Source organism: Rhinolophus sinicus, linkage group LG03 (genome assembly GCF_036562045.2).
Source record: "Rhinolophus sinicus isolate RSC01 linkage group LG03, ASM3656204v1, whole genome shotgun sequence".
Taxonomy (NCBI): Eukaryota; Metazoa; Chordata; class Mammalia; order Chiroptera; family Rhinolophidae; genus Rhinolophus; species Rhinolophus sinicus.
In genome coordinates, this window is record NC_133753.1 from 109212360 (window position 1) to 109284448 (window position 72089).

General features: G+C 38.0%; 1 protein-coding gene and 1 pseudogene across 7 annotated transcripts; both read right to left on the minus strand.

The window, feature by feature from the left end:
* Positions 1-1224: 1224 nt before the first annotated feature.
* ZNF713 (zinc finger protein 713) lies at positions 1225-53538 on the minus strand. Of its 7 annotated transcripts, XM_074328518.1 has the most exons (6): positions 53018-53513; positions 28078-28172; positions 27254-27342; positions 17568-17694; positions 16429-16521; positions 1225-4453 (listed from the first exon to the last, which is right to left on the minus strand). In XM_074328518.1, the coding sequence occupies exons 2-6, from the start codon at positions 28085-28087 to the stop codon at positions 3423-3425; spliced, it is 1350 nt and encodes a 449-aa protein (XP_074184619.1). In that variant the 5' UTR covers positions 28088-28172; positions 53018-53513; the 3' UTR covers positions 1225-3422. The 7 variants fall into 7 exon arrangements, with proteins under 7 accessions (XP_074184619.1, XP_074184620.1, XP_074184623.1 ...); XM_074328519.1 differs by lacking the exon at positions 28078-28172 and having other exon boundaries at positions 53018-53511; XM_074328522.1 differs by lacking the exons at positions 28078-28172; positions 53018-53513 and adding an exon at positions 19290-21303.
* LOC109438907 (interleukin-13 receptor subunit alpha-1) lies at positions 21311-26747 on the minus strand (annotated as a pseudogene).
* Positions 53539-72089: the final 18551 nt, after the last annotated feature.

Sequence of the window (72089 nt, forward strand, 5' to 3'; positions counted from 1 at the left end):
TCCTTGCAGAGAGAAGAATAGATCAAATAATGATTCCCGCAGGAATGATTTCCTATCTCCAGACTCTTGATATTGCAATAAACAAGCCATTCAAGGACTGTTTGTGCATGGAAATCAATAACTACATTGAAAATAGAATGGAGAGAAATCAGCATGGAAACTTTGTGAAGGCTAGCCTGCAAGAGGTTGTGACTTGGATGAAGAATTTACTGACAGCTGTGTTGCCAATGCACTACGAGCGGGCTACATGGACAAGAAGTGCTCATTTAGGGAGAGCTCTATTGTTGGATATGAGCGATTGGGGCCAATCGCTACAGGAAATGGAATCACAAGAAATTCAAGCCAGAATTTGGGGTTTGGAGAGTTATGACGATGTTCCAGAAGATGACGGCATGACTGTATTTGAATAAATGTATGTACATGAATAAATGAATAAATGTAGATTGTTGTTGTACATGAAAAAATAAGACATCCCCTAAAAATAAGCCCTAATGCATCTTTTGGAGCAAAAATTAATATAAGACCTGGTCGTATTTTCAGGGAAATATGGTAGATGAGGTATTACAGAATTGTACACTTAAACCTATGTAACTTTACTAACCATTGTCACTCCAATAAACTGTAATTAAAAAGAAAAAAGAATGTCAGTTGGTTTCTTAAATTAATAAATTGAACACTAATCAAAATACAAATGAGTATTTTTGTCCAAGCATCGAAGCCTTTTGTACATAAGACTCTATCAACATGATGCTCCTTTAATATTCTGAGGTTCTTAGAAACAGTCACACAGATTTTGGTGTTGAACAGCAATCCTTCATTTTATTAATTTTAATATATTTATCAAATATTTTCAGACTGTTATAAAACACTGTTCTAGGCACTCTTCACATCTACTGGGTTAGGAATAAGATAATCCATATTTGAGTGACATTTCATTCTGAGAAACACTGAATAATAAATCATTTATTATGTATCTCTTAAGTATCTCTTTTCATAAAATAAGGGCAATAACACCTGGTTGGATGGACCAAATGAACTAATATATGTGAAAGGGTCATGTCTTGCCCTCCTAGACAGAAATGTCATAACAAACAGGTTTTGAATGAGTACTACTCCTCTGTCTCCCCTACTCCAAGCACCAGTATTTTGATGTAATTAATATATATTTAGGGTTCACTCCTTAACTTGGAATATTTTGAAGAGAACAAAAGACATGAGAATGAATTCACACCAGAATGACATAGTTTACTGTACAATTAACATAAGCATAATCATTTATGATATACGATATTATATAATCATATATAATAGGGTTCTAATTCACGAAGAATTGGTGAAAATCCTTGGCCAACTGTGGTTTGGTTTAGTCCAGACACTTCTTTTCTGGGTTGTCCAAATTCTGTTGATCCTCTTCTGAAAATTCCATATTGTTCTTGTTTTCAACCTGTCCTGAGATACACTGTTTGCATTAAGCTCTTTTGTCTGGTTGTAAAACTAAACTTTGATCAAAGCCTTTACCAGTTGAAACTAATCATTACTTCTTTAATACATACCTTTGCTGTCAGACTTCACCTTGGCTCACTCTCTTCCTGAAATCTGAGTACCCTACATTCTCTGTCTCCTTATGGTAAATGAATGTTAAACATAGTTCCTTTTGGTGAAGAGATACTTCCAGAACTGATCTGCCCTGAAAATGGACCTCCACTACACAAACATTTGAGCAAAAGATACTGTTAGAAATCCTCCCTGACTAGAGTAACTCAGGATTTTATTAAACATTTCATATCCACTGATGTATGGAATATAAATGTCCTTTGAAAAGTTTAACTTCTGTGATAAACTGAGTTTACTTTATTATTTCTTGGTGATTTGTGTTTTAATTTTTAAAAGTCTTGAAATCATTTCAGTTTTGGCTCAAGGGCTATAAAATCTAGTCCTTCATAAGGAAAAACATTTGGGAAATCTTGAGCTGGGAGAGATGTTAGAAAAAAAGATGAGAAAACAAGGGGACTGCAACCCTACCTTAGTCTTATAGCTTCTTTAGCCATGCCTGAGAAGACCAAGAGAAAAATGAAAAGGCAAGAAACTGAAGCAGCCTCATAGTTACAGCTACTTACGGGTTATGGCGGTTTATATTTATAATGCTTTGTAACATCAAAATGTAATTTTTTGTAAAAAAAAAAAGGCAGTAATTAGAAAAATCAAATTGAATCACCTAAATTCTTTTGAGAAAAAGGTGTTACATAAATATCTCTCAATAAATAAAATGAATTATAAGCTAATTGGTAATACTTCCTTAGTTGTTTATATATAAAGACATTAAGGCTGTTCCCTGATTCTTAGCCTCAACATGGCACCATACCACACCATGGACCCCTACTTCTTGTCTTCCCCAGTGGTGCTAGGAGGCATAGAGATTCTTAGCATCTGGTCATTACTAAAAAAAAAAAAAAAAATAGAAAAAAAAAATTGTGTGTTCAGCAATAAACTTTAATTAAAACAAAACAAAACAAAAAACCTTCTCTCTATTCAAACCTCTCTATTCAAATATAGCAGAAACAACATTTTTAATTCAAGAGTCTATGTTTACTATAGGGAGATTTAAAATAAGAACAATACGATAGAAAAGTACACTTCTATGAATCACTTTTCAAAGTTCATCAACATGATCCTCAGTCTCCTCCAAGACTTTTCTTAAAGAGATCCTAGGACTCATTTGAGGAGAATAATTGAAGGATTGGAAAAAACAAAGAACAACGAAAAAACCCCAGAAGAATGTTGACATATCCTATCACATTGTTTCTCAAATAATGGCACAGAGATTTAGGTGATACATCAATGGATATTTTAAATTTCAGGTATATATTTATTTTGATGGAAATTAGAACAAACATAATTAACATATAACAGTCAATTTCCATAAATAATATTTCCTAGGATAAGGCTAAAAATTAAGTTCCTTTAAAGAAAAATATTAAGTAAACACTGAATATGGTAAAATCTGCAAATGAAACATACAAATGACTAAAGTTTGAGAAATGTTTCTTTTCTGTTCATTTCAAGTTTATGTGACTGTCTACACTACATCATTGTCTTGATTAATCAATGTTTATGTAATTAAACATTTTTATACCATAAAACTTACAGGTGAATAATTACAAGTTATTGCCTACAGAATTTCTGGTCATTAAAAAACATTTTACATCAGATTTGAAACATGACATGAATTATTTTCACTATTTATAACCTCTCCTGGGAAGATAATAAGCTACGAGTTCAAGGTCTAAATTTGTTTTCTATGCATTAAATGTTTATTTAGATGCTTTCTCTCCACTATGAATAATTTGATATTGAATTGGATGAAAAGGTCTGACAAAAAATTTCCTACCTTTATATATTCACATGATTCCCCACCCCATGAGTTAGGTGCTACTAAGTGAAGGACTGTGACTTAAGGCGTTCTCACATTTATTGTATTCACATAATTTCTCCCGAGTATGGATCTTCCTATGTTGATTAAGGTGTGCACTCTGGCTGAAGGCTTTCTCACATTCGTTACATTTATAGGGTTTCTCTCCTGTATGAGTCCTCTCATGCTGATTAAGATGTGTCCTCTGGCTAAAGGCTTTCCCACAAAAACTGCATTCATAAGGTTTCTCTCCAGTATGAAGTCTATGATGTTCAGTAAGGGATGTGATACGGCTAAAAGCTTTACCACATTGATTACATTTATAGGGCTTTTCTCCAGTATGAATTCTTAGATGTTGAGTAAAGGATGAATGTTGGCGAAAGGCTTTCCCACATTCATTGCATATAAAAGGTTTTTCTCCTGTATGAATTCTCTGATGTTGAATAAGATGTATCCTCTGGCTGAATCTTTTCCCACATTCATCACACTTATAGGGCTTCTCTCCTGTAAGGACTATTTGAGGTTGAGTAAAAGATGAGTTGTGGCTGAAGGTTGTCCTACATTCACTGGGTTTCTCTTCCATATGAACATGATTAGTAAGAAGAATATGTTGACTGAAGATTTTTCCACACTCATTATATTCATAAGTATTTTCTCTTATATAGTTTCCCTGATAGTCAATCAATCCTGAATTATGTTTGATGCTATTTCCACATGTGTCTGAATTAAGGGGTATTTTAATTGAAGAAATTCTCTCATTCATAATAATGTTTGAGTTCATTTTATAGTTTTCCCCAAATCTATTACATTCAAGGCTTCTCTCCTGTGTGATCTTCTTTTGGGTGAAAGATACTTGTTCTAAATGTCTCTGCTGGTTTTCTTGGTTAAACTCTAACTGGTAATCAAAATCCCAGAGTCCTCCTAGGATGGAGTACCAGAAACTGTCTCCTGTTAGTCTCTCCATTATCATGTCATGGGTTTGATTGTCATCAGAAATATTCTGTTTTGGAGTTGATTTTTTTATTTCAGGTCTATTTTCCCCATCTAAAAGTAATTCACAACACACAAATACTTTGCAGTATCCTCTATGTTTTGAAAAAGACATTGTTGCATAATAAATTACCAAATGAAATTGACAGTAATGGGAGCAAGGCATTGAAGAGTTTTAAAATAATGTGGCCATGTAACAAGTGGAAAGACTATAAAAAAGATGACAAGAAGCAGTAGACTAGGGGAAATTTTAAAACTTGTGGTAATCATAAAGAGATAATCCAGGAGTATCCATGGTTAAAAAGGAAAAAAAAAAGGAAATGGACAGGAGAATAAAAAATATCAGAGAATGATCTGTGTTCAGAGGTGGGAGATACTAGAGGAAAGCCGGTATTTATCGAAGACAGGTCTCATCTGTAGACTATTCTATAGTAATGACAGCTACTTGTTTATTTAAAAAGTATTTCTTCCTATTTTTAATCTTTTGTTTAAAATAATAAAAATAACACCTGTTTATAGTAACACATTCAAATAATGTGGAAAAAAATAAGAATTCTACCCCTTAAAAGTAATCATTGTTAATAGTTTGGGACCTATCTTGCCAGGCTTTTCCTATGCTCACACAAATATAAATGTAAACCATATTTAGAACAAGCATGACTCATGGACTGTTATAAAAACAAAATTTCATTTCAGTCTCCTACTACTTTAAACTTTATTTAATGGGGCATTCTTCCTCTGCTTCTAGATGAAGATTTGGGCAAGTCACATGACTTTTCCTCTAATTCTTATATAACAGATACTCCTACTGTTACATTAAGTCATAAAGTCTCTATTCAGTAATTAAAATGTTAAGTCATACTATGTAATAGTCAAAACCCTAAAACTCCCCTCCCCTGGGTCCGTTACAGAGTCATATACCTTCTTCTCTGTCCCTGCCTGCGTCTTCCCTCACTCTACTTTCTTCTTGTAGACCCCTCCCCTGACTCTACTCTCTCCATTCTAGTCTTTTCTCCAACTCTATTCTCTTCTCTTTCCACTTAACTATTTCCCTGCTCACCTCTTCCATCACTCACTACTGTTGTTTAGTTCCATTCTAACAAGGGTTAAAGGGGAGGAGCTGTATGGAGGGGGAAAAAATAAGAGATAGGGCAATTTTTGTATGGCTGGTGGTTTCATATTCTCAGCTTAGCAAAGGGTTAAATAGACTCACTTTGGGGAACTTTTATGACTCTTGGCAGGCATTTGCTGGACCCTTCTCTCTTGTAATTTCCACAATCTAGATAAAGCATCTCTATTTTGGGTAGTCCCTTAGGACCAGCCCAGGACATAAATCCTACTGAACAAGATCCAAGATCATGCTGGCTGACTCATGAAAACACTCATGATACCTTCTCCCAAAAAAACTTGTACACTGCTCTTAACTCAACCGCTTCTCCTAGCTCATGACCAAAGTTATTTCATTAGTCAGCTGTTCTTGGGCCTTGGGCTGCTTTAGCTTTTTAGATTCACACACTAGTCTTGGTCTTCTAGCCACAGGGAATGTACTAGCATACCTCATTTTATTGTGCTCCATTTTATTGCACTTTGTTCCACTTTATTGTGCTTTTACAAACTGAAGGTTTGTGGCAACTTTACATCAGCCATGTCTATTGACACTATTTACTCACTTTGCATTTGTGTCATATTTTAGTAATTCTCACAATATTTCAAACTTTTCCATTATGTTTGTTATGGTGATCTGTAATCAGTGATCTTTGATGTTAAGATTGTAATTCTTTTGGGGTGCCATGAACTGCACTCACGTAAGAGTGAAATTAATCTGTTAAATGTGTGTGTTCTGACTGCTCTGACTGGCCCTCCCTTTATCTCTCTCCTTCTCCTTGGGGCGTCCTATTCCCTGAGAAACAATATTGAAATTAAGCCAATTAACAATTTAAGTGTTCAGGTGAAAGGAAGAGTTGTACATCTCCATCTTTGAATCACAAGCTAGAAATTATTAAGCTTAGTGAAGAAGGTATGTTGAAAGCTGAGATAGGCTGAAAGCTAGGCCTCTTGTGCCAAACAGTTAGCTAAGTTGTGAATGCAAAGGAAAAGTTCTTGAAGGAATGAAAAATGCTACTCCAGTGAACACATGAATAATAAGAAATTTTAGTAGTCTGGATAGAAGATCAAACCAGCCACAACATTCTCTTAAGTGGAAGACTAATCCAGAGCAAGGCCCTAACTCTCTTTGATTCTATGAAGGCCGTGAGAAGTGAGGAAGCTGCAGAAGAAAAGTTTGAAGCTAGCAGAGGTTGGTTCATGAGGCTTAAGGAAAGAAGCCATCCCCATAACATACAAGTGCAAGGTGAAGCAGCAAGTGCTGATGGAAGAGCTGCAGCAAGTTATCCACAAGGTCTAGTTAAGACAGTGCATGAAGGTGGCTAGAGTAAACAACAGATTTGCAGTGTAGATGAAACAGCCTTATATTGGAAGAAGATGCCATTTAGGGCTTTCATAGCTAGAGAGAAGTTAATACCCAGCTTCAAAGCTTCAAAGGACAGGCCCTCTTTTTATGGGCTTATGCAACTAGTGACTTTAAGTTGAAGCCAGTGCTCACTTACCATTTCAAAAATCCTAGGGCCCTTAAGAATTATGTGAAATCTACTCTGCCTATGCTATATAAATGGAAAAATGAAGTCTGGATTGCAGCACATCTGTTTACAACATGGTTTACTGAATATTTTAAGCCCACTATTGAGACCTACTGCTCAGAAAAAGATTCTTTTCAAAATATTACTGCTCATTGACAATGCACCTAGTCACCCAAAAACTCTGATGGAGATGTACAGCAAGATTAATGTTTTCATGCCTGCTAACACAACATCCATTCTGCAGCCCATGGACCAAGGACTAATTTCAAATTTCAAGTCTTATTTAAGAAGTACACCTCATAGGGCTATTGCTGCCACAGATGGTGATTCCTCTGATGGATCTGTGTAAAGTAATTTGAAAGCCTTCTGAAAACGATTCACAATTCTAGATGCTATTACAAACACTTGTGACTCATGGGAAGAAGTCAGCATATCAACATTAACAGGAGTTTGGACGAAGTTGATTCCAACCCTCATGGATGACTTTGAGGGGTTCAGGACTTCATTGGGGGGAGGGAGTAACTACAGATGTGGTGAAAATAGCAAGAGAACTAGAATTAGAAGTGGAACCTGAAGATGTGACTGAACTGCTGCAATCTCGAGATAAAACTAACAGATGAGAAGTTGCTTCTTATGGATAACAAATTAACTAGTTTCTTGAGATAGAATCTACTCCTGGTAAAGATGCTGTGAAGATTGTTGAAATGACAACAAAGGATTTTGACTATTACATAAACCTAGTTGATAAAGCAGCAACAGGGTTTGAGAGGGTTGACTCAAATTTTGAAAAAAGCTCTACGGTGGGTAAAATGTTATCAAAGAGCATTGCATGCTACAGAGAAATCATTCATGAAAGGAAGAGTCAATTGATGCAGCAAGCTTCATTTCTTACTTTAAGAAATTGCCACAGCTGCCCCAACCCTCAGTAACCACCACCCTGATCAGTCAGCAGCCATCAGTATGGAGGTAAGACCCTGCACCAGCAAAAAGATTATGACTCACTGGACTCCCAGATGATGGTTAACATTTTTAAGCAATAAAGTATTTTTTAATTTAGTACTTATGTTTTTTAGACATAATGCTATCGCACACTTAATAGACTACAGTATAATGTAAACATAACTTTTATATGCATTGGGACATACAAAATTTATTGTGACTCACTCTGTAGTGGTGGTCTGGAACTGAACCAGCAATATCTCTGAGGTATGCCTCTAAGGTTTATCAAAACTATAGGAGTGGTGCACTTGATTATTGTCCTAAAGAGGACATTTGACCGTAGGAGTACCATTAATAGTTATGCCAGGAACTGTTCTGGGGAAATTATATGGAACTATACCATAATAATGTTTTGTAGTTTGCTTTTTTTACTCACTGCATATTATGAACACATTTCCATTTCAATAATTTCCATATAATTTTAAGGCACTTGAAATTATCTAATTTATGGATGTAGTGTACCAAAGTATTTTTAATCAGTCCACATTTAGGTCACATTGAACTTACTGTTATCACAAACAGCACAGCAGAATAGTTTGTTGGCGGAACATAAATGTAAATTTTAAAAAGAAAAAAGTGTAAGTCATAAAATTGCGAAAAACAGATCAATATGCTCAAAGATGTACAAGAAGATACATAAACAGAACTTACTTTGGTCTAAAATTATACGTGGAAAAAAGAGATTTAGAAGATTTATTTTGAACCAACTTATCATTTCAACTGAATTATCAACTGGACCACTTTATTTTCAGCTCAAAAGCTTTTGTCTGCTCAGGGACTTGACTCTAAAATGTTTGAAATGATTGGCTGGAGCTCTGAAAACTGTCTTCCACATTCTCTTAGCATCCAAATCCATAGCTGCAGGCCTAGCTCCTGGAAGCACAGATAAGTATGGTGCTCTAGGCTCCTACTGCCTAGGAACAGAGTTCAAGGCAATCATTCCCTAAGGCCTAACTTCCAGAACTTTTGTTTCCTTGTAAACATGGCAGCCTGATCAACATGACTACGGCCACTTTTGTTGATTTCCTTCTCTTCATGGCTTGTCTGAATGAGGGAAAAGGGAAAACTTGCTGCTGGTTGACAGACTTGCCACCTACTTGCTACAGTCTGTGACTGTGCACAGACTGTACAGGTACTGCTCCCCCACTGTGGATACCCTCAAGGCACGTCAGATCTTCAATGACAGGGTTGCCTATCTATCTTCCAGTTGGCTGCCAGGGGACAGTATCTAGACTCCAGATTGAGACAATGATTTTTTTGGTCTTCAAAGCAGTTTTGAAGAACTTTAGTCATTTTTGCCCCAGCTTCTCACCTAACCTCAGTCCCCATGTTAGTAAGACATGACTGCAAGTGCCTTTCAGAGGAGGGTAGACACTGATGAGGGTGAGTACCCTAATCATGCCATGTACATGGGTACATGTAAAGATGCTGTGCACTCATTACCCACTATCTACTTCCTTCCTGGTTGGGCCTTACCTGTTGAGAAACCCAATCATTCACTGAAACCCCCAAGCCCCACTTTGTACCTGTGCCTATACCCCTATCAGATTTCACACCAACACCGCACACACCCCATTGTCTGAGATTACAGACAAAATTGATACTTGGGAAGAAAGTGTTTTCAGATATGGAAGCAGAAGAGCTTCTGAATACACTGCAAGAATGACATGCAATCTACCTTGTGCTCAATCATAAGTTAAATGAGTGTAATATCTGTGTCATAGCTACAGACTAAGGCACTGTAGCTTATATAGCTCATATAGCATCAGGATTCTATCATTCGTACAGGGGTCCTAAGGGTTCTTCATAAAGAAAAACGGGTTTTGCACAAAGTACCGTAGTCTCTCATGGTTGGTATTCGTCCCCACTGACTCCATTTTCTTCCCTGGATCAACTCTAGGAGTTATGGGTCTTTAATAAGATTAGATTTCTAGGGCACTTAGGACCTCTTTTGTACCGAAGAAGGGATACCTCATCTAGACAGGCTGTTGGTCAGTGTCAGCATATTGTGATGCCACTGGGCAACTTGGACAACGTCTTGCCGGGCCTTCTGCACTACTTACTGCACACCTCATCAAGTAGATACTTACCTGCTCAGCCCCACCTAATGCCTTCTGAACTGAATTACTCAGGAAGTAGGAAGGAAGAAAACAGAGGAAGTGTGAGACAGAGGAAAGAAGGAGTAAGAGAATGAAAGAATTAAGGAGAAAGGGAAGGAGGCAAACAAATTTTTAAAAATTTATCCTTTCTATTTGCAAGTGTTATGATATTTCTAGTTCTGTTTTGTTAACTTAAAAAATGTTTCATGATTTATAGTGGGTTATGATATTAATTTAGTAGAAATAAATGAATTAAAAAATGTAACAGAATAGACTAAAAGAGAATAGAAAATAGAGTTCATCAGACATAGCAATAAGGACAAATGTTATTTGGCAAAACTGTCTCAATTTTACAGCTTATCTTATGGGTTATAATAAATACACATTTCTTAATGAGAGTGTTAGTCATAAATAATGACTTTAGTAGAGGTTGACAAGCTTTTTCTGTAGAGTCATAATACATATTTCAGGTTTTGTGGGCCATACCTGTTATAGTGTGAAAGCAGCCATAAACAATATGTAAGAGAGTGTGGCCTGTTTCCATAAAACTTTATTTAAAAAACGTGACTCTAGACTACATTTTGTTCATTCAAAGGGTCTACAATACCAAAAACGGTATCTGGTCAGGGAGCCCCTTGATTAGGACATCCTTTTGCTGACTGGTGGTTCATCTTATACCAGCACTGTATGAAAGTGCTTTCTTCCCTATGGACTCATCAACAGTGTGTATTATCAAACTTTTGGACTTTCGCTAATCTGATAGGTGAGAAAATGTAACCTGGTATAGTTTCAGTTTGTGTTTCTCTTATCATGAGTGAGACTAAACATTTTTTATATGGTAAGGTATCTGAATTCATTTATCTAAGAACCATTCATATTTGTGTATTTTTCTATTGGGCTGTTGACCTCTTATTGATTTAGAGGAGCTTTTCATATATTAATGGGAGATTAGCTCTTTTGGTATAAGTTGCAAGTATTTCCCCTATTGCTATTTATCTTTTTATTTTGCTTATTATTCTACACCAGGCAGAATATGGGATTTGTACGTATTTAATGTATGAATTTTTTTTTTATGGCATCTAAATTTTGAATTATAGTCAGAAAAGACTTCTCCATTTTAAGGTTAGAAAAGATTTCCCCTGTGTTTTCTCTCAGGTCTCTTATGGTTTCATGCTTTACATTTAAAGTCTCTGATACCTTTGGAGTCTATCTTGGTTTAAGGGGTAAGTAAGCTCTGGATCCAATTTTCTCTCTTTCCAGGTGGCTACTCATTATTTATTAAAAGGTCTACATGTTTAATACCAGTTGTCTGAACGCCATTTATGAAGATTGCTACCTTTGCCTCCTAATTTGAAATAATTATATTTATCACGTCATGTCATATATGTCATATATGTCATATAACATATCATATCTTTATCATATACTAAACTCCTGTTTACTAATCTGGGTCTATTTCTGGATTTTCTGTTCTGTTCTGACTTGTTTTAATTCGTGAAATTTTACTGTATATTATCTATAGGGATAATCCCCTTATTGTTCTTCCTTTTAGAGTTTTCCTGATTACTTTGTTTTTGTTTTTTTTTCATATGAACTTTAGAATAAGCTTATCTAGAGCCTCCCAAAATCTTGTAGGCACTTTTTATGGGATAATCCTACATGCACAATAGAGAACTGACATCTTGGAATGTCCATTTAGTCAAGTCTATTTTTGTGTCTGTCAGAAGTGTCTTAAAGTTTTCCTCCTGCAGGTGTTGCACATTTCTTGTCAAAAGTTTATTTCTAGATGTTTTATCTTTTTATCTGCTATTGAATGGGACTCTTCTTTTCCATTTCATTTTCTAATGATAGTTGTTTGTGCATTTACCTTCATTGTACTTCAACAATCTACTTACCTGGCTAAACAGGTATACTCTGAACTTTGCTCCATATAAAAAACCTCAAACTCAGTGTCACACTTTCCTGCCCAATGAGTGGACTCATGCCCTTAGTCACATCCTGCTGGCTTTCTGACCTCCTCTAGACCTCCATTTCCTTGACTCTTTTGTTGTCTTGGTTTTCAGTCCTCTTTAGACCTTACTTTACTTCTTGAATTTAACTCTCACAGTTTTCCTCCTTTAGTTCCACTGGTCGAACAGCCCTCAACCTAGGCTCTACAAACTTCTTCCAATGATGAATATAACAGGAGAAATGGCATACCCATGGAAATTAGAAACCACATATGTATAGGGCAAAATCTCTTTTGGCCCTCAAAGCTGCTCAGTAATCCCTTTACTATTCTTTGGTCATCTTCCTTTGACCTATAGCAAGTGCTTCTCAAATTCTCTACTTGGCCTTCCAATTCCTTTACATTCAACGGAGGACCTTGTCTCCTTTTTTTACCAAGGAAACAAAAATCACCATGCATGAACTCCTTCAAATCTTCCATGAACAAATTTACTTATGTACAAAATCACCCTAATCTCTCCAATTCAAATCCTGTTTCTTCTAGAACCTTGATCCATCTTCTGTATCTAGTTTACTTACCCTCTCTACTGAATCCTTCCCTTCAGCCATTATAAGCATGCTAAAATCATTCCTGCTTAGAACAATCTTTTTTTTTTTTTAAAGCTTGTACGAGTTTATTTGAGCCAAACTGACGACAATTGCCAGGAAGCAAAATCTTAACAAATTGAGAAAATGCTCTGCAAAATGGTGGTTTGCAGCTTATTTTATACATGGAATCAAAGGAGGAGGGTTACATGAAATCCATTGGTGGTAGATTAAGGGGGTGGGAGAAAGCAAAGCAAGGAAATCTCCAGGATTGGATAAAAGTAAATTGGAAGGGCAGGTACTTCTTTTACATAGGTGGGTGCAGGACAGTTAATAGTTCACATAGAGATGTTAATCAAGGGACAGAAATAATAACGAGGGATTCTGTACTTTCCTGCTCTGGTCCAGAAAAGGGGATTCTGGCATTCTAAGGATGTCATCTTAGGTGCAAAAAGACAACAGACAGGCCCACTTAAGGTGAAGATTGACTTTAGGAAGGAAGCTTCAGGCTAAAGATGTTGACTTCCTGCCATGGCGCACCTTAGTTATAATTTTTTTTTTATGTTCACGCCATCTTATGTGGTTATTTTCAGTCTCCTGACCTTGTCAGGTTTAACCTGTGGCTCCCTTTCCATCCTCAGTTTCCCCTTTTGGTCATAAATCAATCTGAAGGATGCATTGATGACCAACCTTTTGGTTGGATAGTGTGGTCCCACGGTGATAGGAAGGTTCATTGCTAGGAAGTCTTAGTGTCAGCATTTGTCATGCTGAATGAACCTTATATGGCAGTCAAGGCCAAATTTAGAATAATCCTCTTTTTTAAATCTATTTTTTATTTTTTTATTGGGGAATATTGGGGAATAGTGTGTTTCTCCAGGGTCCATGAGCTCCAAGTCGTTGTCCTTCAATCTAGTTGTGGAAGGCGCAGCTCAGCTCCAAGTCCAGTCACCGTGTCAATGTTTAGTTGCAGAGGGTGCAGCCCACCATCCCATGCAGGAATTGAACCAGCAACCGTGTTGTTGAGAGGTCACACTCTAACCAACTGAGCCATCCGGCCGGCTGCCTCTCTGGAAGCTCAGCGGCAGCTCGTTGTCTTCAATCTAGTTGTAGAACAATCCTCTTAGGTACTACTTTCTTATTCTAGCAATATCCTCTTTACTGTCTCCCCTTCTCATTCCTGCTTCTTGTAAAGGGTACTGTACACTTACTAGTTCTACTTCCTTATCGCTGTTCACTCAATGTACAAATTGATTGTTCTTCTAATTACTGTCCTGTAATTTATCTTGTTAAATATAATTACTAACCTCTTTGCTAGAAATCCATTGGATGCTTTCTAGGTCTCATCTTAGCTAGGAAGAGATTTCTAGATAAACAGACATCTGCAGATGTCAATAATAATGAGGCAAGCAGAACCCCACAGAGCATACCAGAATTAGGTCACAAAAGCCAGATCATTCTATTTCAGTCCTTCCATCAACGGAAATGTTTTACCACATCCTCATAAGCGGAACCACTATGTCTCACAAGATAATGCAAAAATGCAAAAGTCTCGTTGGAGGAGATTGCTAGCCTGCTTGTCTCTGACAAGGAAGATATGGAAAAAAATCACCTGTTCAAGTTGATCTATGAACCAAGAGCCATGGGTATCCACATATAAATGCATAATGATGTCTGGAAATTTTCTTAAGTCAGCAATTACTTTCTCTAGTTGAGGGTCTGTGGGTAGGGACATAATGGGAGACAGTGTGGATCCTACACATGGCAGCATATGAAACCATGGGAAAGAATAACTCTGCCTTCTGCGGTAGATGGCAATTTCCTGGCAATTTACCTGAGAAGGGAGTTTTTCATTTTATTTCTTTGGTTTCAGGGTCCATTTTATTTCTAGGGTCCAGGGTATGGAGATTCACAGAAATAAAGTCACCCACTGTTGTTAGGGAAAGTGCTAGGTTCTTGACAAAATGTTTTAATTACCAGCCTGTACTCACTGAGTGCCAGCACTGGTCAGGCCAAAATTCATATTCAATGAGGCTGAAATAGGAACAAAGTTTCCTGTCCAAGATAACCTAGAGCACTAAAAGCAAGGAGGACACAGCCAAGTCAAAGTCAAAATGAAAAGGCTGAAGTTTGAATGACACAAAACCATGTACAAATGATGAAACAAGGTTCCAGACCAAAGAATCAGAGTAGAAAACTAGATAGAGATGGGGTAGGTTAGCTTAGCTTAATGGACAAGAGTGGAAAATAGTATACATTAGCAGTCAACTATTTGCTCATATAACCCAAGTAGGAGCTATGCCAATGAAGCAAACTAAGGAGGGTTTTTTGTTCATTTGTTTGCTTTTTTTTTTTGGTCAAGAAGGCTCATATTTAGTGAGATGTTTTAAAGAAAGGAGTATAAAGTCAACAAATCCAGATTTTGAAACACAGTACTTAATTAAAATAAAAACATGACATTCAAAAACCAAAATATAATCTAAAATCTGGAAAAAGAATGTAGGCAAAATACTTATAGACTAGAAATGTAGAAATGGGAAAATGACTTAAAAGCATTGTACTATAGAATGAAACACAAAGTCCATAAGAAGACACACCTTTAGAAGAATGTGTCTTCTAAAGGAGGGAGAGAAGGTAGTAAAAGGAGCAGGTAAGTGTAATGCTGAGCGAAATAAGTGAGACAGAAAAAGCAGAGAACCATGTGATTTCACTGATATGTGGTATATAAACCAAAAACAACAAAAGAACAAGACAAACAAATGAGAAACAGAAACTCATAGACACAGACTATTTTAGTGGTTACCAGAGGGTAAGGGGGGTAAGGGGTTGGGGGTGGGAGATGAGGGTAAGGGGGATCAAATATATGGTGATGGAAGGAGAACTGACTCTGGGTGGTGAACACACAATGGGATTTATAGATGATGTAATACAGAATTGTACACCTGAAATCTATGCAATTTTACTAACAATTGTCACCCCAATAAATTTAAAAAATAAATTAAAAAAAGAAAAAGATATAGAAAAGGCTGGAAAAAGCAAGAAGAGAATGCATCACAAGCCAGGGTAGAAGAAAATTTCAAAAGAGTAAAGTCAACACAGTCAAATACAAGATCATAGGAGACACAGCAGTGTTTTTTTTTTTAGCCACTAGATGTGACTGGAAGGAGGTTAGTGCTAATCTCCAAGAAAATTTTAGTAACGTCAGCAGGATAGGTCATATTACAAAAGTGAGTGAGAGACAATCAATCAGCACTGTGGATTTCAGCCAAGTTTAAAGAGTTTGATAATAAAAGGAAAAAGAAAAATGAAAAGTAGGTAAAAATGGCAGAGGATATTTGATATTGAAAAGAAATATTTAAAGAATACTGAGAATGTATGAATAAAAAAAAAAGGAAGGAAAATGCTATGTGGAGATTTGCAACATCAAGGTATTTATGGACATTCAAATTAATACTTCACTATGTAACATTACTAACAATTGTCACCCCAATAAACTTTAATTTAAAAAAAACAAAAAAACAAATTAATACTTCAAAATAACTTGTATTATGTAAATTTTTAAATAAGTATATATAATATGTTTAATCAGAAAAAAATGAGAGCCACTTCCACTTTGGAAAAAAGTCAAATATGAACTAAATTTTTAAAAAGTCCTCAGTATTCTTTAAATCCCAGAGGGAAATATTTGGAGCACAATCAGGTGAGTATTTCAAAAGTGACTATTTCCCTTCACTCAGTAGCAAATGCTAAAAGACTTGCTTCTCACCTGGATGAATATCCAGTGGGCTATCTCTTTCCATCATCCACTGCTCTTCTTGCTCCAATTGAGTGATCACCTCTGGCTTATAAAGTTGATGCCCTATTCATAGGAAAAATGTATTTCAGAAATTTATACTGAGAACGAAAACTTCTTTCAGAACTCATTTCCAACTTTTTGAGTCTTTAAGGGCCTCTGATTTGGAAAGGGGAGGCTTCAGAGGGAGAAGAATAAAGCTACCCGTCTCAAACTCAACAAAGACTTTACCTGAGGAGAAAAAGCAGAAAACAAAGGTCTCTGTCTATGAAACTGATTATCATTCTTTTTTCCTGGCCTGAACTATATTCACAAAGGCATTGGAAGTTTTCACTACTTGAGAAAATAGTCACCCCTTGTCTACGGTTTCACCTACAGTGGTTTTAGTTACCTGTGGTCAACCACGGTCCAAAAATATTAACTGGAAAATTCCAGAAATAAACAATTCATAAGTTTTAAACTGTGAGCTGTTCTGAGTACTGTGATGAAATCTTGTGCCATCCGGCTCTGTCCTGCTGGGGACATGAATCATCCCTGCGTCCAGCATATCAACTGTAAATAATGTGCACCCCTTAGTCACCCAGTAGCCATCCGGTTATTAGATGGTATCTACCGTAACAACGGTACCACAGTGCTTGTGGTTAACTAACCCTTGTTTTACTTAATAATGGCCTCAAAGTGTAAGAGTAGTGATGCTGGCAATTCAGGTATGCCAAATAGAAGCCATAAAGTGCTTCTTTAAGTGAAAAGGTGAAAGTTCTCAACTTGATAAGGAAAGAAAAAAATTATATGCTGAGGTTGCTTAGATCTATGGTTAAGAACACATCAATCATGAAATTGTGAAGGAAAAAAGTTCTTGCTAGTTTTGCTGTTGCACCTCAAACTGCAAGTTACGGCTACACTGTACGATAAATGCCTAGTTAAGAGGGAAAAGGGCATTAAACTTTATAATAGGTGCATAGGAACAGGAAAAAACACAGTACATGTAGGGTTCAGTACTCTCTGTGGTTTTAGGCATCCCCTGGGGTGTTGGCCCATATCCTTGCAGATAAGGGGGGATGACTGTAAGCCCATTAGAATGGTTTCTAGTCTTACAGGGACACCATCCTCACCCAGTGTGACCAGATTTCTGTAGTTTTCCAGCATCACATCTCGGTAGAGGTTCTTTTGAGCAGGGTAGAGCTGGTCCCACTCCTCTCTGGTGAAGTTCACAGCCACATCCTGGAATGTCAGTGATTCCTGAAACATCAAGTACATCCCTGCTCAGCCAGGAACCATTTCTTCCTGGGGCCTTAGGGGACAGGGCAAAAACATAGCAGTAGACAAAGGTTAGGAGGTCTAAGCCATTGTGCTGAGAGTCTTCAGGGCTCTCAGTAATCCAGCTCAAGATTTTTGAAACAATAATTAGTGTCTGTCTTTCTATCATCTTTCAAGATATATATATATAAAACATGAAATAATGCTTTTAAGTTTTTTAGAATTTACGGCACACTTGAAAACACGTCTCTCAACCATAGCTCACACCCAACTGCACCAAAGAAGTTGAAACTTGTCACACACTGTTATGTGTCATGCTGCTTCCCATATTGAAGATCCCTGCCTTTCCATTGGATGGCACTCGGCAGCAGAATTCACCATATATTTTGATCACAACGGAAAGGCTCTGTGTCACACATCGCTTCTGGTATATGGCAATTTCTATCAAATAAAAACATTACGGTGTGTCCTCATCCACCTTATTCACTGGGTCTGGCACAAGTGAAGAGCAACTTTTGTCTCTTCCCCAAAGTCAAAATGATTGAGGACATCGAAGCAGCCATTGTGTTAAAACCGTATTAAAATTGCACTAATGGTAATCACTTTGAGCACCTCTTATAATTGCAGAAGTCAAATGTGACTTGTATTCATCTTTTGTTATTGGTATATATTAAGTATTACAATTTCAATAGTTTTTTCCTTTCTTAAAATGTGTATATATTTTTTTGGCACCCTGTGTGTATGTATGTGTACATACATACACACACATCCCCCTCCCCCTGCTCCTTTATTACCCAACAACCCCTCCCCAATACAACCCATTTCATGGGTACAATAACTCCTCAATTCTTCAGAATGAGTAGAGTGTGGTATTCCAAATAAGTGTTCTTTCCCATAAGTTAAGATTCAATATTTAAGTATAGTACTGGCATTTTCTTTAAATTAATTTGCATGCTTTGGTAACACACCTTTCTAAAATATAATTCAGTGATGAAGGCAATTTAGAGATGAGTCACTGAGGCTAGAAGAAATTAAATAACTTATCCAAGGACATACAGCTAGTAATTAGCAGGAACAGAATTTCATCTTAGATCTTATTCTAAAGCAGGGGTGTCCAAACTGCAGCCCACGGGCCAACTGCATCCTGCAATCCATTTTTAATTGGCCCAAAAATATATTTAGTTTACTTAAATAAACCAGGTGAGGCAATACGTACTACACCTCGAGTGAGTGGCCCGGCTGTTTGTGTATTTTACCGCATATGGCCCTTGGTAAAAAACGTTGAAAAAAGTTTGGACACCCCTGTTCTAAAGCCTATGCTCTTTCCATCATACCACAAAGACGTCTTTTCTGCTTTCGTAATATCTTCCCTTGGGATGATTTTTATTTCTAATTTCCATTCAACTTTTCCCATGCTTCTTAAGTGAAGCACCAGGATGAGGAAAATTATGAATTATAGTTTACATTCTTTAATATCCATATATGTAGTTCTTTTTGACTGCTTTAATCAGTACTGTGCCTACAGTTACTGCTTCCTTCTATACCTTCTACTGATGATCTTGCTTGCACTTGGTTACCTGTTGCTTGTTTTTCCTTTTTTCTTCTTTTTTTCATATCCATATTTGAATTCTGTTTTTAGGCAGATAATATATTAATATGGTTTAGAAACAAAAACATATTAAAAAGATTTAGTAAAAATCTCTACCAGGCTTCTTTCCTCTCTGTCCAGGTTCTATTCCCAATAACTTATTATTGGGATTATTCCTTAGTTTTTAGTGTATTTTCCAAAATTATTCTTTGTGCAAATACGAATATGGATTCTTATTTCCTCCCACTTTTTTTTTTTTTTTACCTCAAAGATAACATATTTTATACACTGCTTTTTAAATTAACAATTAATGCTGGAAATCTTTCCATCTTAGACATATTAGGATATAGAGAGCTACGTCATTATTGTTTTTAAATTAAAAATTTTTTTTACATGATTTCAGATTAAAGAAAAATTGCAAGAATAAAAGAAATTCTTTCCTCTCCTCTCCCTTTTACTCTCTCTCTATAATTTTTCTGGACCACTTAAGAGTAAGTTGCAGACATGATACCCCTTTATGCTTAAAAATTTAGTGTTTATTTCCTAAAAAACAAGGAATTCTCTTACATAATAGCAGTGCAATGATCAAAATTAGGAAATTAATACTGATACAGTACTCTTGTCTAACCTACATAATTATTCAGATTTCACCAAATGTCCTAATAATGTCTTTCATAACAAAAGAAAATTCAAGATCATGCACTCCATTTGGTTTTCTTGTATTTTTTGTCTCCTTTAATCTGCAATGATTCCTGAGCCTTTCTTTGTACACTGACATTTTGAAAAGTACAGGCTAGTTATCTTGAGAATAACCTAAATTTGGTCTTGCCTAGTTTCTCCACCTGAGTAGATTCACACAATGCACATCTGGCAGGAAAAGTACAGAAGAGATGCAGGGTTCTTCTTAGTGAATCAAACAGGAGGCTCACATTGTTGACGAGTTTCATTACTGGCCTGCAATGTTAACTTTGATAACCTGGTTAAGGTGGTTATCTACCAGTAATTTCCACTAGAAAATTACTATCTTACCCTGTAATTAATAAGTGTCTTGTGGGGGAGATACTTTGAGACTATGTAAATATTAATATCTTGTTCCTCCTCAAACTTTCATCTACTGGTTTTAGCACCCACTGGTAATTCTTGCCTGAATCAATGGTAATTATGATGGTTACTAAACAGTGCTTTTCTAATTCCATCATTCTTTGTATATTGTTAGTTGGCTTTCTACTGTCCTGAAAATATTTCCCTTCTCATTCATTCATCAATTTATATCAAATGGATTTATTTATTTTATTTAATAAATTATAATCATCTACTACCACTATTTTAATGCTTAGATTGTCCTAGATTTAGCTATTGGGAGCCCTTTCAGACTTACTTCTGTGACCTTTTGACATGTCCCTATCATTCTTTGAGCATTTCTTTACTTCTGGGGACAGAAAATGTTCTTTAAAGAAAGGTTCATCTTGTGTTTTCCTGCCCCAAGCCTGGAGTCAGCCATTTCTCCAATGATCCCTGGTTCCATTTAATGGTCAAATACTGAGTGTCTCTGCTTCCAACCAGAGTACCACAGGGTTGCAGTGTGTCGTGTTCTGCTCTGCTGATGTAGTACTGAGCGGCTATGTCTCAGTTTTTTTTAAATGTAGAATTTCAGAACCCAGATTTGGGCGCTAGGTGTGTCCAATGCTACTGGAGTATGATTGCTTCCAAGCCCTCTCAGTGGCTGTATCTGGAAGGTATGTATATAATAATATATGTATATAACATAAAGTTAACACACACAAAATTCTATGTATAACTATATGTATTAAAACTATATGGAGGTTAGGAGGTCTAAGCCTTTGTGCTGAGAATCTTCAGGGCTCTGAGTAATCCAGGTCAAAAATTTTAAAACAACAATTAGTACTTTCTATCATCTTTCAAGACAGATATAAAACATGCATTAAAAAGTACTTGCTTCTGAGGTTTTCACAATTTGTTCCAGGGAAAAGCTCTCATATCATCTAAAGAATTAAAAATATATATAGAAAAGATGTCACTGGAGAGGTGACATTTGAGAAAGGATTTGAAAAGTTAACAGTACAAAGGTCCAAGGCAATAGTGTGTGAGGCCTGTTCAAGGGAGGAGAATGAGCCCAGGGTGGCTAGAGTGGCGTGAGCAAGGGGGAGAGATAATGATAAAGTAGGAAAGGTGACAGGCTCAGATGCTAGATTCTGTAAGACTGTTTAGGCATCATAAGGACTTTGGCTGTTACTCTGAGTGAAACGGGAGCCACATATTTTGAGCAGAGGAGTGACATGGTCTTATTTATCATTACCCTGCCCTTTCCTGGGCTACCTTTTTTTGAAATCATCTTTTTTTCTTCCTTTGCCTTTACCCCTCTTGCTAATATCTGCTGTTTCCCAAACCAAAGCTCTCGAACTCACCTATTTTTCTCCATCTTCTAGTTTTAAGCCATCATTTTCTATCATCTAGAATACTCAACAGCTTCCTAAGTGGTTCTCTCCCCTTCCCATTCTTACCTTGCATAAATTCACTTACTACACAGCACGCACTAGGATGGCTTTTTCATCCTGCCTGAATTCTCTCAAAGTCTTTTCACTGCACTTAGAATGAAACTCATACTTTTTATGGCCACAAGGCACTGCATACTCAGTCTGTGTATGCTTCTCCAAGCTTATGAGGACAGAAAAGGGGCCACAGGTTAAACCTGACAAGGTCAGGAGACTGAAAATAACCACATAAGATGGCGTGAACATAAAAAATTCATAACTAAGGTGGGCCATTGCGGGAAGTCACATCTTTAGCCTGACGCTTCCTTCATAAAGTCAATCTTCACCTAAGTGAGACTTTTTATTGTTTTTTTGCACCTAAGATGACATCCTTGGAATACCAGTAGTCCTTTTTTCCAGACAAGAGCAGGAAAATACAGAATCCCTCATTATTATTCTTGTCCCTTGGTTAATATCTCTATGTGAACTATTAACTATCCTGCACCCACCTGTGTGAAAGAAGTACCTGTCTCTCCAATTCACTTTTATGCAATCCCAGAGATTTCTCTGCTTTGCTTTCTCCCATCCCCTTACTCTACCACCAGTGGATTTCATGTAAACCCTCTTCTGTTTCTATGTATAAAATAAGCTTCAAACCACCATTTTGTGGAGCATTTCCTCAGTCCCTTGAGATTTTGCTTCCCAGCAATTGTCGTCAGTTTGGCTCTGATAAACTCTTAGCATTCTCTTAGGCTGGATATTTTTCGTTGACACTTACCTCTAGTCACTCTCTCCCTCTCTCCACTCCTACCACAGTGGTGTTATTTTAATTTTTCAAACATTCATAAAAGAGATCTTAAACATTTTATTTTAATTTAAAATATATAAATGTATATTCATTGGCTCATCTTTTGATGTAAAGCTAAGAATAAGAATGAACAGGAGAAAATGCATATAAACGTTGGAGCCTTGGATGCTGGCTATCAATTTAAGACACAAAACCTACTACTAACTATCTGTGGCAGTAAGGGAAAAGAGGAAAAGATAAAACTATTCTTTTTATCAAGCAAATAGCAAAGTTCTAAGTGAAGGTAATACCTCCTTTCTGTTCAGAAAATATGTAGAGAAACAGTAAATGATGAAAATCTTCAAATAAATGCAGACTCACATAGAAGTTACAAAATATGCAAGCATTCATCAATGTTTCTACTCACCCTTTACCTGAGATGCAAATCACCCTGCTCCTTTAGGTGTTGTGAGCAGATTTATATTCTAATATCTAAGGAATGGTGAAAGACTACAATGAGGGAGAATGCAAAGGGGAAAATCGGTGTGGGAATTGGGAAGTTGAAAGGTCTAAAACATGACTGGTGGGGAAAAGTAAGCTGAGAACTGAGAAGTCCCAACCAGACTGTAGACACTTGGAGAGGCCTGTGCCTAACACCTGGGGGCCTACCACAGTCTGGACACACAGTAAATACCTGATCTGAGTAGCAGATGTGAAGAAAAAACAATGTATCATTAGACACTCTGAGGTTCAAGCTCTAATACCCAGTAAGTCATCTGTCTCTGCTGTCCTTACAACCCTGAAATGGCTTTGAAAGGCCTTGGTAAAAGAAGCTGCCTCTGCTTTTTCTATAGTTCTCTTCATCAGACCAACACTGCTGTGTGGGCCTTTCAAAGCAGTGGGAAATGCTGCTGAAGGGATGAGGATTCAGACTCTTAAGTTTTAATAGCCACAAACATTACTTAATGGGATCTCAAACAACAAAGAACAGATTTTGTCAATTTTGTTTGTTAGGTGTTCTCTGTGATTCAAGTTTGGCATTAGCATTTGCACCCAAAATGAGTTCCCCCACAAATAAAATTTGTTGGTATTGTTTGATACAGAGAATACAAAGCAGACATAGATCTCTCAGGAAGTTGTTACAACTCTTGATAAGATTAATTCTACTGTGATCATCACTTTTTGCTTTGTCCCCTTGTTTGAAGCCTTCACAAAAGGTATCTGCTTTTATAATTCAATGAGAATGACTCCACTCTGTTCTCCAAAGGGCCCATTATTTTTGGTTTTTCAGCACATAGCTCAACATAAGCTACCTGTTTTTAAATGATCCAGTAGTTTCAGTTTCCATTTAACAAGTTCCCAGTTAACAAATGGAGAATGGGATGAGTCTTCACAAAGTCACACTGAAGGTTAAAATAAATTATGCCCATCACCAAGAGGCTCTCTTCAGGTTTTCTGTCAGCACCACAGAGTCATTTTCTTCTTGGGTTTGCTTTTCATAGATGTCGTATTTCTTCTGGTGCAGGGTATTATCATTCTGGTCTCCAAACATTTCTTTGAAAATCTTGCCAGGATCAGGAATTGGAGGGAATATAATGATCTTGAGTCTTTTAAAATAAAGCAGGACTATGATTGTACCTGCAACGATCACTGGAATGATAAGCAACATGGTTACAGAGAACGTGGGATTGAAACAGGGCCTGGTTGGGAGCCCCACAAAAGAGGTTCCGCCTCTCCCTGCCCTAGAGCTTAACATTTGATCAACCCCCACCCTGCAGTTTGAGCTTGGAATGTTCCCTGTCCCAGTTCCTAAGCTTAGGCTGTCCCCTCTCAGTTCCCTGCTTTAGATAATTACTCTGACACTTATGCTTGCTTACCAGTCACAATGACCCCATGCTTGCCGATTACAATCTTCATGGCCTAGCATTCTTTCCAGGTTATTGTCATCACTGCTCCTGGGTTGGTGATCACTTTAGAGAGCCACATCTCCAGAGGGGAGGCTCCATGCAGACCTCTGGAAGCATCATGTAGCCTCTGGAGGAATGCCCAGATTTTCCCTTAAATATCCCAGGTTAGTCTGAGAATGTTAAGGCAATTTTTGGAGGTGTTAATCTGCTGTCTTCTCAGACCACCGGAGCTCTGATAATAAATGCTTATTCTATGAGCCAACTCCTGTGTCGGTCTATTGGCTGAGCGGCGCAGGCAGCATGAGCCCCAGACTGGTTTGGCCTCCGTTTTCAGGATGGGCCTTCTTATCTGCATTTATTGCTGGACTCCATTACTGTAGAGTTTGTCATCCTCATAGCATAAGTTGTGTCTTTTGATTCTTATTCTATGTTCAAAGCATCAGGAAAACCACCAGGGATCCGGAAACAAATTGTAGCCTCTAGGTTTCCCTCAAATTCTAAATTATCACATTTGGGTTCTTAAATGCATAAAATATAATGGGTCTCAGTTGGCTATTCTTGACTTCTACTTGATAAGCTTCTGCTACAAAAATTCTGTGGAATCTTCCCTAGAAAATATAAGTCACCATGTGGAAAGAAGATATTTTTCATATGTAGAGGATGGGGTTGCACATGAGAAATTAAAGGCACTATATTGAAAGATGGTCTAATTTTTCCTGCATTATCCTTGAACATTACTTGGACACTGTGTTGGTGAAAACTGGAATCCTTCGCTTTATTCAGAGCAAAGGAGAAGAAAACAAAGAATGTGTTGACCTTCTCTATAAAAGTTTTCACATTGAAGGATTTCCCCCGGCTCCTGTGCCAGTATATATAGAGAGAGTATAGTTTCAGGACGTGTGTTCCTTCCAGGGAGCCAAGTACACTCACGTAGCTCAGGTTGTTCCGAATTGTAGCTCAGTCACAGCTGACTCAGATCACTTTCAGGGGCGAGACACACTTTTCCACCAAAGTCCTGGGATTGTCACTTTCACTGGTGCTAAACTGAGACCCCACTTGCAAACAAATCCTCTTGTTCAGGGGCACTTCTTTCGAACGTTGAGTTTCTGGAGCAATTTTCTTATCCTGCTTGTTGCCAAAATGACTAAAATACCATAGACTACAATTCATGTTGGCTCCCTCCAGAGGATTCCATGTCACCATGCAGAGGTTTTCAACAGAAACACTCAAATTTGTCCCTGGTGGCTGAGTTTCCATGGGTGTGGAGTTCCCGCTGCCCACGAAGCAGGGCAGCAGCACCCACAGCCCGCGGAGTGGAGCTCCACGCAGCCCCTTGCCCTGGAGTCCAGCAGGCGGCGGCCTCTCCAGTCTCCCTGCCCTCGCTCCCACCCCCACTGGACCCGTGCTTCAGGCCCTGGAGACCCGGGGCCAGCACAGACAGGAGCGGGGGAGATTCTGATTTAGTAGCTCTAGGGTGGAACCTGGACATATACGTATTTATATCCATATATTTTTCATCTGGGCTGAGTGTAATGCAGAGCCCAGACCGAGAACCACTATATGGGTTTCTACATGGTCAGAGAAGTTCAGTCGGCTTTTTGGAAGAGCTTGGGGTAAAAAGGAAAACTGTTAAATGCCCAGAGTCATTTGTCATCTGAATTGATTACAATTCTAGTATTCCTTAGGCAATCATGGGAATTTATTACTTTCCAAGCATCATGGTTAGTTGTTTGAAAAAGACTATGGCAATCCAAACAGGCTTCTCTGGACAGGTCTGCGTGTGTACTGCATGAAGAATTACACACGGTTTGGGGGTGGGGGAGGGAAATGGTTTTCTTTTTTGTTGTTGTTCTTTCCAATACAGCTATAATAAGGGAAATTATGAGAAGACAGAGGATAAGATTAATGACAACGACAAAAAGGTAAAGGTAGAGAACAACTACTAAGAAAGACTTTAGAACAACTACTCAGAAGCTGGGGGTGGGGGGTGATGGCTAAGAGTGATTTTAATGTCTGAGTGCCCATATTCATATGCATCAGTTTCTGTTTCATTTAAGTGCAACAAGCAAATGACACTTGGTAAATAATATAGGTGTAGAATCCTCTAAGATTTTTATGATTTTCCTTCAGTGTTTTACAGTTTTGCTCATACCTAATTTGATAGCATTTAAAAGAAAAATAGCTGCATTTACTGAGTCTTTCCAAAACATTCAACTAGTTTTCATAGAAACAACGTTTTCATACAAACAGTTATACCTCATCGGTTTACATAATACTTAATCAAATTACAGAATTATAACAATAGGCTTAACCAGGTTTGGAAGAAATACAACAGGTCCTTGATGAAAATTAACTTGTGGCATCAAATGTCCTCACGCATATTTAATAATACCATTAGCGCCAAAGAGTCATAGTGACCTGGGCATCATTCATTGTTTACAGAGAGAATGGCAAGTGTTTAAATTCTGGTGAGCTACTTAAGTGAAGGGTGATTTTAAGAAAGTCTACAGCTTCTTTTGTTTCCTTTACAACATCTAGCACAGGTGTGAGTACATGATTTGGTAAAAATGCTGGAGGGGAAAATAGCTATAAAGGGATATATAAGGTGAATGGGAAGCATCCTATAGAGATTATCGTCTGTCACAAGAGTTTCAAGGGCTCTGTCTGTGGAGTTTGGGGCTCAGCACTTTTGAGAATTGAAAAATGAAAAGTGCACACATTCTGAGAACTAGAATAGCATTTCAGAGGAGAGTAAAACTGAACTAACCTGGGACCTGACTATCTGTGATTCATCATTCATTTCCTTTTCCTCCACGTTGCCCTCCTGGGAAAGCACAGCATTCTGAGAAGGCATAACTGGGAAAAAGAGAAAAGAAGCATCTTGTCAATACATAGTATTAAGGCTGAACCTAACCTTTGAGCTGTTGCTTTGTGTTAGGATGGCAGACAGTTCAGAGAGAAATCCTCTAAGACATAAGCTTTAAAGGTTGGATGACTTAACTGTGGCATTCTCATTCCTTTATTACATTGAGGAATTCAGTGGAGGACTTCTGTCTTCTGTGGTACAACTCCACTTACGGTGGCACATGGGAAGCTCAAGAGAGCTCAGTGGTTTTCAGCCCTTGCTTCAAACTCAAACTCCAGAGATCTCCTCTCCTCTGCTCTTTAAAGTGATCCTCCTATTATACAAAGGATATTTCACTCTTCCCATTTTTCAGAATGTTCACCTTCCTGTTTGAATACCTGGATTCAGTCCTCTACCAGGATTACTGCACTCTTTGCAGTTCTTAAGTTGTAATGTCACCAAAATTTTGTTTTCTTCTAGCAGGACAGTCAGGAAATATACCAGTACTAACATCCTCAGCATCCTTGTTAGTCCCTGAAAACTGATTTTCCAGTGTCTTGTGGGGAACAGTCACCCCCAAGTATTAAAGGTGCCTCATTTCTGATGAGAATCTCAGGAGCCAATGAATATTCACAAGAATGATTTCTACTTTGTAGGGGCAGCCAGCCACTCTCAGAATCTTGCCTTGTTCAAGGAGGCTATTATTATTATTATTATTATTATTATTATTATTATTATTATTTTACCTAAAGGCATCAATCCTTCATGTACAGACTTCACTATGATATTGAAATCTGTGTTCTGGCAGGGATCTTCTAAGCTACAATTTCATGTTGAGCACCTGCAATGAGATGTACCAGAGTCAACATAAGAAAATCCAGCAGTCTCAATCACCTATACAACTACAGTCTGTAAAAAGTCATATAAACTACTCATTCATGAAGACAGAGCACAGTCGGGTATAGAATTCTTTAAAAGAATAAGAAAACATTTTTAGAATTTCTCAGATTTATACACTACAAAAAAGTAGAAATGTATAGATGCATCAACTACAACAAACTTTAGCCTCAATCCTTTCCCACCCCTTTTTAGAATAGAAAACATGGTCCTTTCACAGTAAAAAACTTTCAACACCAGTGACAGATTGAAATGTACTGATTTGCTAATAGTCATGAAAGAATACATTCTTTTTCTGTATTCTCAAAAAACTCTCAAAAACTAGTGATGGAATTAAAGAATGAAGCCATTTCTGAGAAGCACTTTTTGGAGAGAAACTGTAGCTCCTGTTGGATGGCCCTGTTAGATAAGGAAGTCACTCACTGCCCAAGACATGGCGCAAATCTAGCATTTTACCACCAGTAAGAGGTAAACTTCTCAGGAGTGATTTAAAACCACTTTAAGAACCACGCCATTATTTCACCAATCAAAAGCTCTAAAAAAGTCCTACTGTCTGAAGAGCCAGACAGAATATGTGAGAATGCCCTGATGTTTCAAACCCAATCACCTCAAAACCATTTATTCCGAACAACAAAAACCACATTTACCAACTTAGGCAGAACAGGGTTTCTCCTTCATATGTGTGAAATCAAGGGGATGAAGCGCATGTCAAATATGTATTGTATGAAAATTTAGTTAATTTGAGCATTTTCTTTATGGCATCTGCTAAGAATAAGGTTCCATAGAACACACCACTGTAAATGCTGATTCAGTTCTCAGTTCCTCCGTCTAATGAAGGACTCTAAAGTTGAAGCTCACAGAGCTAAGTGAAAGGGAGTTGCTTTTGGAACCCAAGTCTCCTGAGTCACAGTCCTGGGTTCCATCGAGTACACTCTAAAGTCCTTAGCATAGTTGTTCTCCACCTTTTCCTTTTTTTGGTTAATCTTATCCCCTTTCTTCTCATAATTTCCCTTATTAATCCTGTACTGGAAAGAATAACAACAAAAAAGAAAACCATTCCCCACCCCCAAACCATGTGTAATTCTTCATGCAACACATAGGCGGACCTTTCCAGAGAAACCTGTGGGATTGCCAGAGTTTTTCAAACAAGTAACCATGATGCTTGGAAAGTAACAAATTCCCTTGACTGCCTAAGGAATACTAGAATTATAATCAATTCAGACAACAAATGACTCTGGGCTTAACAGTTTTCCTTTTTATCCCAAGCTCTTCCAAAAAGCCAACTGAACTTTTCTGACCATGTAGAAAACCCATGTAGTGGTTCTCGGTCTGGATTCTGCACTAGACTCAGCCCAGATGAAAAGTACACAAATGTAAATACATACATATCCAGGTTCCGCCCTAGAGCGACAAAATTAGAATATGTTGGAGTGAAGTCTAGCAACACATATTTTTTAAATGACTGACAAGTTATTTTGATGCAAACAAGAATTCAAACAGCTTTCAGAGCTTTTCATTTCCTTTACTTCCTCAATCCCAATGATTTTCACTATCATTTTACTTTAGTCACCCACTTGTAGACCCATACCACTTCTGATATCTTTCTTACGTTAGAAAATAGTATAATATGAACCAGGAGACCTAGGTTCTAGACTGGATGGGGAAGAAAGTGAAGATTAGAGTGGCTTAATAGATGGGGGAATAGAAAAAAAGACAAGTGTTTATCAAAGTGTGGTCTGCAGATCACTTGAATCATGGTATCTGTTGAAAGCAGATCCCAGACCTAATGAAACAGCATCTCTGGTGGGTATGAGGTTTGCAAATTAAGTTTGCGAACTTGTTGCAACGATGTTGCTAACCTTTTTTTGATTTCAGAGGGATTTTCATTATGAATTTGTACCAATTGGACAAACAGTTAACCAAGTTTACTATCTGGAAGTGCTAAAAAGGCTGTGTGAAAAAGTTAAGACAACCTGAACTTTTCACCAACAATTTATGGCTCTTGCATCACGACAATGCACGAGCTCACACAGCACTGTCTGTGAGGGAATTTTTAGCCAGTAAACAAAGAACTGTACTGGAAGACCCTCCCTACTCACCTGACCTGGCCCCCAACGACTTCTTTCTTTACCAAAGACAGAGGAAATATTGAAAGGAAGACATTTTGATGACATTCAGGACATCAAGGCTAATACAACACCAGCTCTGATGGCCATTCCAGAGAGTTCCAAAATTTCTTTGAAGGGTGAATTAGGCACTGGCATTGGTGCATAGCTTCCCAAGATAAGTACTTTGAAGGTGACTGTAGTGATATTCATCAATGAGGTATATCGCACTTTTTCTAGGATGAGTTCGCAAACTTAATTATTAGACCTCGTATTATTAACCCAGGAATTTGCACTAAAATGTATTTCTTCCCTGGAATTACTCAATTTTCTACAGTTTCCCTACAGGCTTGAATCTAGCACATATCTTCTCATTTCTATATCATCAACTTTATTTTTCAACTTTATTGACTCCTTCCTATCATCATTAAAAGTAATTTAGTGTCTATCCCAACATTAAAAACTTTCACTGGCTATACACTCCTTTCCAACTACCATACTTACTTTTTCTTTTCTTTTTTTGTTTTAAGTTAAAGTTTATTGGGTGACAATTGTTACTAAAGTTAAACAGGTTTCAGGTGTACAATTCTGCAAAACATCTTTTATATATCACATTGTGTGTTCACCACCCAGAGTCAGTTCTCCTTCCATCACCATATATTTGATCCCTTTTACCCTCATCTACCACCCCTCTACGCTCTGGTAACCACTAAACTATTGTATCTGTCTATGAGTTTTTGTTTCTTAATTTGTCTTGTTCCTTTGTTGTTTTCAGTTTTATATACCACATACCAATGAAATCATATGAGTCTCGACTTTTTCAGTCTTATTTATTTCGCTTAACATAATAATCTCAAAATCCATCCAATTTGTGACAAATGGCACTATTTCATCGTTTCTTATGGCAGAATAGTATTCCGTTGTGTATATATACCACAACTTCTTCATTCAATCATCTATCAAAGAAACCTTCAGTACAATTTTGTTTAGGATTTATGCATCTGTATTCATTAGAGATATTGGTCTGTAATTTTCTTTTTTTGTGTTATCCTTACCAGTTTTTGGTATCAGGGTAATGTTGGCCTCACAAAATGAGTTAGGGAGTATTGTCTCTTCCTCAAATTTTTGGAAGAGTTTGAGTAGGACAGGTATTAGATCCTCTTTGAATGTTTGGTAGAATTCACTAGTGAAGCCATCTGGTCCTAGACTTGCTTTTGGTAAGGTTTCGGATGACTGATTCAATGTCCTTACTGTTCATTGGTCTATTTAGATTTTCCAATTCTTCGCGATTCAGCCAAGGAAGGCTGTATGTTTCGAAGAACATGTCCATTCTTCAAGTTTATTTAATTTGGTGGCACACAGTCATTCATAGTATTCTTGGATGACCCATTGTATTTCGTGCCATCCATGATAACTTCCCCTCTTTCATTTCTGATTTTATTTGTGTCTTTTCTCTTTTAACCTTAGTGAGTCTAGCCGAGGGTTTGTCATTTTATCAGTCTTTTCAAGAACCAGCTTTTTGTTGCATTCTTTTTTTCTATTGTCTTTTTGTTCTCTGTTTCATTTAGTTCTGCTCTGATTTTTATTATTTTCTATATTGTGCTGACTTTGGGCTTCATTTGTTCTTCTTTTTCTAGGTCTTCGAGGTGTAACGTGAGGTTATTTATCTGGGATTGTTCTTTTTTTTAATTAAAGTTTATAGGGTTGACAATTGTTAGTAAAGATACATAGATTTCGGGTGTACAATTCTGTATTACATAATCTATAAATCCCATTGTGTGTTAACCACCCAGAGTCAGTTCTCCTTCCATCACCATATATTTGATCCCCCTTACCCTCACTTCCCACCCCCCATCTCCCTTACCCTCTGGTAACCACTAAACTATTGTCTGTGTCTATGAGTTTCTGTTTCTCATTTGTTTGTCTTGTTCTTTTGTTTATTTTATTTTATTTTATTTTTTTAAATTAAATTTATTGGGGTGACAATTGTTAGTAAAATTACATAGATTTCAGGTGTACAATTCTGTATTACATCCTCTATAAATCCCATTGTATGTTCATCACCCAGAGTCAGTTCTTCCATCACCATATATTCGATCCCCCTTACCCTCACCTCCCCCCCCACCCCCCTTACCCTCTGGCAACCACTAAACTATTGTCCGTGTCTATGAGTTTCTGTTTCTCATTTGTTTGTCTTGTTCTTTTGTTGTTTTTGGTTTATATATCACATATCAGTGAAATCACATGGTTCTCTGCTTTTTCTGTCTGACTTGTTTCGCTCAGCATTACTGTCTCAAGATCCATCCATGTTGTCACAAATGTTCCTATATCATCTTTTCTCACTGCCGAATAGTATTCCATTGTGTATATGTACCACAACTTCTTTATCCATTCATCTATCGAAGGACATTTTGGTTGTTTCCATGTCTTGGCCACCGTAAACAAAGCTGCAATGAACATTGGAGCACACGTGTCTTTATCTCTAAATGTTTTCAGATTTTTTGGGTAGATACCCAGGAGAGGGATTGCTGGGTCATATGGCAATTCTATTCGTAATTCTTTGAGGAACCTCCACACTGCCTTCCATAATGGCTGCACCAGTCTGCATTCCCACCAACAGTGTATGAGGGTTCCTTTTTCTCCACAACCTCTCCAACATTTGTTACTATTTGTCTTGTTGATGATAGCCATTCTGACTGGGGTGAGGTGATATCTCATTGTGGTTTTGATTTGCATTTCTCTGATGATTAGTGATGTTGAGCAGTTTTTCATATGTCTATTTGCCATTTGTATGTCCTCTTTGGAGAAATGTCTCTTCAAGTCCTCTGCCCATTTTCAATTGGGTTGTTTGTTTTTTGTTGTTGAGTTGCATGAGTTCCTTGTATATTCTGGATATTAGCCCCTTATCGGAGGCACTGTTTGCAAAAATCTTCTCCCATTCAGTTGGTGGCCTCTTTATTTTGTCAATGGTTTCTTTTGCTGTGCAGAAGCTTTTAAGTTTCATATAGTCCCATTCGTTTATTTTAGCTTTTACTTCCATTGCCTTTGGAGTCAAGTTCATAAAATGCTCTTTGAACCCAAGGTCCATAAGTTTAGTACCTATGTTTTCTTCTATGCAGTTTATTGTGTCAGGTCTTATGCTTAAGTCTTTGATCCATTTTGAATTAACTTTGGTACATGGTGACAAATAGCAGTCCAGTTTCATTCTTTTGCACGTGGCTATCCAATTCTCCCAGCACCATTTATTGAAGAGGCTGTCTTTGCTCCATTGTATGTTTTTAGCTTCTTTGTCAAAAATTATCTGTCCATATTTATGTGGTTTTATTTCTGGGTTCTCAATTCTATTCCATTGGTCTATGTGTCTGTTTTTCTGCCAATACCATGCTGTTTTGATTATTGTGGCCCTGTAGTACAAGCCAAAGTCAGGAAGTGTGATACCTCCATTATAGTTCTTTTTTCTTAAGATTGCTTTGGCTATTCAGGGTCTTTTGTGGTTCCAAACAAATCTGATGATTTTTTGTTCTATTTCTTTAAAATATGCCATTGGGATTTTGATGGGGATTGCATTGAATCTGTATATTGCTTTGGGTAATATGGCCATTTTAACTATGTTGATTCTTCCAATCCATGAGCATGGAATGTCTTTCCATTTCTTTGTGTCTTCTTCAATTTCTTTCAAAAATGTCTTATAGTTTTCAGCATATAGGTCTTTCACATCCTTGGTTAAGTTTATTCCTAGGTATTTTATTCTTTTTGCTGCAATTGCAAAAGGAATTGTTTTTTGTATTTCTTTTCTGAGATTTCATTGTTAGTATATAGGAAGGCAATGGACTTTTGTGCGTTGATTTTGTAGCCTGCAACTTTACTGTATTAGTTGATTGTTTCTAATAGCTTTTTGGTGGAGTCTTTAGGGTTTTCTATATATAGCATCATGTCATCTGCAAAGAGTGATAATTTAACTTCTTCATTCCCAATTTGGATGCCTTTTATTTCTTTCTCTTGCCTGATTGCTCTGGCAAGGACTTTAACACTATGTTGAAAAGCAGAGGTGATAGGGGACATCCCTGTCGTGTTCCTGAACGTAGAGCAAAGGGCTTCAGTTTTCTCCATTAATTATGAGATTAGCAGAGGGCTTGTCATATATGGCCTTTATTATGTTAAGGTATTTTCCTTCTATACCCATTTTATTAAGTGTTTTAATCATAAATGGATGTTGTATCTTGTCAAATGCTTTTTCTGCATCAATTGATATAATCATATGATTTTTGTCCTTTATTTTGTTTATGTGATGTATCACATTGATGGATTTATGGATGTTGAACCATCCTTGTGCCCCGGGATGAACCCCACTTGGTCGTGATGAATAATCTTTTTAATGCATTGTTGTATTCGATTTGCTAGAATTTTATTTAGGATTTTTGCATCTGTATTCATTAGAGATATTGGTCTGTAGTTTTCTTTTTTTGTGTTGTCCTTACCAGGTTTTGGTATCAGGGTAATGTTGGCCTCATAAAATGAGTTAGGGAGTACTGTCTCTTCTTCAATTTTTTGGCAGTGTTTGAGCAGCATCCTCTTTGAAGGTTTGATAGAATTCACTAGTGAAGCCATCTGGTCCCGGACTTTTGCTTTTGGGAATGTTTTGGATGACCTTCATGGTTCAGGCTTGGAAGGCTACATGTTTCTAAGAACTTGTCCATTTCTTCTAGGTTGTTAAATTTGGTGGCATATAGTCATTCATAGTATTCTTGGATGATCCTTTGTATTTCTGTGGTGTGTGATAACTTCCCTTTTCGTTTCTGATTTTGTTAATCAGTGTCTTCTCTCTTTTATCTTAGTAAGTCTAGCCAAGGGTTTGTCAATTTTGTTAATCTTTTCAAAGAACCAGCTCTTTGTCACATTAATTTTTTCTATTGTCTTTTGTTCTCTATTTCATTTAGTTCTGCTCTAATTTTTATTATTTCCTTTCTTCTGCTGACCTTGGGTTTTACTTGTTCTTCTTTTAGGTGTAACATGAGGTTATTTATTTGGGAGTTTTCTTGTTTCTTGAGATAGGCCTGTAATGAGATAAATTTCCCTCTTAAAACTGCTTTCGCTGCATCCCAAAAATTTTGGTAGGATGTATTTTCATTGTCATTTGTTTCTATGTATCTTTTGATCTCTCCTCTAATTTCTTCTTTGACCCAGTCCTTCTTTAAAAGTATGTTGTTTAATCTCCATGTATTTGTGTTTTTCCGCTTTCTTTTTACAGTTGATATCCAATTTCAAAGCCTTGTGATCAGAGAATATGCATGGTATGATTTCAATCTTCTTAAATTTGTTGAGACTGATTTTATGTCCCAATATATGGTCTATCCTTGAGAATGTTCCATGTACACTAGAAAAGAATGTATAGTCTGATGTTTTAGGATGAAGTGCTCTATAAATGTCAATTATGTCCATTTCATCTAATGTGTCATTTAGGGCTACTATTTCGTTATTTATTTTCTGTTTGGATGATCTATCCATAGCTGTCAATGATGTATTTAAGTCCCCTAGTATAATTGTGTTTTGGTCAATTTCTCCCTTTAGTTCTGTTAGTAGTTGCTTGGTGTATTTCGGTGCTCCCTGATTGGGGGCATAAATATTGATGACTGTTATGTCTTCTTGTTGTACAGTCCCCTTCACCATTATGAAATGTCCATCTTTGTCTCTCGTTATCTTTTTCACCTTGAAGTCTGTTTCATCTGATATCATTATGGCTACACCTGATTTTCTCTGGGTACCATTTGCTTGGAGTGTCAATTCCCACCCTTTCACTTCGAGTCTATCCTTGTCCTTGTAGCTGAGATGTGTCTCTTGGAGACAGCATATGGTTGGGTTTAGTTTTTTGATCCAATCTGCTACTCTGTGCCTTTTTATTGGTGAGTTCAGTCCATTTACATTTAGGGTGATTATTGATATGTGAGGATTTCCTATCATTCTATCTTTAGTTTTCTGGTAAGGCTGTGTCTCCATTGTTTCTTTGCCTTATTGTTGTTGTCTATTATTTCTGTGTGGTGGTATTCTATGATGTTTCCCTCTGTTTCTTCTTTTATTTCAGTATATATTTCAATTCTGGATTTATTTTGAGTGGTTACCCTTAAGTTTATGTAAAAGAAAGTTTGATATTTAGAGTATTCCATTTTCTTCAGCACGCTTACTTTCTCCATTCCCATATTCGGTTCAGGCCTTTACTCTCCCCTTTTTGAGTTTTGGTTGCCACAAATTGTCCCTGTTGATGGTGGTCGAATAGCCTCCTTTAGTATTTCTTGTAGTGCAGGTCGTGTATTAGAAAATTCCCTCAGCTTCTGTATGTCTGGAAAGGTCTTTATTCCTCCTTCATATCTAAAGGATATCTTTGCTGGATATATTATTCTTGGCTCATGGTTTCTCTCTTTCAATAGTTTGAATATTTGGTTCCACTCCTCCTGGCTTGTAGAGTTTCTGCTGAAAAATCTGATGATAATCTAATGGGCTTTCCTTTGTAAGTTACCGTCTTCTTTTCCTGGCTGCCTTGAGGATTCTTTCTTTGTCGTTGATTTTAGACAGCTTCAATACAATGTGCCTTGGAGAAGGCCTGTTGGGATTGAGGTAACTAGGTGTTCTATTTGCTTCTTGGATTCGAGGGTCCAGTTCTGTCCACAAATTTGGGAAGTTCTCATCGACAATTTGTTTGAATATATTCTCTGTTCCTTCTCTCTTTCTTCTCCTTCTGGTATGCCCATTATTCTTATATTGCTCTTTCTGATGGAGTCAGAAAGTTCTTGTAGAGTTCTTTCATTTCTTTTAAGTCTCAAGTCTCTTTCTTCTTCAATTTGTGTCATTTCCAGGTTTCTATCTTCGATGTCACTGATTCTTTCCTCCATCTGGTCAACTCTACTACCTAAGCTGGTTATTTCATTCTTAATTTCTTCTATTGAGTTCTTAATCTCCAGAAATTCTATTTGGTTCTTTTTTAAGATTTCAATCTCTTTTGTAAAATGCTCATGCTGTTCTTTGATTGAGTTTCTGTGTTCATTTAACTGCCTATCTGTGTTTTCTTGTATCTCGAGTATTTTCAGAACTGCAATCTTGAATTCTCTGTCATTTAAGTCACATATTTCTGTATCTTTAAGTGCCTTCTCTGGAGATTTTTCACTTTCTTTCTGAGCTATCTTGTTGCCTTGGTTATTCATGGTGATTACTGGTTTACTATTTCTCTTCCTAGACATCTACAGGAGTGACTTCTGCAACAGGTTGATAGAAAGCGGTCTTTCTTTTGTTTGCCAGTAATTGTTGGTAGAATGTTTTATTATTTCTCCAACTGCAACTTATTTTTCTTCTCCCACACGGTAGTGCTATGTTTTCTCTGCACTATTCCAACTTCTCACACAATGCGGGGATTCCCTGGGAGACGGGCTTCTCCTCTGTTAATAGTTCATCTTGGTCACAGGGCGCAGTGTCCTGGTGGTATGCAGAGAGCTTTTGATGTTCCAAAGCTCTTCCAGCTCCTGATTCAGAGCCCGTATATTTCAGCAGTTCTGTTTACTCCTGCAGGGATCCGCCCAGATAGGTGGGGTCAGGGGCGGGGTGAGTTGTGAGAGGTGGCCCAGAGCAATGGCTGCGACCACCTCCACAGCCGGTCCTGCTTCCACAGCTCCCTCCCCTTTGCCGGAACTAGTTGGGCTGTGAATTTCTGTTTGCGGTCCACAGTTGCCAAAACAGGAAATTTTCTGTTGTTTTGATCTGACACTGCTACTGTTTCACTTCTAGCACCGGGTAGGTGGGGGCGGGGCGAGCTCTGGGAGGGGAGGGAGGGGGCAGCTAGTCTCAGTGCCTAAGGCTCCATTCTCTGCTCGGCAGTGCGGGCTTATACCACCGTTTTCAGCCTTTTTCCCTCAGTCTTTTCTCCGAGGTCTCTGCCGTGAGCGTTGGGTTCAGCCGTGTTATATGCTGTCCACTCAGCCCTGTGGAGCACTGGCGGAGCCCTAGCAGTCCGAGTTCTTCCCTCTCCCGCAGCTGCGGTAGTTCCGGGAAGCAGTGAGCTCGGCGCACTGAGCGAGGTCTGCGTCCTGCGCCCGCGCGGCTCCGTCTCCGCGCACTTCTCCCTTCCCTCCTCCTCCCTCCACTCACGTGAATCTCCCACCTGTAGGTGATTTCAGTCGGTAGTGGGCCTCTTCGTCTTGCCTGTCTGCTGTGCAGGGAGTCCTTTGTGGAGTTTTTGCTGTTCAATTCTTTGTCAATTACAGGGGAGCTTTAGAGAGGCTCACCTCACGCCGCCATTTTTCCGGAAATCTCAAAAGCAGTTTTAAGAGGGAAATTTATATCACCACAGGTGTATCTCAAGAAAGAACAAAAATCCCAAATAAGCAACGTCACGTTACACCTTAAAGAACTAGAAAAAGAAGAACAAATGAAACCCAAGGTCAGCAGAAAAAAGGAAACAATAACAATCAGAGCAGAACTATATGAAATAGAGAACAAAAAGACAAGAGAAAAAAATTAATGTGACAAAGCTGGTTCTTTGAAAAGATTAAGAAAATTGACAAACCCTTGGGTAGACTCACTAGATACAAAGAGAGAAAACACTAATAAACAAAATCAGATATCAAAAAGGGGAAATTATCACGGATGCCACAGAAATACAAATGATAATCCAAAGATACTATGAAGGACTATATGCCACCAAATTTAATAACCTAGAAGAAATGGACAGGTTCTTAGAAACACATAGCCCTCCTAGACTGAACCATAAAGAACTGGAGAATCTAAACAGACCGATCACCAGTAACGAAATTGAATCAGTCATCCAAAACCTTCCCAAAGCAAAAGTCTGGGACCGGATGGCTTCACTAGTGAATTCTACCAAACCTTCAAAGAGGATCTAATACCAATTCTGCACAAACTCTTCCAAAAAATTGAAGAAGAGACAGTACTCCCTAACTCATTTTATGAGGCCAACATTACCCTGATACCAAAATCTGGTAAGGACAGCACAAAAAAAGAAAACTACAGACCAATATCTCTGATGAATACAGATACAAAAATCCTAAACAAAATTCTAGCTAATCGAATCCAACACTGCATTAAAAAGATTATTCATCACAACCAAGAGGGGTTCATCCCCAGGGCACAATGCTGGTTCAACATCCGCAAATCCATCAATGTGATCCATCACATAAAGAAAATAAAGGACAAAAATCATATGATTATATCAATTGATGCAGAAAAAGCATTTGACAAGATACAACATCCATTTATGATTAAAACACTTAATAAAATAGGTAAACAAGGAAAATACCTTAACATAATAAAGGCCATCTATGACAATCCCACAGGTAATCTTATAATTAATGGTGAAAAACTGAAGCCCTTTGCTCTACGTTCAGGAACACCACAGGGCTGTCCCCATCACCTCTGCTTTTCAACACAGTGTTGGAAGTCCTCGCCAGAGCAATCAGGCAAGAGAAAGATATAAAAGGTATCCAAATTGGGAATGAAGAAGTTAAATTGTCACTCTTTGCAGATGACATGATGCTATATGTAAAAAACCCTAAAGACTCCACCAAAAAGCTATTACAAACAATAAACGAAAACAGTAAATTTGCCGGCTACAAAGTCAACATAGAAAAGTCCACTGCATTCCTATATACTAACAATGAAATCTCAGCAAAAGAAATACAAAAAACAATTCCTTTTGCAATTGCAGCAAAATGAATAAAATACTTAGTAATAAGCTTAACCAAGGCTGTGAAAGACCTATATGTTGAAAACTGTAAGACATTTTTAAAAGAAATTCCATGCTCATGGATTGGAAGAATCAACATAGTTAAAATGGCCATATTACCCAGAGCAATATACAGATTTAATGTAATCTCCATCAAAATCCCAATTGCATTTTTTAAAGAAATAGAACAAAAAATCATCAGATTTGTTGACCCTGAATAGCCAAAGCAATCTTAAGAAAAAAGAACAATAATGGAGGTATCACACTTCCTGACTTTGGCTTGTACTACAGGGCTACAATAATCAAAACAGTATGGTATTGGCAGAAAAACAGACACATAGATCAATGGAATAGAATTGAGAACCCAGAAATAAAACCACATAAATATGGACAGATAATTTTTGACAAAGAAGCTAAAAACATACAATGGAGCAAAGACAGCCTCTTCAATAAATGGTGCTGGGAGAATTGGATAGCCACGTGCAAAAGAATGAAACTGGACTGCTATTTGCCACCATGTACCAAAGTTAATTCAGAATGGACCAAAGACTTAAGCATAAGACCTGACACGATAAACTGCATAGAAGAAAACATAGGTACTAAACTTATGGACCTTGGGTTCAAAGAGCATTTTATGAACTTGACTCCAAAGGCAATGGAAGTAAAAGCTAAAATAAACGAATAGGCACAGCAAAAGGAACCATCGACAATATAAAGAGACAACCAACTGAATGGGAGAAGATTTTTACAAACTGTGCCTCGGATAAGGGGCCAATATCCAAAATATACAAGGAACTCATGCAACTCAACAACAAAAAAACAAACAACCCAATTGAAAAATGGGCAGAGGACCTGAAGAGACATTTCTCCAAAGAGGAAATACAAATGGCAAACAGATGTATGAAAAAATGCTCAATATCACTAATCATCAGAGAAATGCAAATAAAAACCAGAATGAGATATCGCCTCTCCCCAGTCAGAATGGCTATCATCAACAAGACAAATAGTAACAAGCGTTGGAGAGGCTGTGGAGAAAAAGGAAGCCTCATACAATGTTGGTGGGAATGGAGCCATTATGGAAGGCAGTGTGGAGGTTCCTCAAAAAATTATGAATAGATTACCATATGACCCAGCAATCCCTCTCCTGGGTATCTACCCAAAAAAATCTGAAAACATTTATACATAAAGACACATGTGCTCCAATGTTGATTGCAGCTTTGTTTATGGTGGTTAAGACATGGAAAGAACCAAAATGTCCTTCGATAGATGAATGATGGATAGATGGATAAAGAAGTTGTGATATACATACACAATGGAATAGTATTCAGCGGTAAGAAAAAAATGATATAGGAACATTTGTGACAACATGGATGAACCTTGAGAGTGTAATGCTGAGTGAAATAAGTCAGACAGAAAAAGCAGAGAACCATGTGATTTCACTGATATGTGGTATATAAACCAAAAACAACAAAAGAACAAGACAAACAAGAAACAAAAACTCAAAACTCATAGCCATAGTTTAGTGGTTACCAGAGGGTAAGGGGGTGGGGGGTAGGAGATGAGGGTAAGGGGGATCAAATATATGGTTATGGAAGGAGAATAACCTGGGTGGTGAATACACAATGGGATTTATAGATGATGTAATACAGAATTGTACACCTGAAATCTATGTACTTTTACTAACAATTGTCACCCTAATAAATTAAAAAAAAAAAAACTACCTTGAGACAAATGAAAATGAAAATACAACTTTATGAAATTTATGGGATGCACCGAAAGCAGTTAAAAGAGGAAAGTTTGTAGCTATACAGGCCTATGTCAAGAATCAGGAAAAATCCCAAATAAACAATCTAAGTTTACATCTAAAGAAACTAGAAAAAGAGGTACACACAAAACCCAAAGTAAGTAGAAGTAATGAAAATAATAAAGGTCACAGAGGAAATAAATGAAATAGAAAATAGAAAAATGACTTCCGGAAAAATGGCGGCGTGAGGTGAGCCTCTGTAAAGCTCCCCTGGAATTTACAAAGAATCGAACAACAAAAACTCCACAAAGGACTCCCTGCACAGGAGACAGGCAAGACGAAGAGGCCCACTACCGACTGAAATCACCTACAAGTGAGAGATTTGCGCGAGTGGAGGGAGGAGGAAAGGGAGAAGTGCGCAGAGACGGAGCCGCGTGGGCGCAGGACGCAGACCCAGCTAGTGCGCCGAGCTCGCTGCTTCCTGGAACTACCGCAGCTGTGAGTGAGGGAAGAACTCGGACTGCTAGGGCTCTGCCAGGGCTCCAAAGGGCTGAGGGGACAGCATATAACACGGCTGAATCCAACGCTCACGGCAGAGACCTCGGAGAAAAGACTGAGGGAAAAAGGCTGAAAACGGTGGTTTAAGCCCGCACTGCTGAGCAGAGAACGGAGCCTTAGGCACTGAGACTAGCCGCCCCCTCCCTCCCTCCCAGAGCTCACCCCGCCTCCAACTGCCCGGTGCTAGAAGCGAAACAGTAGCAGTGTCAGATCAAAACAACAGAAAATTTGCTGTTTTGAGAACTGTGGGCCGCAAACACAAATTCACAGCCCAACTAGTTCCAGCAAAGGGGAGAGAGCTGTGGAAGCAGGACCGGCTGTGGTGGTGGTCGCCGCCATTGCTCTGGGCCACCTCTCACAACTCACCCCGCCCCTGACCCCACCTATCTGGGCGGATCCCTGCAGGAGTAAACAGAACTGCTGAAATATACGGGCTCTGAATCAGGAGCTGGAAGAGCTTTGGAACATCAAAAGCTCTCCGCATACCCACCGGGACACTGTGCCCTGTGACCTAGACGAACTATTAACAGAGGAAAAGCCCGTCTCCCAGGGAATCCCCCCATTGTGTGAGAAGTTGGAATAGTGCAGAGAAAACATAGCACTACCGTGTGGGAGAAGAACAATAAGTTGCAGTTGGAGAAATAATAAAACATTCTACCAAAAAGTACTGGCAAACAAAAGAAAGACCACTTTCTATCAACCTGTTGCAGAAGTCACTCCTGTAGATGTCTAGGAAGAGAAATAGTAAACCAGTAAACGCCATGAATAACCAAGGCAACAAGATAGCTCAGAAAGAAAGTGAAAAATCTCCAGAGAAGGCACTTAAAGATACAGAAATATGTGACTTAAAAAACAGAGAATTCAAGATTGCAGTTCTGAAAAAACTCAACGAGATACAAGAAAACACAGATAGGCAGTTAAATGAACTCAGAAACTCAATCAAAGAACAGCATGAGCATTTTACGAAAGAGATTGAAATCTTAAAAAAGAACCAAATAGAATTTCTGGAGATTAAGAACTCAATAGAAGAAATTAAGAATGAAATAACCAGCTTAGGTAGTAGAGTTGACCAGATGGAGGAAAGAATCAGTGACATCGAAGATAGAAACCTGGAAATGACACAAATAGAAGAAGAAAGAGACTTGAGACTTAAAAGAAATGAAAGAACTCTACGAGAACTTTCTGACTCCACCAGAAAGAGCAATATAAGAATCATGGTAAAGCAGAAGGAGAAGAAAGAGAGAAGGGAACAGAGAATATATTCAAACAAATTGTCGATGAGAACTTCCCAAATTTGTGGACAGAACTGGACCGTCGAATCAAAGAAGCAAAAAGAACACCTAGTTACCTCAATCCCAACAGACCTTCTCCAAGGTACATTGTATTGAAGCTGTCTAAAATCAACGACAAAGAAAGAATCCTCAAGGCAGCCAGGGAAAAGAAGACGGTAACTTACAAAGGAAAGCCCATTAGATTATCATCAGATTTTTCAGCAGAAACTCTACAAGCCAGGAGGGAGGGAACCAAATATTCAAACTATTGAAAGAGAGAAACCATGAGCCAAGAATAATATATCCAGCAAAGATATCCTTTAGATATGAAGGAGGAATAAAGACCTTTCCAGACATACAGAAGCTGAGGGAATTTTCTAATACACGACCTGCAGTACAAGAAATACTAAAGTAGGCTATTCGACCACCATCAACAGGGACAATTTGTGGCAACCAAAACTCAAAAAGGGGGAGAGTAAAGGCCTGAACCGAATATGGGAATGGAGAAAGTAAGCGTGCTGAAGAAAATGGAATACTCTAAATATCAAACTTTCTTTTACATAAACTTAAGGGTAACCACTCAAAATAAATCCAGAATTGAAATATATACTGAAATAAAAGAAGAAACAGAGGGAAACATCATAGAATACCACCACACAGAAATAAAAGACAACAACAAAAAGGCAAAGAAACAATGGAGACACAGCCTTACTAGAAAACTAAACATAGAATGACAGGAAATCCTCACATATCAATAATCACCCTAAATGTAAATGGACTGAACTCACCAATAAAAAGGCACAGAGTAGCAGATTGGATCAAAAAACTAAACCCAACCATATGCTGTCTCCAAGAGACACATCTCAGCTACAAGGACAAGCATAGACTCAAAGTGAAAGGGTGGAAATTGACACTCCAAGCAAATGGTACCCAGAGAAAATCAGGTGTAGCCATAATGATATCAGATGAAACAGACTTCAAGGTGAAAAAGATAACAAGAGACAAAGATGGACATTTCATAATGGTGAAAGGGACTGTACAACAAGAAGACATAACAGTCATCAATATTTATGCCCCCAATCAGGGAGCACAGAAATACACCAAGCAACTACTAACAGAACTAAAGGGAGAAATTGACCAAAACACAATTATACTAGGGGACTTAAATACATCATTGACAGCTATGGATAGATCATCCAAACAGAAAATAAATAACGAAATAGTAGCCCTAAATGACACATTAGATGAAATGGACATAATTGACATATATAGAGCACTTCATCCTAAAACATCAGACTATACATTCTTTTCTAGTGTACATGGAACATTCTCAAGGATAGAGCATATATTGGGACATAAAATCAGTCTCAACAAATTTAAGAAGATTGAAATCATACCATGCATATTCTCTGATCACAAGGCTTTGAAATTGGATATCAACTGTAAAAAGAAAGCGGGAAAAAACAGAAATACATGGAGATTAGACAACATACTTTTAAAGAAGGACTGGGTCAAAGAAGAAGTTAGAGGAGAGCTCAAAAGATACATAGAAACAAATGACAATGAAAATACATCCTACCAAAATTTCTGGGATGCAGCGAAAGCAGTTTTAAGAGGGAAATTTATCTCATTACAGGCCTATCTCAAGAAACAAGAAAACTCCCAAATAAATAACCTCATGTTACACCTTACAGAACTAGAAAAAGAAGAACAAGTAAAACCCAAGGTCAGCAGAAGAAAGGAAATAACAATAATTAGAGCAGAACTAAATGAAATAGAGAACAAAAAGACAATAGAAAAAATTAATATGAGAAAGAGCTGGTTCTTTGAAAAGATTAACAAAATTGACAAACCCTTGGCTAGACTTACTAAGATAAAAGAGAGAAGACACTGATTAACAAAATCAGAAACGTAAAAGGGAAGTTATCACGGACACCACAGAAATACAAAGGATCATCCAAGAATACTATGAAGGACTATATGCCACCAAATTCAACAACCTAGAAGAAATGGACAAGTTCTTAGAAACATATAGCCTTCCAAGGCTGAACCATGAAGAACTGGAAAATCTAAACAGACCGATCACCAGTAACGAAATTGAATCAGTCATCCAAAACCTTCCCAAAAGCAAAAGTCCGGGACCAGATGGCTTCACTAGTGAATTCTACCAAACCTTCAAAGAGGATCTAATACCAATTCTGCACAAACTCTTCCAAAAAATTGAAGAAGAGACAGTACTCCCTAACTCATTTTATGAGGCCAACATTACGCTGATACCAAAACCTGGTAAGGACAGCACAGAAAAAGAAAACTACAGACCAATATCTCTAATGAATACCGATGCAAAAATCCTAAATAAAATTCTAGCAAATCGAATACAACAATGCATTAAAAAGATTATTCATCACGACCAAGTGGGGTTCATCCCCGGGGCACAAGGATGGTTCAACATACGCAAATCCATCAACGTGATACATCACATAAACAAAATAAAGGACAAAAATCATATGATTCTATCAATTGATGCAGAAAAAGCATTTGACAAGATACAACATCCATTTATGATTAAAACACTTAATCAAATGGGTATAGAAGGAAAATACCTTAACATAATAAAGGCCATATATGACAAGCCCTCTGCTAATCTCATAATTAATGGAGAAAAACTGAAGCCCTTTGCTCTACGTTCAGGAACACGACAGGGATGTCCCCTATCACCTCTGCTTTTCAACATAGTGTTGGAAGTCCTTGCCAGAGCAATCAGGCAAGAGAAAGAAATAAAAGGCATCCAAATTGGGAATGAAGAAGTTAAATTATCACTCTTTGCAGATGACATGATGCTCTATATAGAAAACCCCAAAGACTCCACCAAAAAGCTATTAGAAACAATCAACGAATACAGTAAAGTTGCCGGCTACAAAATCAACGCACAAAAGTCCATTGCCTTCCTATATACTAACAATGAAATCTCAGAAAAAGAAATACAAAAAACAATTCCTTTTGCAATTGCAGCAAAAAGAATAAAATACCTAGGAATAAACTTAACCAAGGATGTGAAAGACCTATATGCTGAAAACTATAAGACATTTTTGAAAGAAAATGAAGAAGACACAAAGAAATGGAAAGACATTCCGTGCTCTTGGATTGGAAGAATCAACATAGTTAAAATGGCCATATTACCCAAAGCAATATACAGATTCAATGCAATCCCCATCAAAATCCCAATGGCATATTTTAAAGAAATAGAACAAAAAATCATCAGATTTGTTTGGAACCACAAAGACCCCGAATAGCCAAAGCAATCTTAAGGAAAAAGAACAATAATGGAGGTATCACACTTCCTGACTTTGGCTTGTACTACAGGGCTACAATAATCAAAACAGCATGGTATTGGCAGAAAAACAGACACATAGACCAATGGAATAGAATTGAGAACCCAGAAATAAAACCACATAAATATGGACAGATAATTTTTGACAAAGAAGCTAAAAACATACAATGGAGCAAAGACAGCCTCTTCAATAAATGGTGCTGGGAGAATTGGATAGCCACGTGCAAAAGAATGAAACTGGACTGCTATTTGTCACCATGTACCAAAGTTAATTCAAAATGGATCAAAGACTTAAGCATAAGACCTGACACAATAAACTGCATAGAAGAAAACATAGGTACTAAACTTATGGACCTTGGGTTCAAAGAGCATTTTATGAACTTGACTCCAAAGGCAATGGAAGTAAAAGCTAAAATAAACGAATGGGACTATATGAAACTTAAAAGCTTCTGCACAGCAAAAGAAACCATTGACAAAATAAAGAGGCCACCAACTGAATGGGAGAAGATTTTTGCAAACAGTGCCTCCAATAATGGGCTAGTATCCAGAATATACAAGGAACTCATGCAACTCAACAACAAAAAAACAAAGAACCCAATTGAAAAATGGGCAGAGAACTTGAAGAGACATTTCTCCAAAGAGGACATACAAATGGTAAATAGACATATGAAAAAATGCTCAACATCACTAATCATCAGAGAAATGCAAATCAAAACCACAATGAGATATCACCTCACCCCAGTCAGAATGGCTATCATCAACAAGACAAATAGTAACAAATATTGGAGAGGCTGTGGAGAAAAAGGAACACTCATACACTGTTGGTGGGAATGCAGACTGGTGCAGCCGTTATGGAAGGCAGTGTGGAGCTTCCTCAAAGAATTACGAATAGAATTGCCATATGACCCAGCAATCCCTCTCCTGGGTATCTACCCAAAAAGTCTGAAAACATTTAGAGATAAAGACACATGTGCTCCAATGTTCATTGCAGCTTTGTGTACGGTGGCCAAGACATGGAAACAACCAAAATGTCCTTCGATAGATGAATGGATAAAGAAGTTGTGGTATATATACACAATGGAATACTATTCGGCAGTAAGAAAAGATGATATAGGAACATTTGTGACAACATGGATGGATCTTGAGAGAGTAATGCTGAGCGAAACAAGTCAGACAGAAAAAGCGGAGAACCATGTGATTTCACTGATATGTGGTATATAAACCAAAAACAACAAAAGAACAAGACAAACAAATGAGAAACAGAAACTCATAGACACAGACAATTGTTTAGTGGTTGCCAGAGGGTAAGTGGGTCGGGGGGTGGGGGGTAGGATATGAGGGTAAGGGGGATCGAATATATGGTGATGGAAGGAGAACTTACTCTGGGTGATGAACACACAATGGGATTTATAGATGATGTAATACAGAATTGTACACCTGAAATCTATGTAATTTTACTAACAATTGTCACCCCAATAAATTAAAAAAAAAGAAAAAAAGAAAAGAAAAAGTATATAGAAAAATAATAGAAAAGATTAATGCAACAAAGAGCTGGTTGCCAGAGGGTAAAGCGGGAGGAGAGATGGTAGAAAAGGGTAAAGGGAGTCAAATATATGACGCTAGAAGGAGAACTGATTTTGGGAGCTGAGCACAGAATGTGATGATATATGGATGATATATTATAGAAATGCACACATGAAACCTATGTAGTTTTACTAACCATTGTTACCCCAATTAAAAAAAAAAGAAACAAAGAGGTGGTTCTTAAAAAGGGTACATAAAATTGACAAGCCTCTAGCAAGACCTATGAAGCAGAAAAGAGAACACAAATAAATAAAATCAGGAATGAAAGAGGAGGGATTACAACTGACACCACAGCTATACAAAGGATCATTAAAGAATACTATGAACAATTATATGCTGACAAATTTGACAATCTAGAAAAATGGATAAATTTTTAGAAATATACAAACTTTCAAAGCTAGAGCATGAAGAAACAGAGAATCTGAATAGACTAATTAGTAGCAATGAACTGAAGCAGGAGAAAAAAAAAAAAACTCCCAACAAACAAAAGCCCAGGCCAAGAGGGCTTCACAGGTGAATTCTACCAAACATTTAAAGAAGAATTAGTACCTATCCTCAAACAATTTGAAAAAAAATTTGAAGAGGAAGGAACACCTCCAAACTCATTCTACGAGGCCAGCGTTACTGATACCAAAACCAGACAAAGACAATACAAAGAAAGAGAATTACAGGCCAATATTTCTTATGAACATATATGCAAAAATTCTCAACAAATTATTAGCAAACCAATATTCAACAGTACATTAAAAGGAGACACCATGATCAAGTGGAATTTATACCAGGAACACAAGAGTGGTTTAATATCCTCGAAACGATTAATGTGACTTATCACATCGACAAAACCAAGGATAAACATCATATGATTACCCCAATAGGTGCAGAAAAAGCATTTGACAAAATTCAACATCCATTTACGATAAAAATTGCCCACAAAGTGGGTATAGCAGGAACTTACCACATTCATAAAGGCTATATACAATAAGCCCACAGCTAACATCATACTCAATGGTGAAAAGCTACAAGCTTTTCCTCTAAGCAGGAAGAAGACAAGTATGCCCACACTCACCACTACTATTCAACACAGTACTGGAAGTCCTGGCCACAGCAATCAGACAAGGAAAAGAAATAAAAAGCATTCAAATTGGAAAGGAAAAAAGTAAAACTGCCATTATTTGCATATGATGATACTATATACAGAAAATCCCAAAGAATACACTAAAAAATTAACAGAATAAAGAATTCAGTATAATAGCAAGATGCAAAATTAATATACAGAAATTTGTCACATTTCTAAATACTAATAATGAACAATCAGAAAGAGAAATTAAGAAAATGATCCCATTTAGAAGTATATCAAATAGTAAAATATCTAGGAATAAATTTAATCAAGGAGGTGAAAGATCTGCACTCTGAAAACTGTAAAATTGAAGAAAGAAATTGAAGAGGACAAATAAATGGAAGGACATACCATTTTCATGGATTGGAAGGATTAATATTGTTAAAATGACCATACTACCCAAAGAAATCTACAGATTCAATGAAATTCCTATCAAAATACTAATGTCATTTTTCTCAGAACTAGAACAAATAATCCTAGATTTATATGGAACCACTAAAGACCTCAAATATCCAAAGCAATCTCTAGAAAGAAGAACAAAGTTGGGGATATCATGACACCTGATCTCAAAATATACTACAAAGCTGTAATAATCAAAACAGTATTGTACCAGTACAAAAACAGACACATAGATCAATGAAACAGAATAGGGAGTCCAGAAATAAACCCTAGCTTATATGGTCCACTAATCTATGACAAAGGAGGTAAAAATATACAACGGACTAATGACAATCTCTTCACCAAATGGTGTTGAGAAAACTGGACAGATACATGTAAAAAAAAAAAAAAATTGGACCACTCTTACACCATATATAAAAATAAACTCAAAATGAGTTAAAGACTTAAACATAAAACCAGATACCATAAAACTAGAAGAAAACATAAGCAGTAAACTATTTGACATCAGTGAGTAACATATTTTTGGATACATCCCCTCAAGCAAGGGAAACAAAAGCACAACTAAACAAATGGGACTTCATTAAACTAAAAAACTTTGGCACAGAAAAGGAAACATTCAAGAAAACAAAAAGACAACCTACTGAATGGGAGAATATAGTCATAAATGATATATCCAATAAAGGGGTTGATATCCAAAATATATAGGAAATTCATACAACTCAATAAAAAAATCAACAATCTGATTGAAAAATGGGCAGAGGACATGAAAAGACATTTCTCCAAAGAAGACATACAGATGGCCAACAGATATATGAAAAGATACTCAATATCACTAATCATCAGGGAAATGCAAATCAAAACCACAATGAGATATCACCTCACTCCGGTCAGAATGGCTATTATCAAAAAGTCAAAAAATAACATGTGTTGGTGAGGATGTGGAGAAAAGTGTACCCTTGTGCACTGTTGGTGGGACTGCAAACTGGTGCCGCCCCTAAGGAAAACAGTATGGAGGTTCCTCAAAAAACTAAAAATAGATATACCACAAGACCCAGCAATTCCACTTCTGGGTATTTATCCAAGTAAAACAAGGACACTAATTCAGAAAGATACATGCACGCCTATGTTCATTGCAATATTATGTACACTAGCCAAGATATGGGAGCAACCTACGTGCCCATCAATAAATGAATGGATAAAGAAGCAGTGCATATATATACACAATGTAATATTATGCAGTAATAAAAAAAAATCAAATCTTGCTATTTGCATTAAAATGGATATATCTAGAGATTATCCTATGTGAAATAAATCAGGCAGAGAAAGACAAATACCATCTGGTTTCGCTTATATGTGGAATAAAAGCACAAAACAAGTGAACAAACAAAACAAAAACAGACTCAGAAACAGAGACCAAAGGGATGGTTACCAGAAGGGGGAATAAGTGAAAAGGGGAAGGAGAATACAGTTAATAATACTGTGATAAGTTTGCATGGTGACCAATGATTACTAGAATTAGTGGGGTGATTACATTGTAAGTTATAAAAATTTTGAATCACTATATTTGACACCTGAAACTAATATAACCAATATAATATTGTATACCAACTATACGTAAATAAAAAAATTAATATCTTTCAAATTGGGGTGATTGTTATTATCTTGGGAATATTTCTTATGATCATTTACAAGATTTATGTATGCTGTATAAACACTACAAGAAAACCAAGGCATGTGCCAGTTCATGCTGTGATCACTATAAATTAGCTCATTGAGCACAATTAGCCATTGACTGAAATTGATATGTAAAAATAATTGGTCCTTTCCTAATACTTTAGCCTAAAATTGGCATAAATATTGGTGGGTTATAAGACCCATAAATGGCAAGTGGGTCTCTAACTGATATCATCCCTCTGAAGGACCAGGGAAGGCATTGCCACCCTGACAATGAGGGACTTTAAAATGTTTTGTTTGATGTTTTCTGAAAGAAAAATCCTGATCACAAGAGGGAAAAGAGGAAAGAGTGAAGATAGGGAATATATAAAATGGAGTCACTTTAACCAAGCTGCTAAAATTATTAATACAATTGAGGCATGAGGAAAGACTATTCTTATAACTAGCCTGGGAACTTAAATTTTACAAAACTTTCCAGTCCTGTGTCAATGCCTGGAAATACATCTGGACCTCCAGATAGCCCTCTAATTACCCCTTCAAAGGACTCACTTATCCAGACCACCTGATTACCCCCTGATTACATCCACCTGACATCCATTATCTGGACCACGGTATGTGACCAGACATCTGGTGCCCATCTTCAGGACCACCTGACATCAGGACCATCTGGCATCCATCATCCTGACTGTAATCTGAGTGACAACCATACTGGACTAATCCTAGAGCTAAGAATGCAGGGCGGAAAATTCTTAAGAATATACTTTTTACTACAATAACTTTTTTTTTTTTAAATTAAAGTTTATTGGGGTGACAATTGTTAGTAAAATTACATAGATTTCAGGTGAACAATTCTGTATTACATCATCTATGAATCCCATTGTGTGTTCACCACCCAGAGTCAGTTCTCCTTCCATCACCATATATTTGATCCCCCTTACCCTCATCTCCCACCCCCCACCCCCTTACCCTCTGGTAACCACTAAACTATTGTCTCTGAGTTTTTGTGTTTTAACATTCTTGAGACGGGGGAAACTTTCCAAAAAATGATACCCACCCACACCTCCACAAAAATAAATTGCAGAAGATACTGGAAGAAAACACGTTTATAATCTTGGGATGGGGAGGCGTTCCTATCAAAGAAGGAACACAGGATCCACAAGAAGGCTGAGGGCGTTGCTGGGAGACTCTGGTTCCCGCGCAGGGGCGGCTTCGATGGCAGAGCGCCCACGGCCCGCCCGCCCTTCCCTGCGCCCACAGCTCGGTCCCAGTCGGGCGCACTCACCAGCCTCCACAGACAAAGGGCGCGCCGCCCCCTGACACCGCCTCCGCCGCCAGTCCCAGCCGAAGCGAGAGAGGGTGAGAGCCCTGATGCCTGAGCCAATGACTCCCAGTGACTGGGCCGCGGGCTCTACCAGCGCCCGGCGCCAGGTGGGCTCTGAAGAAACCCCCGCAATGGCGACTACACTCCGCTGGCTTTGGATCGCCAATACGCATGCGCCAGTGGCGCTTAGGGCGGATCGCTTCCCACCTGCCCCGGACCTCCCCGCCGCTGCCGCGCTGTCTGCTTTTCACCAGGGCTGGCTAACCGAGGAAGCGTGGGCCTCCGCCCACGACTCTCAAAGAATTTCGCGTTCTGTGGGGGCACAGGAGGAGGTGATGAAGACCCTCCCATAACCCTTGCCAATCAGAAACATTGGACTGCCTGGCTCCTGCGCGGTGTCGTCTCTTCGTCCCCAAGGCAACAACACAAGCCACCGTTCTTCTCAGTCCTGGAATACTGCCCCCCTCTGCTCATTTTATATCGACGAAACTCTAAACGTAATAATAATGATAGGATACATTTTTATTTTTTGCAGTACAGGTCTACTGATGAGAATAAATCCTTTTAATGAGGATAACATTTTGCTTAATTGGGATTCAAAATTAGTTCTCCATCATCAAAATGGATTGCTAAGGTTCATGTGTTAATGCTGGTCTATAATACGATTTTAGAGAATTACATCTTTGAAAATTTTTCAAATAGATACTGCTAAATACTGGTAGCCATAAGCATATGATTTAAATTGAGCATATTCATTGCTTGGAAGGCATTTATAGAATTCCATTATTTTCTCTTGACATTTGCCTTTTAGCACCTCATTAAACTGTAGCTTAATCGCTTCTAAATTTAGGTTAAGTAGCAGCTCCTCAACTACTCAGTTAAATGTATTTAGAAATACAGAAATGTCGTTTGTACTTGCACAGAGGTGCGAAAGTGCTAATAGTTAGTGCTTGGAAATGTATCCTCTGCTGATTTTGCATGGGGTAGAGAGCTCACTTCTTGTTTTAACTTTTCTCAGTGTATCTTGTGCAGCACAGTGGTTAGACATTTGTATAATTTAAGAAGATATCCCCCTTACTAGTCTAGTACCCACCTGGCACTATACGTAGCTATTACCATATTATGACTAAATTCTCTATGCTTTACACTACATCCTTATGACTATTTTGTAACTACCAGTTTATACTTCTTAATCCCTTCACTTTTTCACCCTGTCCTCCAAACCTTCTCACATCTATTACCCAGATAATTCTACTACCCATCTGATCCCATACTTATTACAATATTATTGATTATATTCCTTCTGTAGGGTATACCGTACATCCCCATGACTACTTTGTAACAAAAATTTGTACTTCTTTTTTTTAAAAAACTTATTGGAGTGACAATTGTTAGTAAAATTACATAGATTTCAGGTGTACAATTCTGTATTGCATTGTCTATAAATCGAATTGTGTGTTCACCACCCAGAGTCAGTTCTCCTTCCGTCACCATATATTTGATCCCCCTTACCCTCATCTCCCACCCGCCACCCCCCTTTCCCTCTGGTAACCACTAAACTATTGTCTGTGTCTACGAGTTTTTGTTTTCTCATTTGCTTGTCTTGTTCTTTTGTTGTTTTTGATTTATATACCACATATCAGTGAAATCACATGGTTCTCTGCTTTTTCTGTCTGACTTCTTTCGCTCAGCATTACACTCTCAAGATCCATCCATGTTGTCACAAATGTTCCTATATCATCTTTTCTTACCGCCGAATACTATTCCATTGTGTATATACACCACAACTTCTTTATCCATTCATCTATCGAAGGACATTTTGGTTGTTTCCATGTCTTGGCCACCGTACACAAAGCTGCAATGAACATTGGAGCACACGTGTCTTTATCTCTAAATGTTTTCAGATTTTTTGGGTAGATACCCAGGAGAGGGATTGCTGGATCATATGGCAATTCTATTTGTAATTCTTTGAGGAACCTCCACACTGCCTTCCATAAGGGCTGCACCAGTCTGCATTCCCACCAACAGTGTATGAGGGTTTCTTTTTCCCCACAGCCTCTCCAACACTTGTTACTATTTGTCTTGTTGATGATAGCCATTCTGACTGGGGTGAGGTGATATCTCATTGTGGTTTTGATTTGCATTTCACTGATGATTAGTGATGTTGAGCAGTTTTTCATATGTCTATTTGCCATTTGTATGTCCTCTTTGGAGAAATGTCTCTTCAGGTCCTCTGCCCATTTATCAATTGGGTTCTTTGTTTTTTTGTTGTTGAGTTGCATGAGTTCCTTGTATATTTTGGATATTAGCCCCTTATCGGAGGCACTGTTTGCAAAAATCTTCTCCCATTCAGTTGGTTGCCTCTTCATTTTGTCGATGGTTTCTTTCACTATGCAGAAGCTTTTAAGTTTCATATAGTCCCATTCGTTTATTTTAGCTTTTACTTCCATTGCCTTTGGAGTCAAGTTCATAAAATGCTCTTTGAACCCAAGGTCCATAAGTTTAGTACCTATGTTTTCTTCTATGCAGTTTATTGTGTCAGGTCTTATGCTTAAGTCTTTGACCCATTTTGAATTAATTTTGGTACATGGTGGCAAATAGAGTCCAGTTTCATTCTTTCGCAAGTGGTTATCCAATTCTCCCAGCACCATTTATTGAAGAGGCTGTCTTTGCTCCATTGTATGTTTTTAGCTTCTTTGTCAAAAATTATCTGTCCGTATTTATGTGGTTTTATTTCTGGGTTCTCAATTCTATTCCATTGGTCTATGTGTCTGTTTTTCTGCCAATACCATGCTGTTTTGATTATTGTAGCCCTGTAGTACAAGCCAAAGTCAGGAAGTGTGATACCTCCATTATTGTTCTTTTTGTTAAGATTGCTTTGGCTATTCGGGGTCTTTTGTGGTTCCAAACAAATCTGACGATTTTTTGTTCTATTTCTTTAAAATATGCCATTGGGATTTTGATGGGGATTGCATTGAATCTGTATATTGCTTTCGGTAATATGGCCATTTTAACTATGTTGATTCTTCCAATCCATGAGCACGGAATGTCTTTCCATTTCTTGGTGTCTTTAATTTCTTCAAAACTGTCTTGTACTTTTCAGCATATAGGTCCTTCACATCCTTGGTTAAGTTTATTCCTAGGTATTTTATTCTTTTTGCTGCAATTGCAAAAGGAATTGTTTTTTGTATATTTTTTCTGAGATTTCATTGTTAGTATATAGGAATGCAATGGATTTTTGTATGTTGATTTTTTTTTAAAATTTTATTTTATTAAATTTATAGGGGTGAGAATTGTTAGTAAAATTACATAGATTTCAGGTGTACAATTCTATATTACATCATCTATAAATCCCATTGTGTGTTCATCACCCAGAGTCAGTTCTCCTTCCATCACCATATATTCTATCCCCCTTACCCTCATCTCCCACCCCCCACCCCCCGCCCGCTTACCCTCTGGCAACCACTAAACTATTGTCTGTGTCTATGAGTTTCTGTTTCTCATTTGTTTGTCTTGTTCTTTTGTTGTTTTTGGTTTATATACCACATATCAGTGAAATCACATGGTTCTCTGCTTTTTCTGTCTGACTTGTTTCGCTCAGCATTACTCTCTCAAGATCCATCCATGTTGTCACAATGTTCCTATGTCATCTTTTCTTACTGCCGAATAGTATTCCATTGTGTATATATACCACAACTTCTTTATTCATTCATCTATCGAAGGACATTTTGGTTGTTTCCATGTCTTGGCCACCGTACACAAAGCTGCAATGAACATTGGAGCACACGTGTCTTTATCTCTAAATGTTTTCAGGTTTTTTGGGTAGATACCCAGAAGAGGGATTGCTGGGTCATATGGCAATTCTATTCGTAATTCTTTGAGAAACCTCCACACTGCCTTCCATAACGGCTGTAGCAGTCTGCATTCCCACCAACAGTGTATGAGGGTTCCTTTTTCTCCATAGCCTCTCCAACATTTGTTATTATTTGTCTTGTTGATGATAGCCATTCTGACTGGGGTGAGGTGATATCTCATTGTGGTTTTGATTTGCATTTCTCTGATGATTAGTGATGTTGAGCATTTTTTCATATGTCTATTTGCCATTTGTCTGTCCTCTTTGGAGAAATGTCTCTTCAGGTCCTCTGCCCATTTTTCAATTGGGTTGTTTGTTTTTTTGTTGTTGAGTTGCATGAGTTCCTTGTATATTCTGGATACTAGCCCCTTATCGGAGGCATTGTTTGCAAAAATCTTCTCCCATTCAGTTGGTGGCCTCTTTATTTTGTCAATGGTTTCTTTTGCTGTGCAGAAGCTTTTAAGTTTCATATAGTCCCATTCGTTTATTTTAGCTTTTACTTCCATTGCCTTTGGAGTCAAGTTCATAAAATGCTCTTTGAACCCAAGGTCCATAAGTTTAGTACCTATGTTTTCTTCTATGCAGTTTATTGTGTCAGGTCTTATGCTTAAGTCTTTGATCCATTTTGAATTAACTTTGGTACATGATGACAAATAGCAGTCCAGTTTCATTCTTTTGCACGTGGCTATCCAATTCTCCCAGCACCATTTATTGAAGAGGCTGTCTTTGCTCCATTGTATGTTTTTAGCCTGTTTGTCAAAAATTATCTGTCCATACTTATGTGGTTTTATTTCTGGGTTCTCAATTCTATTCCATTGGTCTATGTGTCTGTTTTTCTGCCAATACCATGCTGTTTTGATTATTGTAGCCCTGTAGTACAAGCCAAAGTCAGGAAGTGTGATACCTCCATTATTGTTCTTTTTCCTTAAGATTGCTTTGGCTATTCGGGGTCTTTTGTGGTTCCAAACAAATCTGATGATTTTTTGTTCTATTTCTTTAAAATATGCCATTGGGATTTTGATGGGGATTGCATTGAATCTGTATATTGCTTTGGGTAATATGGCCATTTTAACTATGTTGATTCTTCCAATCCATGAGCACGGAATGTCTTTCCATTTCTTTGTGTCTTCTTCAATTTACTTAAAAAATGTCTTATAGTTTTCAGCATATAGGTCTTTCACATCCTTGGTTAAGTTTATTCCTAGGTATTTTATTCTTTTTGCTGCAATTGCAAAAGGAATTGTTTTTTGTATTTCTTTTTCTGAGATTTCATTGTTAGTATATAGGAAGGCAATGGACTTTTGTGCGTTGATTTTGTAGCCGGCAACTTTACTGTATTCGTTGATTGTTTCTAATAGCTTTTTGGTGGAGTCTTTAGGGTTTTCTATATATAGCATCATGTCATCTGCAAAGAGTGACAATTTAACTTCTTCATTCCCAATTTGTATGCCTTTTATTTCTTTCTCTTGCCTGATTGCTCTGGAAGGACTTCCAACACGATGTTGAAAAGCAGAGGTGATAGGGGACATCCCTGTCGTGTTCCTGAACATAGAGCAATGAGCTTAAGTTTTTCTCCATTAATTATGAGATTAGCCGAGGGCTTGTCATATATGGCCTTTATTATGTTAAGGTATTTTCCTTCTATACCCATTTTGTTAAGTGTTTTAATCATAAATGGATGTTGTATCTTGTCAAATGCTTTTTCTGCATCAATTGATATAATCATATGATTTTTGTCCTTTATTTTGTTTATGTGATGTATCACATTGATGGATTTGCGTATGTTGAACCATCCTTGTGCCCCGGGGATGAACCCCACTTGGTCGTGAAGAATAATCTTTTTAATGCATTGTTGTATTCGATTTGCTAGAATTTTATTTAGGATTTTTGCATCGGTATTCATTAGAGATATTGGTCTGTAGTTTTCTTTTTTTGTGCTGTCCTTACCAGGTTTTGGTATCAGGGTAATGTTGGCCTCATAAAATGAGTTAGGGAGTACTGTCTCTTCTTGAATTTTTTGGAAGAGTTTGTGCAGAATTGGTATTAGATCCTCTTTGAACGTTTGGTAGAATTCACTAGTGAAGCCATCTGGTCCCGGACTTTTGCTTTTGGGAAGGTTTTGGATGACTGATTCAATTTCGTTACTGGTGATCGGTCTGTTTAGATTTTCCAGTTCTTCATGGTTCAGCCTTGGAAGGCTATATGTTTCTAAGAACTTGTCCATTTCTTCTAGGTTGTTGAATTTGGTGGCATATAGTCCTTCATAGTATTCTTGGATGATCCTTTGTATTTCTGTGGTGTCCGTGATAACTTCCCTTTTACGTTTCTGATTTTGTTAATCAGTGTCTTCTCTCTTTTTATCTTAGTAAGTCTAGCCAAGGGTTTGTCAATTTTGTTAATCTTTTCAAAGAACCAGCTCTTTGTCATATTAATTTTTTCTATTGTCTTTTTGTTGTCTATTTCATTTAGTTCTGCTCTAATTTTTGTTATTTCCTTTCTTCTGCTGACCTTGGGTTTTACTTGTTCTTCTTTTTCTAGTTCTTTAAGGTGTAACATGAGGTTATTTATTTGGGAGTTTTCTTGTTTCTTGAGATAGGCCTGTAATGAGATAAATTTCCCTCTTAAAACTGCTTTCGCTGCATCCCAAAAATTTTGGTAGGATGTATTTTCATTGTCATTTGTTTCTATGTATCTTTTGATCTCTCCTCTAACTTCTTCTTTGACCCAGTCGTTCTTTAAAAGTATGTTGTTTAATCTCCATGTATTTGTGTTTTTTCCCGCTTTCTTTTTACAGTTGATATCCAATTTCAAAGCCTTGTGATCAGAGAATATGCATGGTATGATTTCAATCTTCTTAAATTTGTTGAGACTGATTTTATGTCCCAATATATGGTCTATCCTTGAGAATGTTCCATGTACACTAGAAAAGAATGTATAGTCTGATGTTTTAGGATGAAGTGCTCTATAAATGTCAATTATGTCCATTTCATCTAATGTGTCATTTAGGGCTACTATTTCGTTATTTATTTTCTGTTTGGATGATCTATCCATAGCTGTCAATGATGTATTTAAGTCCCCTAGTATAATTGTGTTTTGGTCAATTTCTCCCTTTAGTTCTGTTAGTAGTTGCTTGGTGTATTTCGGTGCTCCCTGATTGGGGGCATAAATATTGATGACTGTTATGTCTTCTTGTTGTACAGTCCCCTTCACCATTATGAAATGTCCATCTTTGTCTCTTGTTTTTTTTTCCACTTTGATGTCTGTTTCATCTGATATCATTATGGCTACACCTGATTTTCTCTGGGTACCATTTGCTTGGAGTGTCAATTTCCACCCTTTCACTTTGAGTCTATGCTTGTCCTTGTAGCTGAGATGTGTCTTCTGGAGACAGCATATGGTTGGGTTTAGTTTTTTGATCCAATCTGCTACTCTGTGCCTTTTTATTGGTGAGTTCAGTCCATTTACATTTAGGGTGATATTAATATGTGAGGATTTCCTGTCATTCTATCTTTAGTTTTCTGGTAAGGCTGTGTCTCCATTGTTTCTTTGCCTTTTTGTTGTTGTCTATTATTTCTGTATGGTGGTATTCTATGATGTTTCCCTCTGTTTCTTCTTTTATTTCAGTATATATTTCAATTCTGGATTTATTTTTAGTGGTTACCCTTAAGTTTATGTAAAAGAAAGTTTGATATTTAGAGTATTCCATTTTCTTCAGCACGCTTACTTTCTCCATTCCCATATTCCTGTTCAGGCCTTTACTCTCCCCCTTTTTGAGTTTTGGTTGCCACAAATTGTCCCTGTTGATGGTGGTCGAATAGCCTCCTTTAGTATTTCTTGTAGTGCAGGTCGTGTATTAGAAAATTCCCTCAGCTTCTGTACGTCTGGAAAGGTCTTTATTCCTCCTTCATATCTAAAGGATATCTTTGCTGGATATATTATTCTTGGCTCATGATTTCTCTCTTTCAACAATTTGAGTATTTGGTTCCACTCCCTCCTGGCTTGTAGAGTTTCTGCTGAAAAATCTGGTGATAATCTAATGGGCTTTCCTTTGTAAGTTACCGTCTTCTTTTCCCTGGCTGCCTTGAGGATTCTTTCTTTGTCGTTGATTTTAGACAGCTTCAGTACAATGTGCCTTGGAGAAGGCCTGTTGGGATTGAGGTAAGTAGGTGTTCTATCTGCTTCTTGGATTCAAGGGTCCAGTTCTGTCCACAAATTTGGGAAGTTCTCATCGACAATTTGTTTGAATATATTCTCTGTTCCCTTCTCTCTTTCTTCTCCTTCTGGTATGCCCATTATTCTTATATTGCTCTTTCTAGTGGAGTCAGAAAGTTCTTGTGGAGTTCTTTCATTTCTTTTAAGTCTCAAGTCTCTTTCTTCTTCTATCTGTGTCATTTCCATGTTTCTGTCTTCGATGTCACTGATTCTTTCCTCCATCTGGTCAACTCTACTACCTAAGCTGGTTATTTCATTCTTAATTTCTTCTATTGAGTTCTTAATCTCCAGAAATTCTATTTGGTTCTTTTTTAAAATTTCAATCTCTTTCGTAAAATGCTCATGCTGTTCTTTGATTGAGTTTCTGAGTTCCTTTAACTGCCTATCTGTGTTTTCTTGTATTTCGTTGAGATTTTTCAGAACTGCAATCTTGAATTTTCTGTCACTTAAGTCACATATTTCTGTATCTTTAAGTGCCTTCTCTGGAGATTTTTCACTTTCTTTCTGAGCTATCTTGTTGCCTTGGTTATTCATGGCGATTACTGGTTTACTATTTCTCTTCCTAGACATCTACAGGAGTGACTTCTGCAACAGGTTGATAGAAAGCGGTCTTTCTTTTGTTTGCCAGTACTTGTTGGTAGAATATTTTATTATTTCTCCAACTGCAACTTATTTTTCTTCTCCCACACGGTAGTGCTATGTTTTCTCTGCACTATTCCAACTTCTCACACAATGGGGGGATTCCCTGGGAGATGGGCTTCTCCTCTGCTAATAGTTCGTCTAGGTCACAGGGTGCAGTGTCCCAGTGGGTATGCGGAGAGCTTTTGATGTTCCAAAGCTCTTCCAGCTCCTGATTCAGAACCCGTATGTTTCAGCAGTTCTGTTTACTCCTGCAGGGATCCTCCCAGATAGGTGGGGTCAGGGGCGGGGTGAGTTGTGAGAGGTGGCCCAGAGCAATGGTGGCGACCACCACCACAGCCGGTCCTGCTTCCACAGCTCTCTCCCCTTTGCCGGAACTAGTTGGGCTGTGAATTTGTGTCTGCGGTACACAGTTCTCAAAATAGCAAATTTTCTGTTGTTTTGATCTGACACTGCTACTGTTTCCCTTCTAGCACCGGGCAGGTGGGGGCGGGGTGAGCTCTGAGAAGGGAGGGAGGGGGCGGCTAGTCTCAGTGCCTAAGGCTCTGTTCTCTGCTTGGCAGTGCAGGCTTAAACTACCGTTTTCAGCCTTTTTCCCTCAGTCTTTTCTCCGAGGTCTCTGCCGTGAGCGTTGGGTTCAGCCGTGTTATATGCTGTCCCCTCAGCCCTGTGGAGCCCTTGCGGAGCCCTAACAGTCCGAGTTCTTCCCTCACTCGCAGCTGAGGTAGTTTCGGGAAGCAGCAAGCTCGGTGCACTGAGCGAGGTCTGCGTCCTGTGCCCGCGCGGCTCTGTCTCCGCGTACTTCTCCCTTTCCTCCTCCCTCCACTGGCGCGAATCTCCCACCTGTAGGTGATTTCAGTCGGTAGTGGACCTCTTCGTGTTGCCTGTGTGCTGTGCAGGGAGTCCTTTGTGGCGTTTTTGTTGTTCTATTCTTTGTAAATTCCAGGGGAGCTTTGCAGAGGCTCACCTCACGCCGCCATTTTTCCGGAAGTCCTCCACAAAGATGTCTATTTTTCTTGTGGTGGTTTTCCATGATGTTTCCCTCCGTTTCTTCTTTTGTTGCAGTATATGTTTCAGTTCTCGATTTTTTTTTGAGTGGTTACCCTTAAGTTTATGTAAAAGAAAGTTTTATGTTTAGAGTACTCCATTTTCTTCAGCACAGTTACTTTCTCCATTCCCATATTCCGGTTCAGGGCTTTACTCTCCCTCTTTTTATGTTTTGGTTGAAACAAATCGTCCCTGTTGATGGTGGTCGAATAGCCTCCTTTAGTATTTCTTGTTTTTTTTTTAATTTATTGGGGTGACAATTGTTAGTAAAATTACATAGATTTCAGGTGTACAATTCTGTATTACATCATCGATAAATCCCATTGTGTGTTCACTACCCAGAGTCAGTTCTCCTTCCAATACCATATATTTGATCCCCCTTACCCTCATCTCCCACCCCCAAACCCCTTTACCCTCTGGTAACCACTAAACTATTGTCTGTGTCTATGAGTTTCTGTTTCTCATTTGTTTGTTTTGTTATTTTGTTGTTTTTGGTTTGTATACCACATATCAGTGAAATCACATGGTTCTCTGCTTTTTCTGTCTGACTTATTTCGCTCAGCATTACACTCTTAAGATCCATCCATGTAATCACAAATATTCCTATATCATCTTTTCTTACCACCGAATAGTATTCCATTGTGTATATATACCACAACTTCTTTATCCATTCACCTATCGAGGGACATTTTGGTTGTTTCCATGTCTTGACCACCATAAACAAAGCTGCAATGAACATTGGAGCGCACGTGTCTTTATGTATAAATGTTTTCAGAATTTTGGGTAGATACCTAGGAGAGAGATTGCTGGGTCATGTGGTAATCCTATTCATAATTTTTTGAGGAACCTCCACACTGCCTTCCATCACGGCTGCACCAGTCTGCATTCCCACCAACAATGTATGAGGGTTCCTTTTTCTCCACAGCCTCTCCAACACTTGTTACTATTTGTCTTGTTGATGATAGCCATTCTGACTGGGGTGAGGTGATATCTCATTGTGGTTTTTATTTGCATTTCTCTGATTAGTGATGTTGAGTATTTTTTCATATGTCTATTTGCCATTTGTATGTACTCTTTGAAGAAATGTCTCTTCAGGTTGTATGCCCAATTTTTAATTGGGTTGTTTGTTTTTTTGTTGTTGAGTTGTTTGTAGGTTACCGTCGTCTTTTCCCTCCCTGCCTTGAGGATTTTTTCTTTGTCGTTGATTTTAGACAGCAACAATACAATGTGCCTTGGAGAAGGCCTGTTGGGATTGAGGTAATTAGGTGTTCTATTTGCTTCTTGGATTCGAGGGTCCAGTTCTGTCCACAAGTTTGCGAAGTTCTCATCGACAATTTGTTTGAATATATTCTGTTCCCTTCTCTCTTTCTTCTCCTTCTGGTTTGCCCATTATTCTTATATTGCTCTTTCTGATGGAGTCAGAATGTTCTTGTAGAGTTCTTTCACTTCTTTGAAGTCTCAAGTCTCTCTCTTCTTCTGTGTAATTTCCAGGGTTCGATGTCACTGATTCTTTCCTCCATCTGGTCAACTCTACTACCTAAGCTGGTTATTTCATTCTTAATTTCTTCTATTGAGTTCTTAATCTCCAGCAATTCTATTTGGTTCTTTTTTAAAATTGCAATCTCTTTTGTAAAATGCTCATGTTGTTATTTGATTGTTTTTCTGTGTTCATTAAATGGCCTTTCTGTGTTTTCTTGTATCTCGTTGAGTTTTTTCAGAACTGCAATCATGAATTCTCTGTCATTTAAGTCACATTTTCCATATCTTTAAGCTCTTTTTCTGGAGACTTTTCACTTTCTTTTTGAGCTATCTTGTTGCCTTGGTTATTCATGGCAGTTACTGATTTATTATTTCTCTTCCTAGACATGTAAAGGAGTCGGTTCTGCAACAGGTTGACAGGAAGAAGCCTTTCCTTTGTTTTCCAATACTTGTTGGTAGAATGTTTTATTTTCTTTCCGACTGCAGCCTTTTTCTCTCTCTCACACGGTAGTGCTATGTTTTCTCTGCACTATTCCAGCTTCTCACACAATGGGGGGGATTCCCTGAGAGACGGGCTACTCCTCTGTTAATAGTTCACCTGGGTCACAGGGCGCAGTGTCTGTGTGGGTATGCGGAGAGCTTTTGAAGTTCCAAAGCTCTTCCTGCACCAGATTCAGAGTCCGTATGTTTCAGCAGTTCTGTTTACTCCTGCAGGGATCCACCCAGATAGGTGGGGCCAGGGTCATGGTTGGTTGTGAGAGGTGGCCCAGAGCAATGGCGGTGACCAGCCCCACAGCCATTCCTGGTTCCACAGCTCTCTCCCCTTTGCCAGAACTAGTTGTGCTGCGAATCTGTGTCTATGGTCCACAGTTCTCAGAACAGCAAATATTCTGTTCTTTTGATCTGACACTGCTAATGTTCTGTATCTAGCACCGGCAGGTGGGGACGGGGCGAGCTCTGGGAGGGTAGAGAGTGGGCGGCTAGTCTCAGTGCCCAAGGCTTCCATTCTCTGCTCAGCAGTGAGGGCTTAAACCACCGTTTTCAGCCTTCCTCCTTCAGTCTTTTCTCCAAGGTCTCTGCTGTGAGCGTTGGGTTCAGCTGTGTTATATGCTGCCCCCTCAGCCCTGTGGGCCATAAGCGGAGCCCTAACAGTCCTAGATCTTCCCTCTCCCACAGCTGAGTTAGCTCCGGGATGCAGTGATTTTGGAGTACTGAGCGAGGTCTGTGTCCTTCGCCCATGCGGCTCCATCTCCGCAGTTCTCCCTTCCCTCCTCTCCCGCTCGCACGATTCGCCCACCTTTAGGTGAATTAAGTAGTGGGCATCTACGTCTTGCATGTCTGCTGTGCAGGGAGTCCTTTGTGGAGTTATTGTTGTTTGATAAGTTGTAAATTCCAGGGGAGCTTTACAGAGGCTCACCTCACGCTGCCATTTTGATGACCGGAATTCTATTTTCTATTTTTGACAAAAATTCTTGAAACTAACAATGGTTGAGTTCATGAGACCAAGTAAAGTTTACTGTAGACATTATTCGTTCAATAAACCATGGTAGATTTAAGTATTTTCCACAAAGTACCTGCCTAGCAAATTCCACTTGATGTAGTACTGAATGAGGGTTTTCTCAACTTTCTTTGAAAATATTCTCTCCTGAAGTTGTACACAGATTATTCATAAAAGCTAATTCTTTAGTCACTTCAAAATTAGCATTGACTCCTTTAGTCACTTCAAAATTCGCATTGACAAACAACAACTGAACAGAATCTATAACATATGTTGACTCATGAGGAACCTAGCAAATCTACTTTAGTTGCAGACTTATTTTCATTTTTTTAAGTTAAAATTTATTGGGATGTGTAGGGAGCAGGCTGTTAGCTGACAAGGGCCTTGCAGCCTGCAAGGTCATTCCCATGGGAAGCCTCACCTCAACATCTTCCCAGAAAGTACAAGATAACACTAATGCAGCCACAGACATAGAAACTTGCCAATACACAAAACAAAATGTTCTACTGATATGTGCTTGTTCTGCTAATACTTGTTTGTATAAACAACTGTTCTAACACTGTATATATACTCTGTATGAAATAAAGACTGTGCCACTGCTCCGCCATCCATGGGCGGTGGACCTCCTGATCCCAGCTTTCCTGTCTCCTTGTCTTTTCTCAATCTCTTGGCCCTTCTGGCCATGAGGGCTGCAGCAGGGATGACAATAGATAGTAAAATTATATAGGTTTCAAGTGTACCATTTTTAAAAAATTTGTGAAGAAATTCTGGTGTGATGAAGTATTTCACTTTTGAATTTTCTAATTTTTCTGACCAGTGATTTCTGACACAATTATGATAATATTTGGCCTGTAGTCAGCTTGCCTAAAGGATCCAAGTGTGTGGATGGTTTGGCAGGTTCCTTGTAGCTTACAATTAACACACTATTACTTCTGTAAGGCAAAAATCCAGGTATAGTGTCATTCACCTGGGTCTTCTGTTTAGAGTCTTGCAAGACTAAAATTATGATGCCAACAGAGTTATGTTCCATTCTGATAGCTCTGGGGATGAATATACTTCAAGTGTCATTCAGGTTGTTGGTTGAAATCAGTTCTTGCAGTTGTAGGACTGAGATCTCCCTTTCCTTCCTGCCTGTCATCAGGAATAAGTCTTTGCAATCTTACCAACAGTGCTTGAGGGTTCCCATTTCTCCACAGCCTCACTACCACTTGTTTGTTGGTTTATTGCTAGCTAATAGCCATTCTGACAGGTGAGTTTTTATCATAAATCAATGCTGAAATTTGTTTCAATGTGCCTTTCTCTGATTGCATTAAGAAATGCATTTCTCTGATTACATTGAGCATCTTTCATATGTCTATTGACCATCTGTGTGTCTTCTTTGGAGAAAGGCCTATTCAGTTTATCTGCCCATTTTTTAATCGAAGTGCTTGTTTTCTTAGTATTAAATTGTATGAGTACTTTATATATTTTGCATGTTAACCCCTGATTGGATGTATGAAGGGCAAATATCTTCTCTCAATTGCTAGATAGTCTTTTCATTTTGTTCATGGATTTCTTTGCTGTGCAAAACATTTTAGTTTTTTTTCACCTAAGTCCACATACACTTCTATAAGAGCATAACTTGTCATAGAGGGTTAACAAAAAAAAGTTAGTTTGATGTAGTCCCATTTGTTTATATTTTCTTTTGTTTTCCTTGCCTGAGGAGATATATCACACACACACAAAATATTACTAAGAGCAATGTCAGAGTTTACTGCCTTTGTTTTCATCTCAGAATTTTATGATTTTGGGTCTTACATTGAATTGTTTAATGAATTTCGAGCTTATTCCTATATGTTGTTTAAGAAGGTGGTCTAGTATCATTTTTTGCATATGTCTGTCCAGGTTTCCCAACACCATTTATTGAAAGGCTGTCTTCACCCCACTGTATATTCTTGCTTCCTTTGTCACAAATTAAATAACTGTATAGGCATGGGTTTATTCCTGGGCTCTCTGTTCTGATCCATTGATTTATGTGTCTGTTCTTATGCCACTACCATGCTGTTTTGATTACTATAACCTTGTAGTATAGTTTCATATCTGGTAGTGGGATCCCTCCAACTTTGTTCTTTTTTTCTCAAGATTGCTTTGGCTATTCAGGGTCTTTTATGATTCCATATCAATTTTAGAATTATTTGTTCTATTTCTTTGAAAAATACCATTGATATTTTGATAGGGATTACATTAAATCTATATATTGTGTTAGGTAGTATGGGCATTTTAACTATACTAATTCTTCCTATCCATAAGCACAGTATATGTTTCCATTTACTTGTATCTTCTTCAGTTTCTTTGTTCATTGTCTTATAGTTTTCTGAGTATAGGTCTTTTACCTTCTTGGTTAAATTTATTCCTAAGTATTTTTTTGATGATGCGATTGTATATGGGATTGTTCTCTTAATTTCTGTTTCTGATAGTTTGCTATTGGCATATAAAAATGCAAACAGTTTCTAAATATTAATTTTGTATCCTGTTACATTACTGAATTCATTTACCAGTTCTAATAATTTTTTTTGTGTGTGTGGAATCTTTTAGGTTCTCTCTATATAGTATGTCATCTGCAAATAATAACAGTTTTACTTCTTTTCCAATTTGCATGCCTTTTATTTCTCTTTGTTGTCTGATTGCTGTGGGTAAGACTTCCAAAACTATGTTGAATAACAGCGATGAGAGTGGACATCCTTGTCATTTTCGTGATCTTAAGCAAAATATTTATAGCTTTTCCCCATTGAGTATGCTGTTAGCCACGGGTTTGTCATATACCTTGTTTATTATGTTGAGGTACATTCCCTTTATTCCCCATTTGCTGAGAGTTTTATCATAAATCAGTGCTGAATTTTGTCAAATGCTTTTTCTGCATCTATTGATACTATCATATGAGTTTTACCCTTCACTTTGTTTATGTGGTTTATCACGGTAATTGATTTGCAGTTATTAAACCAACCTCGCATCCTGAAAATAAATCCCACTTGATCGTGGTGTATGATCTTTTTAATGTATTGCTGAATTTGAATTGCTAAAATTTTGTTGAGGATTTTTGCATCTATGTTCATCAGGGATATTAGCATATAATTTTCCTTTTTTCTAATGTCTTTACCTTTCCCCTTTTTATTGCGCCCCCAATCCCTTTCCCATTTGGCTATTATCAGTTTGTTTTCTATCAATGAGTTTGTTTCTTCACTTATTTTGTTTATTAGATTCCACATATAAGTGAAATTTTGTGGTATTTGTATTTGTCTGATTTATTTCCCTTAGCATAATACTCTCTAGTTCCATCCACAGGTCAAAGATGGTAAGATTTCCTTCTTTTTTATGGCCAAGTAATGTTGTATTTTATATATGTGCCACATCTAGTTTACTCATTCATTTTTCGATAGACACATAGGTTGCTTTCATATCTTGGCTATTGTAAATAATTCTGCAGTGAACGTAGGTGGACAAAATTTTTTTGAACTAGTGTTTGGAGTTTTTGGGTTACCAGGAGTGGAATTGCTGAGTATGTTCATATGGTAATTCTATTTTTAATTTTTTACAGTAACCTCCGTACTGTTTTCCATAGTGACTGCACCAATTAACAATTCCACTAACAGTGCACGAGTGTTCTCTTTTCTCCTCTCTCATCAACACTTGTTTTTTTATTTATGGATGATAGCCATTTTGACAGTTGTGAAGTGATATCTCATTGTGGTGCTTTGCATTTCCTTGATGATTAGTGATATTGAGCATCTTTGTGGGTAGGTCATTTGTATATCCTCCCTAGAAAAACATTTATTCAGGTCCTCTGACTATTTTTTAATCAAATTTTTGCTGTTGTTGTATGAGTCTGTTTGTTTATTGTTTTACACTTTATTTATTTTGACATTCAATAGTTTTTTATCCCCCTTCTTTCGCCTCCCCCACCCCATTGTTTCTCAGTGTAGTTATGTAGGACACAGCTCCCTGGCCCATGCTGGTATTATAAGCCTTGCACTCCCCCAGGCTGAGGCAGTCAGTTGCCAGTTGTTGGTCGGCTGCTCACAGCAGTTCACAGCTGCTCTTGCTGGCTGCCGGTCACTAATGCTGGCTGCCGGCTGCTCAAGGCTGCACACAGAAGCCCACGGCTGCTCATGCTGGCTGCCAGCTGCTCACACTGGCTGCCGGCCAGTCACACTGGCCACCGGCTGCTCCTGGCAGCGCACGGTAGCCCACGGGCAGCACAGCAGCCCCCGGCAGCCCACAGCAGTTCACACCGACCTCCTGCGGCTCATGGCAGCCCAGCTCCGGGGAGAGACATTGTTTACAATCTTAGCTGTAGAGGACACAGCTCACTGGCCCATGTGGGAATCGAACTGGTGACCTCAGCATTAGGAGCACAGCGCTCCAACCACCTGAGCCACTGGGCTGGCCCCACATTCAATATTATGTTAATTTCAGGTGTATAGCATAGTGGATCAACACTTATATAATTTAAGAAGTGGTCCCCCTGACTAGTCTAGTACCCACCATGCACTATGCATAGTCAATACCATATTATTAATTATATTCTCTATGCTCTTTACATCCTCATGACTATTTTGTAACTACCAATTTGTACTTCTTAATCCTTTCACCTTTTTCACCCTGCCTCCTAACCCCCCTCCCATTTATTACCCTGATGAATCTAGTACTCATCTGATACCACACATAGATATTACAATATTATTGACTATATTCCTTATCCTATACCCTACATCCCCACGATTACTGTGTAACAACCAATTATAGTATTCCATTGTGTATATATACCACAACTTCTCTATCCATTCATCTATCGAAGGACATTTTGGTTGTTTCCATGTCTAAGCTGCAATGAACATTGGAGCACACGTGTCTTTATCTCTAAATGTTTTCAGATTTTTTGGGTAGATACCCAGGAGAGGGATTGCTGGGTCATGTGGCAATTCTATTCGTAATTTTTTTTATTTTATTAAATTTATTGGGGTGACAATTGTTAGTAAAATTACATAGATTTCAGGTGTACAATTCTGTATTACATCATCTATAAATTCCATTGTGTGTTCATCACCCAGAGTCAGTTCTCCTTCCATCACCATATATTCGATCCCCCTTACCCTCATCTCCCCACCCCCACCCCACCCTTACCCTCTGGCACCACCAAACCATTGTCTGTGTCTATGAGTTTCTGTTTCTCATTTGTTTGTCTTGTTCTTTTGTTGCTTTTGATTTATATACCACATATCAGTGAAATCACATGGTTCTCTGCTTTTTCTGTCTGACTTCTTTCACTCAGCATTACTCTCTCAAGATCCATCCATGTTGTCACAAATGTTTCTATATCATCTTTTCTTACCGCCGAATAGTATTCCATTGTGTATATACACCACAACTTCTGCATCCATTCATCTATCGAAGGACATTTTGGTTGTTCCATGTCTTGGCCACCGTAAACAAAGCTGCAATGAACATTGGAGCACACGTGTCTTTATCTCTAAATGTTTTCAGATTTTTTGGGTAGATACCCAGGAGAGGGATTGCTGGGTCATATGGCAATTCTATTCGTAATTTTTTGAGGAACCTCCACACTGCCTTCCATAAGGGCTGCACCAGTCTGCATTCCCACCAACAGTGTATGAGGGTTCCTTTTTCTCCACAGCCTCTCCAACACTTGTTCCTATTTGTTTTGTTGATGATGGCCATTCTAACTGGGGTGAGGAGATATGTCATTGTGGTTTTGATTTGCATTTCTCTGATGATTAGTGATGTTGAGCATTTTTTCATATGTCTATTTGCCATTTGTATGTCCTCTTTGGAGAAATGTCTCTTCAAGTCCTCTGCCCATTTTTCAACTGGGTTGTTTGTTTTTAGTTGTTGTTGAGTTGTACAAGTTCCTTGTATATTTTGGATATTAGCCCCTTATTGGAGGCACTGTTTGCAAAAATCTTCTCCCATTTGGTTGGCTGCCTCTATTTTATCAATGGCTTCTTTTGCTGCACAGAAGCTTTTAAGTTTCATATAGTCACATTCATTTATTTTAACTCTTACTTCCCTTGCCTTTGGAGTCAAATTCATAAAATGCTCTTTGAACCCAAGTTTAGTACCTATGTCTTCTTCTATGCAGTGTATTGTTTCACGTCTTATGCTTAAGTCTTTGGTCCATTTAAATGAATTTTGGTACAAGGTGACAGATAGCAGTCCAGTTTCATTCTTTTGCATGTGGCTTTCCAATTGTGCCAGTATAATTTACTGAAGAGGCTGTCTTTTTTCCATTGTATGTTTTTGGCTTCTTT

Excerpts from the sequence above, each read along its gene's own strand:
- ZNF713 (XM_074328518.1), bottom strand. Across the intron at positions 16,522-17,567 it reads CAGAAATCTGGTCACACTGG|GGCATCAACTTTATAAGCCA; the intron begins GTGAGGATGGTG and ends TCCTATGAATAG. Across the intron at positions 4,454-16,428 it reads CCCACTGGATATTCATCCAG|ATGGGGAAAATAGACCTGAA; the intron begins GTGAGAAGCAAG and ends AATTACTTTTAG.